This window comes from Cornus florida, unplaced genomic scaffold, assembly GCF_030987335.1.
Source record: "Cornus florida cultivar Cherokee Brave unplaced genomic scaffold, ASM3098733v1 CherokeeBrave_3.0.0_Hap2_Chr05, whole genome shotgun sequence".
Classification (NCBI taxonomy): domain Eukaryota; kingdom Viridiplantae; phylum Streptophyta; class Magnoliopsida; order Cornales; family Cornaceae; genus Cornus; species Cornus florida.
In genome coordinates, this window is record NW_026775575.1 from 84,342,585 (window position 1) to 84,414,673 (window position 72,089).

Sequence of the window (72,089 nt, forward strand, 5' to 3'; positions counted from 1 at the left end):
GGACAGGGGCGGGATTTTTAAACAGGGGGGGTTACACCCACCCAAACCCGCCCCCGTTGCCATCCCTAGGTACAATGTTCACAATTCTTAAGGGAATGCTTGGTTTGTAAATTTGATAACAGTTTTCTGTTTTCAGAAAACTGAAAACAAAAAACTGTATAAAAAACTTTGCTTGGTTGGCCTACTTAGTTTGTTACTCTAAGAACAGTTTTTTGTTTTCAGAAAACTAAAAACTGAAAATAGAAAGCTGTGCAAAAAACTTTGCTTAGTTCAGTTTTCTGAAAAATGTTTTATGAAAACTCAGTTATAAAAAGGCCTGTTTTTAGAGAATTGTTTTCTGTTCTCTGAATTCTTGAGAACTGTTTTAAGAGTTATAAACCAAGTAAGCCTATTTTCAGAGAACTGTCATTTATTATTTTTTGTTCTTCGAATTATTGAAAACTGTTTTTGAGTTACAAATTATGACAAAATTCTCCTTCTGCGCTCCATTTGAATTTTTTTATTAATAAATGACAAAATTATCCCTCAAAGACGGACCAAAATGCTCTTCAGTGCTTGGATCAATCACCTTCGTGAGGTGATGTCTACTCATGCATGATATATAATAGTTGTGAGATTTATATTTTAAGGTTAGTTATGTCTTTTTGTTACAAAAAGCAACTAAAATGTAAAAAAGATATGAAGTATAATAGACTTAGGGTTGCAACTTAGGCAAGTTGGAGATTGGAGATTTAATTCGATCCAATCCAACATATGAAATATTTAATTCTAATCCGACCTTTTAACTCTAATTAATCAATATGAGCCCAACACGCTTAACTTTGTAAATATGGGTTTATAACTAGAGCTGAGATTCTATATGACAGGTCTCCACACTAAAAATTTAAGGTGATCTTAAGTTAGTTTCATATTAGATTACTCCTATATATATATATATATATATTAAAAAACATAATGTAAATTTCTAAAAAATTGTAAACAGATTCTTAAGGAATTAACTCTTCAAATTGTTAAGATATAATAAATCAAAATTTTAAAAAGAGAATTGAAAAGATAATGGTGATTAGAATTTGAATATTATATATATTATATTTTAAATTAAAAATATATGAAAAAAATAAAAATAAAATTCGGATTCTAGTTGGGTGAGGTTGCTGGCAGTTCAATCCAAGCTCATTCCTAATTAAGTTTGGGTTGAGATATTTCAATATAGACTGAACCCTAATTGTAAAAATTGTTGTCCAAACTCGGGAAAAAAAATGGGTTGAGCTTGGGTTGACATCAGGTTAACCGACTGATCTTTTCTAACCTTAGAGCCACATCATGCTAGTAAAGATCTCTCACATAAATACATATATATTAGCTAAAGTTTTTAGGTGTCTTGTAGTTAGGGTATCAACTCTGATTCAAGTTAATAGGGTACTTTGAATCTATATATGTGTGTAAGAAAAAGCTAAAGCAAATAGTGTTGTATTATTTTTCACTGAAAATGTATCTCACAGTGGTAGAAAAATCGCTTCAAAAATCCCATCTTCCACAGCACACCAAAACCCAAAACGCGACTAGCTTACTGAAAATGGAATCTAAAAATGCTAGGGGATTGATGAATTAATTAATGAACCCCAATCCTCGCGCGCGCGTCTTTTTCATCCTGTGTTTGTCATATATCTTTACATTATTAGTGCGACAACTAAGTTAATTAAGGTTTAAGACGATGAAATAATCGACTAGTTAGCTCTGTGATATAGTGTGTTGCATTACTAATGCATGCAGGATGAGGACACAGGACCCCCTACGCAAGAGATGATCCGGTTCTTCTAATTAAGACGATGAAATGTTCAGTTGCTTGGGGAACTCACCAAAATGGCGAAATGCCCTGAGATAACGGCCGTGTGAAGCACAGTGGCATCGTTGTGCTTCTGATAAAATGTCTTGCGCGCCTCTTCACTTTCGATATTCGTATCAAGAAACGCGAACATCCCAACTTGGCCATAGCGGGCTGCACTGAAAAGAGCTGTTTCTCCTAAATGGTTGTGCATACTTAACAACCCAGCAGGTGCCATTTCTAGCATCCTCTTGGCTGCTGGGACTAATTGGTCGAAAGCCACCGCCCTCATGTAGGATTGTGTTTCCAACTGCATTTTGGTGGGTAAGTTTGCAGTATTCATTCTCACCCAACATCTCTAGTAGTTGAATTACTAAGTCCGCCTTCGCGGTGTGTGCCGCCATATGAAGCACTGTGTCGCGGTGATCGGTTAGAACGTGCAATGGACCGTCTGGATATTGTTCACGTTTTCGACAGTAGACGACATCTAGATTCATTAGAGCATTGTAAAGCAAAGCATTACGCTTATCCAATTCAACATCATCATCCCTGCCAACAGAGTTAGAATGCGCCATGAATGCTTGCCGCACATGAAATAGTATGGTATATGCGTACGACTATATGCCTGTTTTATTTTTGTCAAGGTAGGGTGCGGCTATGCCCTTCAGATATATACCCTCAATGATCCCATAAATCACGATTGTAAGGCAAGGTTTTGACCCACGAGGATTTTAATATAAGACCTCTTGGAAGTTGTTTATTTATTGAGTAATATTATTAAGAAGTCCCTCTCATGAGGAGAAAAATCATGAACTCTTCTTATTTAATTATTGAACGAAACAGTTTTTTTAATGCTGGTTTTCGGTCCAGTGAAATACATCGATCTTTCATTCTGGAGTAGGAGGGGTTACAGACTTATTTTTGGCCATCAAGATTGATCTAAATAAGAGAGCTCATGGTTTTCATGAGAGGGATTTTTGTAAAATATTACTCTTATTTATTTATTTATTTTTGAATGGTAAAATAAACACACACCTTTTTGTCTATGCTTGGACTCAGACCCTTGGACTCCAAACATAGACAAAAAGGTGTGTATGTTTTACGATTGGGAAAAAAATAAATTTGTATGAATGCTGTGCGACGAAATAGAATTTGATAGTCCCATCAATGTGTGAAAGTTGTGTGCCGCTGAAATAGAATTTGGGAGCGAGGTGCAACCGTCAAAACCACTTGATTGTTTTTTTTTTTTTTTTTTTGGGAAGGTAAAATTCAAGTAAATACTTGATTGGTTTTTTGAAACGCAGACTGGTTTGGTAAGCGGTGATGGGTGTCGCGCGCGTGTGTATAGTGTATTGTAATTTGTATTAGTTGCTGTAGTATCTTTCTCTCTCCCCGTATTATGTTTCTCGTGGTCTCTCTTATATAAATATTTTATACTTTTTATTAAATACTCTTCTTGGGAAGAAACCCTTTTTTTTTTTTTTTTCACATCAAAAGCTAATTAAATTAATTATATAAATATTTTATAATGTTAAGTAAAATAGTAGATGTTAATTTTGTGCCTACTTTATAATTGCTTTTCTAAAAGATCGAGTTATTTACACTAGAAATTCCTCAAGAACCTAAGTTTTGCAAAGGCTAAGTTTGTTTTTATTTTTTATTTTTTATTTTTATTTTTAACTTGATACTTTTCGAGAACCTGAAATTTCGCAAACATAAGATTTCGCAAAAAATCAATATTTTTTGTGATCATGAAGTATCACAAAGTTAAAGACTTGAAGTCATTTTCACTAGTTATTCTTTGGGAGCCTGAAATTTTGGCAAGCATTAAAAAAATAATAATAAATTATGTTTGAGCTATTTAAAGGTTTCTATTAATCATTTCAAGTAACAAAACAATATACTTCCTTTTTATCTATGGTACTTTTATTATTATTATTGAGATTAAATAAAGTATTTAACATTTTTCATGGTTTTCATTCGGAGAAATGTTTATACTTCTATTCTAACCATTTTCTATACATGATGTATTTTTTACTTCCTTTCAGCGTTCGCCTTACTGGTATACCAATTTTGCTTTCATTATAAATTTTATAATTAAGTTATTTATTACATCATGTTGAAATATATATCATTTTATTTATATGATTCTAATTGTCCGTTAAGTAAATTTTTTTCCTTCATCCTCGTTTTAACTATAAGGTACCTATAGCTAAGGACCCACTGGCACTGTAATTTTTTTTTCTGAAGGAACATATGGGTATTTTTTTTTTTTTTTCTGAAAAGAAACAATATAAGTATTGAAAAACTATAATTCTTTCAAAAGTTTGATGGGATTGAATGCATCTGTGATTGCAGGATTTTGAAATTATAATTCAATCTTGTTTAAAATTAACTCATTATTAAAGTTATGTGAAGAAAAATTATTAATGATTATATGTTGAAAAAAAAAATACTAAAATAGTAACGATATGCAGAATATTTATTATGTCTATTAATGATTGAACAAAATAATGAGTTTTTAATGTAAAATTACCAATCTCATCTGACCAGATCGGTGGCATTCCCTGAAGCGAATGTGTCATAGTTGTAGACATGGTGGTAGAAATAGTTACAACAATGGTGGAGGTCATAATTCTTCAACATTACATATTAAGAAGAGTAATAATAGTGAGTTCAATAGTAGAATGCATTTGACTAGATTTATGTAGACAGAGAATGACGATATAATCATATTTAATGACGTCACAATAATGTCATCACCTACTAACATAAATTAATAGGATACATCTACTCTTGAACTATTTATTATTATTCTATTAACTCTTTTTTAAAGGTTAGATATTGTTATACGTTTTCATTAATTGGTTAGTTCGCTCAATTTACACTGATATTTGTTTGAATTCGTTATACCGCGATCTAGGATACTAATATAATTGGTGGGGGTGATATTGTGGGATGAGGTGTAAGTACGTGATTGGATTCTTGATGTGCAGACTTGTGATTGGTTCAGTAAGCAGTAACTTAGTGGACGGAGCCGGGATTTCATGCGAGGGGAAATATGTGGTCGAACTTGGGGACAAAGTCTCTAATTATCCTCAGAAAGTCAAAAGATGTGTGTCCTGTCCTCACGTTAAATTGAAACATTTCTTAGGAACAGTAGTAATATGATTATTGTGCACGTGAAGTTTGTGGTCTCTCATTAGCAAAAGAGTGAATTGACAATTTGTCAACCAACTAGTCCCATCATAGGATAATCATATTGAAATACTTTTCAAAAAAAAAATTATTGAGAATGGTAAAGATAAAAATTTCAAAAAAAAATCATTGAGAATGGTAAAGATAAAATTTTTGATTGAAATAAGGATAATAGTAAGGTTACACTGAAATGTGCATTCTACACTACAGGAACTTTTGATTTGTTAATATTTTTTTGCACAATCGGTTCCAAGTTTGAATTAAGGAGGAGGCTTGCGTTTGGCATGATGTTTTCTTGACAACTAACATAAAACTTTGCTAGAAGCATGAATCATATGAATACACAGCCAATTCCAAAATCGGTTAAAGGAGGAGGGTTGCTTTAAAAAGCTTGACAACCAACGTAAAATTTTATCATGACCAATACGAACATGAATACAAGAAAATAGAATTTACGTAATGAGATTTTAGACAGAGTGACATGAAAATATTTGATTCATTTAGCCAACCCCAAATAATTGGGAATAGGCTTTTTCTTCTTGTTGATGATGTTTTAACTTGCTTTTCATGTAGGTTTATTTTGGCGAGCATCTTTATCCCTGTAGGCATTTCTAGCTTGTCTCTCTCTCTCTCTCTCTCTCTCATATCTGATTAGTTTCTATGCTATATAGTTTTATGATAGGCATTTTTTTTTTTTTTTTTTTTTTTCGTGAAAAAAAATTGTACACAGATTTAGCTAGTGTTGTTCCTTTTCAATTAAAATTGTAGAAAAACTTCATGTCATGTTTTGGATCATGAAATTTACAACAAATTTTTTTCCCATATAATTTGCCCTTATTATATTAAATACTTAGCAAAATAAATGGATTTATTTTTGAGCATAATTATTCTCACATTCTAAGGTTTGGGCCAATTACCATAAAAGTAAGTCAACCTTCCATGATCTCATGACGAAAATCATAGTCAAGACCAACTCCAACGTTAGTGCGGTTGGACAATTCTCAATCCAGAAGGATCATACAAGACTGGGACTTGCCTCTTCTGTGCCTCCGACCACCGCGGCGATCACCGGATCACCAAGCCTAAGAGCCCTAAACCCTCATTTCAATGCTCTGTTTGTTATCACTGGAATGACCAATTAGTTGTAACGGCAATTTGATGCAGTCTAAGGACATTAAAGCATAAAACATAAAACATAAAGCTTAGCTCCCTAAGGTCATAGGACATTGTGTTGGTGTCTGTTATTAACCTAAATAAATAAATAATCTAAAACGTAGAGCAAATGTATAAAAGATCATCATATGTTTCCATACATAGTAAATGTTCATGCCTTTGAAGGTGTATAAAAGGCGCGGAAAGGAGAGGATTATAAGGTTCGAGTCTTAATTTGGCATATATCCCAGAGTCTTGAATAATCGGGAGTTTTGGCCAAGTTGCATCGTTTATGAGACTCGTGAGCATTAAGATGTAATGAAAACTGGGTTTTATTTACATTTATAATGCTATAAACTCATCAGTCCTGAAATTGAAGAATCTTATTGATAACCTCAATTTATGAGGTAAGATCAAAAGTCATAAGTTAATCACATTTGTCCAAGGGATAACCTAATTTCAGAACATCAAAATTGGTTGATATTAAACATTAAGATGAGTATGTGATTACAAGTGTGAGGGCATTGTACGACGAATGAATAAGATATGAAGAACTTAAGTTTCCTGTCCAACAATAGGAGGTTCCAAGGACAGTCCCAATTATGAATAACTGTAAGAAATTCTCACCAGAGAAATGAGCCGCACTGAAAATGGCTGAGCTTATGACAACTGCTTGTTGCCATTTCATTCCGGACGTAAGAGATGCTAAAAGGAACCCTCTGTAAACAATTTATTCCAACAGGGGAGTGACGATGCAATAAACAAGGATGCAGGCAGTTTGAGAAACGAAACCACTTGAAAGGATTTCCTTCATTATGGGGTTGTTCACATCCTGCAGCCATGTGTTACGAGAAAAAGATCAGTTGATAAGAAAAAAACTGCATAGCTGCTTAAAAATTCGAGGCTGTCATAATTGGTCTCCTTTGATCTATAAATCTTGAAGAGCACAAGTCATCTGAAATGAGGAAGAAAAAATGAAAAATAAACAATAAGGAAAGTTGAGACTCAGTATGCTTTAGCTAATTGATGAGTCATCATTCAGTGAAGCGCCTTATTCATTGTAAAATCATCTCCTTATTCGTTGTAGAGTGGTTAGGGAGATATTTGATGTTTCCTAAGCAGTGGCAAAGTTGCTTCGTAATTAGGGAAATAGAAGAAATGGCAAGAGGAAGAAGAAGAAATGGAAATGTTCCCCTCTGTTTTATGTGGTGAGTCCACGGGAAAGAAACTGCTGGTCTTATGATTGAATGGAGGATCCAACTCATAAACTGAAGAGTCATACTTTGGCTGTTCTTTTAGCTGGGTGACAGGAAAAGGTATATCCTTCACACCGGACCAGAGGAGAGTTAACCTGAGGAAGCGTACCTCTTCTGATTTAAAACTACTGTAGAAGAACCAAGAAACTCCATACCAAGAGCACGGACTAACCAAACAAAAAACAATATCTATAACAGGCCGCAAACAGAACAGAGTCTTCCAGACAACGGAGATGGCCCAAATATCAAAAAATTTCATACTAACTGGTCTTTCTGGACCTCCTCCATAAACCATGCAAAACTTCCACTAAAACAGCTATAGCCACTCTAGGCACCAAACTGATCCCAAGTACCAATCATCCAGGCCAAGCAACAATTCCCTAGCAATATGACCCATGATTTTTCAGAACACAACTTTTAGAAAAGAATCATCATATGATCCAACTTGAAGCCTTCAGAAAACACAAACCCCTTGGAAAATGGGCTCAAGGGACAAGCCTATCTGGTGCAGATAAATGGTTCTTGATGTTCAACCAGAATAAAAAGAGTGGCAAGCAATGTGATGACTGAACCAAAGAAAATAGGCGCAAGGCACTGAAAGAAGAGGATTTGGAAGAAATTTCAATTTCAGCCCTCATGTAATTCACCACCAGGCGAAGTAACCCAAACTACCTAGTCACTCCTATCACCATTAGGTTCCTCAGTCCAAACGGATATAGATTTAAACTCCAGAAGCTAAGTTTAAAATCTTTTCCAACTATCATTCATATAAAATGTTCGAAAGTTTTCAAAGCATCATTATAGAAAATTAGAAACCCCGATTTTTTTAATGTTTAGTGCCTTATCTTTATATAGCCGCTCCCAAGCCTGAGAAAAAAAGAGGATGCTTGCATTAAGTAGCCTGACAGCCAGCTTAAAACATTTGTCACAACCATTAGTCGACCCCAAGCAGTTGGGAAAAAGGCTTTGTTGCTGTTGCATTATACAAAATTATTCTTCCTAGCCCTCTTGGATAAATTTTTGGAAGACAACCATTTCAACTTCTCAAGCATAATTGCTCTGTTTCTGCTTTATACTTTTAGCGGGTGGAACACAACCTCAAATAAGGATTTATAGTCAAAATTTAGAAATGCGAGTTTTTTAAGTGATTGGCAAAATAAGATTAGTATATGAGAAAGACGGTAAAAGAATTAACTTGGTCCAAGGTGGCTTTCTCTTTTACATTTAAATCAAAATCAAGATGCCATGAAAAATCATAAAACTTAAAAGAACCATACCAACATCCCCATCAAATAAATTCTTCAATCAATATAGAAAAATATAATATGCAGTTCCTCAGTACAAATCGTTTATCAGTCCCGCATTAGTAATACACCACATCAGTAGAAAGGAGAAAGATCAATATGCATCATTGACTTGGTATAGTAAGACATAACAAAATTCTACTTTCTTAAAAATTTCACATATTAAGTAAGGTTAAACATGCTCAAAAGGTTTGAAATAGTAAAGAACCAAAGAAAATGGGCGCAAGGGACTGAAGGAAGAGGATTTGGAAGAAATTTCAATTTCCGCCCACATGTAATTCACCATCAGGTGAAGTAACCCAAACTACCTAGTCATTCCTATCACCATTAGGTTCCTCAGTCCAAACAGATATAGATTTAAACTCCTGAAGCTCAGTTAAAAATCTTTTCAAACTATCATTCATATAAAACGTTCGAAAAAATTTTGAAGCATCATTATAGAAAATTAGAAACACCGATTTTGTTATGTTTAGTGCCTTACCTTTATCGTAGCTACCAAGGCTGGAAAAAAGTGGATTCTTGCATTAAGTAGCCTGATAGCCAGCTTAAAACATTTGTCACAACTATTAGTCGACCCAAGTAGTTGGGAAAAAGGCTTTGTTGTTCTTTTTGTTGCATTATAGTACAAAATTATTCTTCCAAGCCCTCTTGGATAAAATTTTTGGAAGACAACCATTTTCACTTCTCAAAACACAATTGCTCTGTTTCTGCTCTATACTTTTAGTGGGTGGAACACAACCTCAAGTAAGGATTTATAGTCAAAATTTAGAAATGTGAGTTTTTTTTAAGTGATTAGCAAAATGAGATTAGTATATGAGAAAGAAAGAGGGTAAAAGAAATAACTTGGTCCAAGGTGGCTTTCACTTTGACATTTAAATCAAAATCAAAATGCCATGAAAACTCCCAAAACTTTAAATTACCATATCAACATCCCCATCAAAATAATTCTTCTATATAATATGCTGTTCCTCAGTTCATATAGAAATCATTTATCACCCCGCATTAGTAATGCACCACATCAGTAAAAAGGGGAAAGATCAATTTGTAACATTGACTTGGTATGGTAAGATATAACAAAAATTCTACTATCTTAATAAAATTAAGATATTAAGGCCAACAACTGTGTAAGGTCAAACATCTCAAAAGGTTTGAAATAGTAAAGTATATACATTAAGTGGTTAAAACTCATTAATACAAACCACCATGCAATAAAATGATCTATTATTGGGATTGGGATTTATAAAATTTTATCATGATGACAAATTTTCATTGGAGAACTATCGAGAAGAATTAGCTATGTAAAGTAGGCCAGCATGCCACTTCATATTTATAATAGTTCACAAAAGACGGTTACTCCTCACTCCCCAGCCCCCCATTCCTTCCAAGTTTCCAAGCAATGTCCTTGTTTGTTCCCCCAGGAAAGAGTGGTTTAACAATTGTAACATAAAGATTTAATTGAAAAATTGGTATGCTTAATAACGAGGTTCATCTTATTGATACAGTTCCAGTTGAAGTTCTGGGTGCAAAACTAAAATTCTGTTATGTACTGTGACAGATATTAAATTGTCCAACCAATAGAGAGAAAGGGGGAACTTTAGTCCTATATTACATTACAGTTGATCCTAAAATATACAAGGAGGAATTGAGGAAACAACAATGAGTGGCGTGTACCGTTATAAATGTTATTCTGCCAATGAAATATTCACTCTCTGGTTCATCACTTTCCTTGCATTAGAAATTGAAATTTTAATGCTCTCTCTCATGGTTGTGTCATTGACATTAAAAATCAAGCTACTCCCTCCAACAATATGAAACTACTGGGAATCAGGATAGGGTTTGGAATTTTTTCGCCTTTACTGGTCATATATGAAGATGAACTTATGCATACATATATACATTCTCTAAACACTCTGTCCACAATCTTGTAAGAAACTTAGTAAACATGAGGAGCATGCAACTCCATTTTGTAATTTAATAAAATACTGTAAATAAGAAAGCATCAAGGAAAAGAATATATAGTTCATTAAACCAACCTTGGGCCCTATCAATTGGTCAGCAAGGAGTGAAGTAATGAAAACTAACAAGATAAGAAACCCAAAGCCCAGTGCTGATGCCGTCAACCAGTTCCTATCTTTTGATAGCTTCTCAGCTTGGAACAAGTTAACAAACTTATATCCTGGCTTTGCAATGCACCTTAGTAGCCACAATACTCTAGTGAGCTCGAACATTTGAATTGCAAGCAGTGATAATGCCTGTGCTGAATAAGAGAAATATAAGTCTACTATCAGCATGCAATATTATCATTCTCAAACTTGATAAATAGTTCAGTCTGTGACACATTTCAATAGAAATATGAAAGGCAAATTCCTTAAACTTTTTGGGGCATAATTTAGAATAGGCCACAGATTTAGGATAAATGTTGCACAATGGGTCATTGAATTCAGCATAAACAAAGGAATAAATCATTGTCTCCAGAATCATGCAAATGCCAAGTCCCTATGGGAAAGCTCCATAGTTTGTATCAAATGAATGATATCAAATTGAGCTTACTTGCTCGGTCAAAACCACTTTTTTTGGTGCTTGGCTCTTGTTCTTCCGCTTTTGGGTGCACAAGTCTTTCAAGAATTTGCATAAGCCAGAATTTGCTTAATTGCATCCAATAGTGGAAGATTAACTTTCACTTGCCTAAACATTTCCATAATTTCATTGGTTTTTGCCTTTTGCTTGTCTTTTGAAATGAATCCTTTTAAGGCATCCAAAAATAGAACTTTTGGTTCAAACACTTTTTCAGAATTTTCTTTTGAACTCTCTTCAATACAAGAAGTTTTTAAATCACTTTGTTTCAAATCATTTTTCAACAAAACTTTTTCAACATCATTTTTCAAAACTTCTTTTTCAAACACATTTTTCAAGACTTTCTCATTCACAAGATTATGTACATGCAATGAAGGATGAATGAAATGTGAAACGGGACGGGTGACAACTTGAGGTTGCACCTGTTCACTCTCTTCATTGGACATTTCAACTCGATTGTCCACAATCCTACCACTCCGCAAGGTAGTCACCGCATTAACATGTTCAATGGTGTGGCCTTTCGATGAGGAATGAGTTTCTACAACACATTGTTGCTTAGGTGGGGCGTTAATAGACATCTTTCCCTTCTCTCTTGCATTGAGAGTGCTTGTTATTTGCCCTACTTGGGTTTCTAGCTTCGTAATAGATTGAGATTGAGAATGGAACAATTGTGTGTTAGCCTCTAAAGTGCCCAAAGCATTCAAAACTTTTTCTTCAAAGCCGGGACTTCTAGTATTACCTTGAGAATAAGATTGGTTGGGAAAATGAGAATTAGCAAATTGATTCCCTTGTGATTGATAAGGTCTACAACCTTGGGATCCTTGGTTTTAAAGTGGAGGTGAAATGTACTTCCTTGAAAACCACATTAGGAAGGATTTGAGCACTCTCCTTGGTTTTTCCAAGAGAAATTCGAATGATTCCTCCAACTTGGATTATAATGAGTACCATAAGGATTGTTCCCTTGGTTCACAAAAGCTGCATTGACTTGTTCATTAGGTTCATTTTGCACTTGTCTGTGAGGACAATGAGAAGTAGAATGAAGAACACTAGAACAAGTCATGCATGTTTCATTTGATACACAATGAGAATGGTCAGGGAAGGAAGATACTTGGTTCGCCGAGTTTTGGTTAATCAAAAATTGATCAAACCTTTGAGATAAGGACTTCATTTCGGCGACTATTTCATTTGAATGGTCGACTTGATGTAAGCCAACACTCTTCCTACCTTGTGAATTTCTACCATTCTTGGATGATAGTATTCTATGCAAAGAATTTTCACTCATACTCTCATAAAGACGCCACACGTCATCCTCATGCCTATCAATGTATGAGCCACCCATGGAAGCATCAACCATACCCTTATAGTTGTCCAATAAGCTCTAAAAGAAGTATTGACCTAATTGCCATTTGGGCATGCCATGATGTGGACACTTCCTAAGTAACTCATTGAAGCGTTCCCATGCCTCATGAAACGTTTCTTCATCCCCATGTGAAAATTCTCGAATTGAGGTTCTCATGGTATTGGTCTTAAAAACCGGATAGTATTTCTTCAAGAACTCTTGTTGCATTTCTGCCCAAGAAGTGATTGAAAAAGGCCTAAGATTGTTAAACCAATACTTTGCCTTGTTTTTTAAGGTGAATGGAAAAAGTTTGAGTCTTAAAACCTATTCCGGCATGTCCGTATATTTTACGGTGGAACATATTTCAAGAAACTCATCCAAATGCTTGTAAGGTTCTTCACTTGGAAGTTCATGATAGTTAGGAAGCATTTGAATGGTTTGTGGCTTAATTTCATAATGATGTGCGCTAAATGGAGGCAATTGGATGCATGTAGGTGTATTATACTCATTAGGGATATAATGGTCTCTTAAAGTAAGAGGTGGATTAGCTACTTGAGGTGCAACATGAACACCTTGGTTTTGAATTCCTTGATTGATGATGGGAGGTTATGGTGCATACATTGGCCTTGGCATTCCATATGGAGCTTGGCCTTGTTGTTGTGGTGGTTGGTGAATGTATGGCTTAGGCATGCCTAATGGTACTTGTATGTTCTCATTGTGCACATTAGGATGAAGGATACCTTGTTGGTCTATGTGACCAAGGTCCTCAACATGATCATCATTATGGTCATCTATTGATAGATTGGTTCCATTTGAACTTCCTCTTCCCCTAGGATTTCTAATTACGGATTCAAGATGCAAATTAAGAGGGACAAGAGTGGGTCTCAATGAACGAAGTCCATGTATGCACAATGCAAAACACAACAAGCACAAAGAATGACAAACACTATGCCTTCACAACAATGCAATTAGACTTCTTCCATAAACACTTAATTCATACTCCCATGCTTTAACAACAATGATGCAAAGAACAAATAAAAACAAGCATCCACGTGGACCGACGATTTAACTAAGGGATTGAGTAAAGAAAGAGCTCACAAAGGTCCTTTAGCACTTCAACTCCAAATTTAAAGCTTAGCTTAGCAAATTTTTAGAATTTTTAACTTTTTTCCTTGCTTGCTTAGCTTGAATGCTCCTTTGCTTGCTTCATCTCCAACAATGCACCTAGTCAAGTAAGAACAACACAATAAGTAACCAAAAAGAAAAATAAAAATAAAGTAAAGACACGATCAAAAGAGTACTAATCCTAATTGATTCCACAAATCCGACGTTGCCAAATTAAATCAATCAATCCCAGCAACGGTGCCAAAAACTGACACGGTTATCAATAGGCCGCACTACCACTAAGTTTAAGAGTGTGCATTATAAGGCGAGGGCCAAGAGTTTTACATTTATATAAGCCACTACTACCTTTCACTATAAATATAGATAGGGAGAGTAGGGATCGTCCCAAGGGATTGTGACGATCGAACAAGGTCGTGGAATCGTTATTAGGGTTAGTAGGTCGAGTGATTAAACAATTGGTTGGTTGGTTGATTAGAGAGCAACTAAATTAAACTAAGTGATAACAAAAGAATGTAATTAAGAGTAAGTAAGAGAGAGAGAGATCTTGGGGTTTAGAGATCACCACCAAGCAATACATTTCTATACCATTGACAAGTGACTAATGAGGGCAAATGGTGTGTTGCAATATTGGTGTGTGTGTGTGTTTGGTTGATTCAACAAGCAAGAATGACTAGTTAAGCATGTATTGTCTAAACATCATGTGAAAGGCATAATATATCTAAGCAATGAAGCATATATTGTCTAAACAACATGTGAAAGGCACAATAGATCAAAACAAGTCATTAATTCTTTCATTAAGCTCACAATCCAAATACAACACAAGGTTAGAGACATATGCTTCTTGTATTCAAAAGCTTGGATCATCAAACAACAACCATAGATTGTCCTCCCATTTAACACTACACTACAACTACACTACATCTACACTACTAGCATGAAAATAAACTAGGAGAGAGGCACAATCCATCAAGGAATAAGTATGAACCATCAAGAAAATCACAAGAGCATTCTTTTAAGCACTATATTTTGACAATCTCTAAATCTATAGCATCAATACACATAGACATGCATCAATAATACAAAATCTAGAGATAAGCACATGAACATCTATCCTAGCATACATAGACATATGGATATAATGAAATGATCAATTGGAAACATTAAACTACATAAATCATTGAATAAATAAGATCTATATATATCAAAATGTCAAAACATCAATTACAACACTAATCTATCAATAATACACAAGATTAAAATATAGAAAGCATGCTTGGGGCTAACTCTAGCTCCAAGAGGATGTCTAGCCACTCATGGTGATGTTGCTCCAACCCTCAAGGGCTAACTCCATGGAAGAAATCTACTCCTTGTTGATGAAGAACTCCAACGGTGTCTCTAGCCTCCTCCTCCTCTAAGCGCTCCTCTAAGCGCTCTCCAAGAGAATAAACCCTAGAATTGTCTCTCTCTCAAAAAGTGCATCATATTCCTTTTATAGGTAGGTCAAGTAACACATAAAATGAGCTGGGGTCGTGCAAAGAATATTCTCTAATGATTGGATAGAGGACGGATTGCACAAGCTGGAAATTTAACTTTTTCGCACTAGAGGAAGTTCGATCAATCGAACCTTGGACTTGGATCGATCGAACTGGCTGAGATCTATCGAACTTAGGCTGGATCGATCCAACTGGTTGAGCTTTTTGGCAAAGACAAATCCGAGATATTTTGGGAAATATTTTTGGAAAAAAGGACAAAAGTGGTTAGTGAGCACTACAAGAAATAAGTTCATTTGGGACAGGTAATTTGGGACGGATTAAATTCTGTCTCAAAAAGGAAGGTTTTAAGGACGGAATAGACTTGCCGTCCCAAGTAACCCAAAAAAATGCGCGCCAACAGCTTCTCCTATTTCAAGGAAACAAAAAAAACGCGCCAACAATTTTAGGGGGAAATTTTTTTTGGTGAAATTGGATTTTGGGACGGAAAATAGATGTGTAGGGACAAAGGCTTTTCCGTGCCTAATTAATACTACACGTGTCAATCATTTATGTCTCTCTTCATTTATAAATACCAAATAAAAAAATAAAATAACAATTGAAAAAAAGAAAAACTGCGTCGTTTGGGTTTTTAACAAAACCCACTTTCTTCACTCTTCAGCACACACTCTCTGAACCCGGCAGCTTCAACGCAAAAACTCTCTCTAACCCCATGGCCATATCGCGTTCTCTATGTAATCCATAGATGCGGACTCTCAGCAACCCCTTCTCTCTGCAACCATACCATTTCTCTCTCTCTTTCCATACCTTCTTCGATTATTCCTAATTATTTATTCTCTTTATCTCTCAATTAATTTGTGCCCTAATTTGTCAAGAGCAGCAAAAGCCTATTGATCTATCACATGTTCTTGAATATCAACAACATATTTTGATTTTTCTTGGCAGGTAAGAGATTTCGATTCTATTTCCTTACTATTTTTGTTTTGTATTTTAACATGTTCACACAAATCTTTAGTTGTTTTTTCCTTTTCCGTAATATTTTTTATTTTGTGTTACAAATCCCTAGTTACTTTGCACAATATCTTTATTTTGTACAAAGTTCCTAATCGATCATATTCATTACGGAATTGCTTCCCAGAAAGCCTCTTTTCACGGTTCAAATCAATAGCAATTTTTTATTTTGTTTTGAGTTACAGATAATCCTTTCTCTCCTTGTCTCGGGTTGGGTTGGGGTTTGGGATTCTCGGCTTTGGGCCTATCACATTAGATTTTCCTTATATGTGTTGCTGTAATTTTTTTGTCTGATTATTGTATAAGATTTCTGCATACTGAAAAGCTTTTGAATTTTAAATAATCAGGAAGTTTACAAATTAATGCTGCCAAGTTCTGTTTGTTTCAGACCGACTGAAAGTTCTAAATAACAGATTTAGAGCACAAGCTTTTCTTTCATATCTATAGCAAATTTTTTTTTGCAGGCATGTCTTTCATATTGCAAGTTATAGCTCCATTTGGTAGTTCTTAGATACACAAGATATCAATATTTTAAAACAATAAACAGATAGAAGTTATCAGCATATAGCTAATACCAGAAGTAGTTAAAAACTTCTACATCTGGAACTATATTAAGATGTTGTAAATTTGATCGAAGAATCGACCTAATGAGGAGTCTTCTTCATAAGAATCGAGTTCATCCAACTGTTGTTGATCTGAATTTAAACCTAGTAGAGGTGTCCTAGTCATTCACAGTGTCTGTCAATATTGCTTGCAGTTTTGTTGACCACTGCAATTTTTAAGCTCTTTCTCTCCGTTCAAGTACTTCCATCAGATCGACCAAGAATACTTTGATGTAAAGAACATGATGGAGGAGAGGATCCTGCTCTAGTTCTATGTTAATTTATAGTAATTATTAGAAGGAATTCAGTGAACTTAAACCTTAGTTCTATGTCAATTAATTATTATTTGTTTACAGTGTTGGGGGATGTGGTTCTAATAAGTTTGAGCTCTAGCTACCATATATGCCTCTTGAGTTGGAGATACAGTAAATAAAAAATAAAATAAAAAACAGAGAACACTGAATGTCGAGGTAACTTTGCCTCTTTTTTTTTTTTTTTTTGTAGTCTTCTTTTTACTTTTTTGGATGACAATACATATATGGTTTCTAAGAGAGAGTATAAATAGAATTTAGTAGTAACCCATCTCTGTTAGTCCAGTCCAATGTATGACTCTTGGAAATCTCTTTAGTTTTTTTAAGTTTCAACAAAATACAACCATGTGATAGAAAGAAAAAGAAAGTAAAAAGAAAAAAAAAAAAAAAAGAAGAAGACAAAATACAACCTTCAGTACTCAGTACTTGAACATTTTTAGAATATGTGTTGTTTATGTCTTTTTGCCTTTTTATTTCTTTCTTGTTTGGTTATTTTAATCCTTCACCCTCCTACTTAATTGTTAGTCTCTAATTTATCAGTTTGTTATAAAAGATTTTATTCGCCTTTTGCTGCAATTTACTATGGCGTCCAATGAACCTCGTCGCTCCATGAGATCTCACAATGGCTCGCCCAAAATGCTCCTACATCTTCCCAGCCACAGCCAGCAGTGGAAGGTGAAATTTTTTTATATTTACATTTACTAAGATCCTTACATAATTACTAAAAGTTGGTCCAGCAGTGGAAGGTGATATTTTTTTATATTCACATTTACCAAGACTTTTATTTTTCAGGTTCTTCAAGAGAAGTTCCAAGGCGTGGCAAAGCTGTAAACGAAAAAGGAGAATGAGGATCATCTCCTAGGACCTGCCATCAAAATGTACAAGAATGCACATTTCAAGGAAGGAATTGGATGGGTTAATGATGATGCTCGCAAAGCATATGTAAGTTATGAAATCTTTTTAATTTTTCATAGAAATGGTTGTTTACTTGTGTCTAGAGCGAACTCGGAACACATCCTCGAAGGTGATCGATAAGTTTAAATTCTTGAGCTTTTAGAACATTTGGATGTCAAACATGCACATATAAGCTTTAAGTATATACAATACATGTCATGATTGAACAATCAAATATGAATATGAAATTAAGCTAGCTAACGAAGAGTATCTAAACAATCTTTAAGGTTTTCTGTTCTTATTCGTTAGAGGTCTATTTACAGTGCTATTTTTGCTGTCATTGAGATTTGCTGCTGCTACTAGACTAAGTTTTACTTTATTGTCATCTGGCTCTTATTGTTCTTGCTTATAGATGGTTGGTGTTCATTCGTATGGATGTCAAGTGTGTGAACAGTTCCATCACGGGGAAGTACTTTTCTCATTGTTATTTGTCCCTAACTAACCAGTTGCATTATGTTGGACATGATTGATGGTTTACAGTTCTCATTGATTTTTATACCTGGCACTATCTCCATAAGGTTTATGACTGTTGTTTCTTCCTCTCTAAGCTTTTCAGTTGTTATTCATTTAGCTGCTATTTAAGGATATTTCATAGGGTGCTTAGGATTTTTAATGGATGGATTGTTTGTTTTTTTTTTTAAGTAGGGGTTCATTGTTTACACTTCACAGTGTTGTTCAACTTGAAGCCGCATTGCCTGTAAATGATCTATTTTGTGCATGTAAGAATTAAATATATAACCCCAAGAAAAAAACAAAAAAATTGTGTTTTGATACTGAGTTGGATGGGTCTGAATTCTGATTATTTTCATTGAGTGTATGATCTCGTGTTCATTCTAGTTTGAGATCCATTCTAGTTAATCATGATTGCATAAAATCTATATCTAATAATGGTACTTCTATATGTTTAATTATTTTTTTTTGGTCTTCCTAAGTAATACTATATTAACTATTAATTCTGGATTCTTAATTGTTTGGAGTGTATTGATTGATTGTATGTTTTGTTTTTGGAGTCCTTAGAAGTTATTTGTGTTGTAACACAAGATTGAGGGACTAGGGATGGGATTTTTTTTTTTTTTTTTTTTTTTTTTTTTTTTTTTTATGTTGGGTTAGAATTAGCTGATCTATTACTATAATTTTGTTATTCACTACAATAAAATATAAAAGTAATGACAAAAGTTTACTTTTTCCAAATGATTAATAATTCTAAAATTTGCAAGTGACAGTGGTCTTTTAAAAATGAGTAAAAGATTATTTGTCTTTTATCTTTTAAGTGATAAAAATGCTAGCCACCTTATTTCTTCTCCTTAATACAAAATGCAACCATGCTTGATTTCTAGCTAAGAGTGCACCAATGTGTCATTCTTTATTACTTGCTGGAGTAGTTTTCATTTAATAATTTTGTTTTAACTTGTTCATAAATTAAAAAATATCATGTTGCAGTCTTTTAAATGACACACACAAAAGGAACAAAAAAGGAACCTTAATGGGATAGGACCATGGATGAGGAAATTGAAAGAGTTATACATACACATATATATTCAAAATTCATCAATTCTAGTGTATCCATAATTGATTTTGTTTTTGCTAAACCAGTTACATGGATAAGTCTTGGATTCATCGTCATGCTAGGGGTAGTGAGGAGTATAACAAAGGCATAAGAGACTTCATAAAGTTGGCTAACAGACATAAAGATTTAAGTCTCAGGTTTGAAATCTTTTGTGTGTGACCAATTCTTTAGGAGTCACGATTGTAGACAAAAATAAAAAATAAAAAGAGAGAAAGAAATTAACAATGGCAAAATGTTTTGTTTTAACCCGAAACAAAATAAGTAATGTTTTGTTATATAATGGTTTGAATTATATTCGGAAGCGTGTTTGGTAATGTTTATTTGTTACAAAATGTTTATTTGTTCGGTAATGCTTGTGCATTGGTTTTAAAGTTGATTCCATCATCTTTCATGGCTCACCTTATCAACTAAGTCAGCATTATTCCAAATTGGCGCAAGTATCAAGAGTTGGGCTGTTTGAGGGATTGTGTTTGGGCAAGTGAAATAAACAGAAAAGCTGCTTTAGGTGCCTATTTAAGGCAGGCTGAATCCCAAGAGGCCAAGTAAACACAACACAATCACAAATAGCTAACCATGCTGAAAAACTCTCATTTTCATTCAACATTTTTTATGATGGATCTGGCATTGTTTCGTTAGCATCAGATCTATTTAATTGGCTATTCTTACTGATCATGTATGATCGAGTAGAGAAGAGATGTGACTTAGGCCTTTAATTTTTTTGCCATGACGTCTCTGTGTTTTGTGTAACTCTGTTTTGTGTGTTAATGATGTTACCGGAGAAATTTTTACCACTGCATAGCAAACATATCACTCTTTTCAATTATTTGAACTAAAATTCTCATCATCCTTAAAGTTAGAGTGCTTCAGTTTTGCCTTAATTCCAAATAAAATTGGTTTTCTTGATGAAAGCAATAGAAATTACTACGTATTACTTATCTAGGTTGCATCAATTTCTCTATTAAATTACTTCATTGACATTTCAAAATGCAGGATAATATGGTGGCCCAATCAAAGAAATCTATTAATGTGGATGCTAGTAGTCCAATTCCAGTGGATGAACAAATATTGGAGAATTGTCTTGGAAAAGGAAAGGGTACTTATTTCCGTGGGTTTGGTCATAGAAAGAAGGCTGCACGAGGACGTAAGAGGAATGCCAATAGTGTAGAATTGGTGGCAGAATTAGAAGCTGAAGAAATATGTGATGGAATGATGGAGTTCATAAATGATTTGAAAACAACTGTGGCTAGTCTTGCGAAGAATCAAAACAAAATGTGAAGAAAGTTTTTGATTAGAAACTAATTTTTTGGAATTATATATGATGTTTTTTGGTACTGTTTTGAGAATTGCTGGAAGTGTGATTTGAACTACCTATATATATTTTAATTAATGGTTATTATTAGTGTTGACATTAAATTTAGTTTGTGTAGAAGTAGATTATGAATGGATATAGCATGTAGATTATGAATGGATGGATATAGCAGGCTATGAATCGAATATAGCATATGCCAAAAAATAAAAAATAAAAAAAATACATCATCCGTCCCAAATACCAATTTGAGATGGCATAAACATCCGTCCTAAATACTCAATTGGGACATGGCATAAACATCTGTCCCAAATACTCAATTGGGACAGAATAAAATTTCGTCCCTAATGCTCAATTGGAATGGATAATTATCTTCGGTCCCTAATGCTCAATTGGGACGGAGTTTTATTCCGTCTCAATTAGTCCGTCCTTAAAACCCTTTTAGGACGCTATATATAGAGACGGTTGCATTAGCCGTCCCAAAAAGGTATTAGGGACGGATTGGGCACCTATAGGGACAGTTTTTTTTGTCCTTAATATCACCATTTCTTGTAGTGGGGTAGTACAGTTGTGGATAGGATCAATCATTTGAATAAGGACAAAAGTGTTCGATCAATCGAAGGGTGGTGTTGGATCGATCGAACTTTGGACTTTTTGCTTTTGGGCTAAGGCTTGGATCTATCTTGAAGTGCTAACATCGATCAGTGTTCGATCGATCAAACCTTGAAGTTAGATCGATCGAACTTTGCTGCTTCCCACTTTTGGCTTCATTTGCTTCTTTCTTTCTCCACTTTGCTCATTTCTTTGTTTAATCCCAGAATTGCTTCAATTAAGCTCTTATTTGTTAGCTTATTTTCGGGATAAATGCTTGAAAATGGAAATAATACGAAATCAATCTAAAACGGTAGAGTAAGATAGATAAAGGTACTAGAATGCTTAAGCTTAAGGGGTTTAAATACGCACTTTTCAGCGCTAATCACGCACCAAGTACCCAGCGTTATTTTCTTCCACAGATATGACTTGATTTCGGGAACGAAATCTTTTTTAAGTTGGGGAGAATGTAATGTTTATTTATTTTACAAAAGTATAAAAGTGAGATTTGTTTTGAGTGGGCCCCACAAAGCACTACGCACATTTTATATAAGCATACATTATTTTTTTTTGTGGCCATTTCTCTCTTTAGACTCGGGCAAAGCTCTTTCTCTCTTTCTCTTCCTGCTTTCTTCTTTTCTTATTTTCCACCATTTCAACCTTTGATTCCTCTCTCAATTCTTAGTGTTTTTAAGTGTCGTTTGCGGCAAAACGGAGAGCACGGCGAGCTCTACACTTGTGTACCAGCAATTTTAGATTTGAGCAACCTAGGGAGTCCGAAAATCTTGACCCATTTTGAGGGTTTGAGGTAGAAATTGAGGGTTTTGGCTTAAATTGAGGTAGGGGTGTTTAATCCATAATCTCTTAGATTTTGGTGAATTATTTTTCATAATTTTTGTTTAATTTATGTTCTAATTTTTGTTATTTTCATATTTGTTATATGTTGTATATGAGATATGTATATATACATGTTAGTTGTTATGTGATAAAGGACCATGTTAAATTGATGTTAAATTTCATATCTATATGCTGAATTTTATGATTTTGAAGCATGATGTAAATTTCTAGAATATTCCTATAAGGGATGTATATTGTAAATATTTGACTTGTAACAAAAAAAATAATAATAATAAAAAATAAAAAATAAAAAAATTGGTACGTCATTGAAATGCATAAGACATATATGCATTCATTGGGAAAGAATGGGAAAAATTGATTTGAAAGAAATGAAATGGATTTTGGGAAAGAATTTTGAAATGGATTTTTGTGAAAAACCCGGCCGCTTAGGAGTTGCCTAGGGACCGCGGCATTAGTGAGGCCTAGAGGGGGCTAAGGAGACCGCCCTAGTGTGGTTGAGTTACCTGGCCCCAAATGACGCCATGGAGTTGTCATGGGTCAGGGACAGTGGCCAATCCTCCTCTCGTGCCGCCATGGAGTTGCCATGGGACGGGTTCACTAACGGTTTGGAAATGATAATAGAAATGGCTTTGGGAAAATGAGGAGTGATATTGCATGGCACGGCATGTCAGTGCATGGCATATTTATTTGTGGTATTGGATTAATGATGAGGTATCATAGTTATACTTTTACTCCCAGCATGGTATGATCCTAATTTCCTTATTCCTATTCATTGTGTGGATTCACGGGGTCTCAAGAAGTGTGCCTTAGGCACTACCTACTGAGCAATTTTGCTCACCCCTATTATTTAACATTTTTTAGGGCTCGGAAATGAAGTGGCGGATGACAATCCCCCGCAAGCTTGAAGAAGATTAGAAGTTGTATTTTGTTATATTTTGTATCTTAGCCCTTTTTTTTTTTTTTTTTTTTTTTTTTTTTTTTTTTTTTTTTTTGTATTGTCTCAAACTATGTAAAAGAGTATTTACTTTTGCATATCATTGCCCTGTAACATAACTAAGACACTTGATTATTTTTGTTGTAAACTGAGACCATGTAAATGCTTAAGTTGAAGGGGATGACGATGATGGGCTACTTTGGGAAGGTTATTGATGTTGTAGTATTGGGGAATGCATTATATGTCATTTGTATTGTGTATTGGTGCAGGTTGGATAGGTCTTGAAAGGCCGTTGTTTTTTTTTCTTCATTTGAACAGGTTGTTGTACAACCATTTTTAGAGGAGGTCATGCCGAAATTTTTTAAAATTTTTTTAATTATTTTCGGTATTCAATTTAGGGTCGTTATAGTCATGTCCTAATTGGAAAAGTTGATGAGGTGAGACCAGTTGATGCAGAGGACCTAAGTGGCTCCAATTGTCAAACCAGAAATTGATGGAATTCCCATCCCCAATTTTTAGATTGACAAGGGGTTTGAAGTTGTCTCCGAGGCTAAGGATCTTCCTCCAACTCCAAGAGCATTGGCCTGGCACTTTGACCTCCCAAATACATCTGTCCTTTAGCAGGTAAGTACTTATCCATTGAACCCATAGCATGTCTTTTGAATTGATAATTCTCCAAAATTGCTTCATGATTGCAACTTCATTCCATGTAGAGAGGTTGGACAACCCCAAACCACCCACTCTTTTAGGTAGACAACACTTCTCCTAAGCAATTTTAGCCCCAGTAGATTTCAGAATAGGACCAGACCATAAAAATGCACCAAAAATGCTTTCCAATTCATGAATAATGCTAGCAATTTTCTCCACACAAATGTAGCAATTGAATTACTAAGTCAGACTTCGTTGTGTGTACGGCCATATGAAGCACTGTGTCGCCGTTAATAGTTAGAACTTGCAATGGACCCTCTGGATATTGTCCACGCTGTCGACAGTACAGTTCAACCAGCTTGCTTCTCTCTTCTTTCATTAGAGCATTGTAAAGCAAACCATTACACTTGTATAATTCAACATTATCATCATTCCAACCAGTAGAGTAAGAATGCGCCATGCCTACCGCCGGATTGATGGATGTGATCATAGGCAGGCCGACTAGATATATATATATCTGTCTCTGTATATACACATTCTTGATTACACTCAATCAATTGGGTTATGAGCCTCATCAAGGTATCCAATCAAACTTATTATTATTCTTTACTTAGATTGACAAGTAAAGTTTATAGTACGTGTATATATATATATACCTGCTTTTTAACCTAAAGTTCATCATATCATGATCGTTCAATTAAACAATTGTTTCGAATCAATCTTTGGGTATGGTGGTGGTTTCACGCACAAAGAAAAAAATCAAGGGATTTGAAAGCTTTGTAACCCTTGGGTCATCACATGGCCGGCTTAATGCAACGGGGGCTTTAAAGGCCCAACCATAGTGTATTAAAATTCTTTTTGAGAAATAAAAAAGATTTATATCCCATAGTTTGCAACAAAATCAAGCTAAGGTACAATTATTCTCTCTACTCTTCACAAGATTTATATATAATATATATATTTGGAAAATTAAGCAAATACATATACCCATATCTCTACGGAAGTTTGAACATCGGACCTTCCTCTTGAGGAGGGGGGCTTCTATCAGTGGAGTTATTTTCCATTTAGTAAGTACAGTATATAATATGAAAAGATTAAAATGATTGTAGAACACGCAGAGTGCCTATGACAGTTCAAGAAAGACGGGAAAAATGCGTGGTGTACCGAACACTATGCCTGAAGAATGAGGGAGTAGAAGGATGATGCTGAACCAAAAGGACGAATCAGACTTGGCTTGGCAAACACGTATTCCAATAAAAAATCAAAATCTTTCAAATCACTTATTCTTTTTCTATTGTCTTCTGTCTTCAAGGAAGAGACAAGCCAACAATCCCCTATGACATAGATCAATAGACTCATTTTCCTTCACAAAATCAAAGTTAGTGAGAAAGGATATGTATGCTATAATTAACGATTCCAAGCAGTGGCAAAAAATGCTATATATATGAAGATATAAATCAAAAAAGGAGTCCACACTCCACGTACACTTGATTAGACTGCACAAATAAATGGATTCTTTGTGGGTTTCTGTTTCTTTTCTTTGGATTATCCGTTGTTTTGTCTTTTCCAAGATGGGGAAATGGTTAGATTATGTATAATTTGATTTTACTTTTATATTTAATCCAAATAGTATGTCCACATTCCTCTTCATGGGTCAATGACAAACAAAAATAGTGAAGGAGATCGAAGTCTAGGAGGCAAGGCCATGGAGGAAAACTGCTGGAAAGAGCAATTAAAAAAATGCAGAGCTAGAAATGTCCACCATATATCACTTCATGTCGATTCCGTCCTTGAGAGTTCCTGCCAAGAATCTCTGCAAGAAACTTGGTTTCCAAATTGACAGCCTCATAGAAGTTGCTTAGATTCTTCGGGTGGAATTGACAACGATCCTTCAAATTCTTCTATTAAGCCTGCTAGTCGAAAAGCAAGCTTCACAGGTCTCTTTAGAGTCTGACGAATCCTCATCGAACACCAAACATTCTATCGATTTTTTTGTGTGTGTGTTTCAAATGAGATTGACATGTCAGCTTTCGCGGTCTATTTTATTCCTATAAGTCTTAATTAACCTCCTTTTGAAGTTCATCCTGTTCATGAACTTGGTGAAGAATGAATTTGCATGATAATGATAATTTAAAAATACATAATGAAACCGTATATTCGTCATAATAAAAGAAGTACATATATAGTGAAAGTTTTAAAACCGTACTACAAGGAATCAATCGACATTGTAAAAGGAAATTTAATTGTAACAATTAATACCTGGAAGACTGGAGAGAGCATGCATATATGTATATATAAAAGAAAGGATATATCATCTCATCTAGCAGGATAGGAAGGTGTTTTCGGCCTTGATTTCAAACAACAGGAGGAGTAGTTTGTTCAACTGGAGTTTTGCTGGAGGGAGGTGATGTTATAAATTTACCGAAGCAGAATAAACGTTTGATGCAAGATCGAAAAGAAAAGCGGCTATATCGAGGTCCTGTAACTCCTCCTGCTATATAGATGTTGGACATTAGCAGCATTCGCGCAAGAAATAAATAGGAAGGCACGAACGAGACAGACATGACGGTAAAGGGGAGGAATGCAACTGTGTAATAGCCAATTCTTGTCCACTGTTCTCCCTCTTGTACTAGAAGGACGACGGACGCCCCAAATGCCAATGCCTGCATTGACACTGAGAAAATTAGAACTGTACTACCTGCTGCTATCCTTCCTGGAACAGAGAGCTTGAAGTCTTGGAAGCGAAACCATGAAATGAGGACTGAGAAAAACAAAACCAATGAAATGAGAGTGCACAAAATGCAGAGGGCATCGGCGATGATAAAAATGAGAAAGAATGGGTGGTTGAGAAATATTGGAACGCCTGTTTCTTGATCTAAACCTCCTGGTACAGTGTACACTGCCGCAAAGGCAACAGCGGAGACAAACACACCAACCCATGAGCAGCTTTCTATTCTGTTCTTCACCTGTTCTACAGCTTTCATGCGAAGATGTTCCTTATTCTTAACAAATACTTCTTCAGCAGTCTTCCCTTCACGGTTGCGACACAAACTTGAATCTATTGAACATGATGAGCAAATTTTCTTTACATGCTGCATCCACATACATCAGCACAACTATATATAAATCAATCAAAAACATATTATATATCGTGATCGAACTCAACCCTAAAATAATAGGAAATGTAAAATTATTCTACACTGCGCTTTTTGCAAGGGATGCTAATAAAACTTTTTCACCGGAAGTAAAATGTTGAGGATTTAAGTTGGCTACGAAACCAAATGTGAGAGGAGCTGGTGGGACACACAGCAGCACAGTAGTATGGGGCCAGCCAGCCGCTCTCACATTCGGAGAGGAGTGGGATTGTCTATGAGCGCAAGTAAATGACATTGTAGAAGTGCAAGTACCTCAAATAAGAGCAGATCATTTTGCAATTGGACAATAAAGTTTCCCAGCACTGGTTCGAATATACAATCTTGTCCAACCATATGTAGAATGGTATTCAAATCTCTGTCTCTTCGCACAATAAGCCTCCTCCAAGGAATTCCCACTTGATGCAACACATCAAAGACCCATAGTTGTCGATATTTGATGGCTATATGTAAAATGTTGCACCCATTGCCATCAACATGCTCAACTGCCTGAGGGTACAATTGGAGTATCATCTCAACAATATCCACACACCCAGCTTTAATTGCCAAAAATAATGGTGTTTCTGTACTATTGCTTTTCTCCCCATCAATCTTGAAGGAAGCTGATGAAGATGATATTGAAGTCCATCCATTGTTTTGGTTCTCACTTGGCTCAACTTCTAGATGATTAGTTTGCTTAAGCTTCCATGATGTATTATCTAATTCTACTAAGAAGTGGGCAAGTTTCTCGGCTGATTCATATTTTAGCATTTCCTTCCTAATTGCTTCCCACAGAGGCACTTTCCAAACCCATGCATCTTCATTTCCAACAAATCAAAGTCAATAATCCATGAAAACTAACAATAATGGAACTCTATCTGAAGTTTTATTATTATATATATAAGTTCCCATGTGTACCTTTTCCTTTCATTGCAGCTGTAAATTTTAATTTTCAACTTTCAAGAGACCTAAAAATCACCAATTTCCCATCAGTGCACGGGACATTATTTTTGTTCATGTAGAGTATGTGTAAGATTCATTTTGTAATTAACAATAGTTCCGGCCTCCTGCTCAGTGAGAAGGAACTTTCTCCTTAAAGCAGGCATTTCTTGACATCATTGGACTATATTAGGTCTTGAAGCTGAAATCTCTTGATAACATTAAACTATATTAGGAAACTTTGTAACGTTTGACCCACCTAAAGTTGGTTATTTTCTTTTCTTTTTCATTTACTCGGTATGGTAGTATGGAAGAAAATTAGATGCTAGGGAGGAAAGAATAGATCAATGACGCATTCCTAGAGAAGAGTTTGTATATTTTTTTCTTTTTGTTTGGTTAGAAGAAAGAGAAGAGAATATAATAAAACCTTATTTTGTTTGGTGTAAGAGAAGAGAAGAGAAAGTGTTAATCATAAGAAAAGTTTGTAATTTAAAAACATTTAATATAGCATTGCGTTTCTTTCTCTGTGTTTTCAATTCATATTTGAAAGGAAGAAAATTTATGAAGGAGGAAAAATAACCTATCTATCCTCTTTTCTTTTCTCTCCTTGTCTCATCTCTACTAAATGAAAGAAATTTGTTTTTTCTTTCCTGTCTTTCTCTACCCCTTTCGTCCATCCTACCAAACAAAAATATTATAAACAGAGATGTGGCCTAATAATAAAACGTCAGGAAAAAGTGTTTTTCTTTTCTTGTTTTTTTTATGGGATGGGAAATATGGTTCATTTGTTGGATTTGTATTTTAATGTTAATTAGTATGCCCCTTCTTTTGAAAAAGCAAACAAAATGCAAGTTAAAAGATATGAAGGCGGTAACATAAGAATATCTCAATTATTCCTTAAGAAGTTAAATTTTTCAAAAGAAGACTCATTTTGTGACAGAGAGTATTTCATTTTCCCCTCATTAATATTGAGCCTACTGACCATGAGTCAATGCCTGAAATGCTGATGTCAAAAAAAAATAAATAAAATAAAATTCCATTTTTGCCCTTTAGGTGTGTAAAAGGATTATTTTCCTTTCCAACCGTGCTGTAAAATTACATGTTTACACCTCATTACATGACTAATGAAAAGAAAATATTGCGCTTGGTTTATAATTACCCCCATTATAAGATTAACAAAATTATATATTAATATAACAATATATAATTATTTCGATTTATTTATCACACTATCATTCTATATTATTTGATAATAATTTATAATTGCACATTATTACTCTAGTTAATTAATAAACCATAATTTTATTTAGACGTAATCAATTAAAAAAGATGTGCAATTGATGATGAAATTGAGATTGTAAACAATAACGAATTAAGTCGACCTTAAAGATTAAAAATATATATATTGTGGCTAAGAAGGTATTGAGTTATTTTTCATCCTGTTGTCGTCGTAATTGGAGCATATATAGCGGTGCGGTGACTTTCATTTTCTAACTGTGTTGGGTTTGTGGCTCGAAATTCGTGACAATTAGTTTAGGGTTTTTTTTTTTTTTTTTTTTTAGGACTTTTCAAAGAGACTTGTGAAAGAAATTATTTTTTTATTGGGATGCTTTTATTTTAAAGTTGTGATTGATGTGGTAATACCTGTAGGTAAATGGTTGAATTTTTATCCAACAGGGAATTGAAATTTGAAGAGTGTAAATAAAGGAGGGTTTGGGTAGAGAAATAGAGAGAAAAAAAAAAGATGTAAGGGGTTGAAAGATAAGTGTTGTGAGAAGAGAGGTGAGTATATGTAATTCTTCGAGATTTAACTTGAGAAAAAAGGGATACTTAGCCCAAAGAGAACCGGAGATGTGGTGTTCTTAGCCCAAAAAAGAACAGAAGAGTGAAAAAACGAGATCTAAGAGTGAAAGAAGAAAAGAGTGAAGAAATAAAAAAGTGAGAAATAGTGTAGGTTTTGACATATGTGATTATATATTATTTTTCTTAATATATGATGGTGAAATCTCTCCCCCTCCACAGTGGCCTAGCCACAAAGGGACAAGTGGGGGCAGCTACCCCCACTGAATTTTTAATTTTTTTAAATTTTATATGAATTTTTTTATATATTTATATAATTGTCCCCACTAAAATTTGACCGTGCACATATATATATTATATATAACCAAATGACCATTCACTGTATTACAAAAAAATATTCAAAATATTATATTATTTCCCACAAAATATAAGATATTCTTTCACACTTCTGATTTTACCACAAACAAATACATTATTTTCATCACATTTTCAGTCTTCAACATTTTTCTTTTGGCGAGTTTTTAACATTTTAAAAAATTCACAAAATCTAAACAAATACTGTAGTGCGAAGATAGGTAATCTGATATTTTTTTTTATCATCTAAATTTACGATTATTATGCCATGAATATTTTGAAAACTCGACTGCGCAATCGAAAGGAAGACCAATGAATAAATGATATGATGGTTGTGTATATTGAGAGAAACATATTTAGTACTGTTGACAATGATATTATTATTTAACGCTTTCAGAATATAAAAAATCGTCGAGGGCAGTTGTGAATGTACTGAATAAAAATATTATGAATCAATGGTTTAATTTTTACATATATTATTTTGGTTCAAATTATATGTATATGTATATATATATATATATATATATATATATATATATATAGGATAATGCTGAGCTACTTACTAGTGAAGAATGTTTAGCTACTTACCGGTGAGTAGCTTCACCCTACCCACCCCCTTGTGTGTTCCAATAACAATTTACCACATCAACTTTAATAATAAAATAATTCACATCCTCCTATATTTTCTCGGATCAACCATTGAATAAACGTGGGTTATTTTTTTTATTAAAGTCGTGGGTTATTTTATTATTAAAGTTGATGTGGTAAATTGTTATTGGAACACACAAAGAGTGAGTAGGGTGAAATTACTCACCGGTGAGTAACTAAGCATTATCCATATATATATATATATATATATATATATATATATATATATATTATTGCTACTAAAAATTGTTCCCACTAAAGGAAATTCCTGTCTATGCCACTGCCCCTCCATATATGAATGTAGAGTTGGGTGAACTATGTAAATTATTGTGTTGTGCGTTGATGTATATAATTATTATTTTTATATATATTTTTGTACATGTATGATGTGATAAAAGATTTAATTCTCGGCAACAATCAATCTTATGAAGTTAATATCCCTCTAATAGGCTGATGACAAAGGATGTGGGGTAAAAGCATTAATGCTTTAAGACTAATACACCGTTAATTGCGGTACAATAGAGTTCATGAAGGTACCGCTAACGAAGAAGCGGCTGAATAGAAAGGTGGCAGTTTTGAGCCATGAATGGCAGTGGAGATAGTTTCTCTTTGGTGTCATGTGGTGGTACGCCACCACCTACAGCCATCAACGTGGAATGAATTCATTATTCAGCTGCATATATGAATTATTAGATTGAAATTGACTCTTGATTTGAAGAGCGAATGTAGAGGAGAGAGGAAGTGAGGAAGGGAGAATGGTATTTGGCTATCTAGAAATGATGTTGAGTCAATACCATGCTATGGTGAGAGCGAAAGTGATAGGTTTAGTGAGAGAAAAATGAAACTTGAGTTAAAAGAGAGTGTTTTTCAAAACCAAATTAAGTGACAATTTGGTCTTTTGTGCAAATTGGACTCAATCAACATTCAAAAATACTAAAAACTATCTTTAATTTTATGGGCTTATAAGTAATTTTGTAAATCTGTGAATTGTCACTGACAACCTCTCACCGGAGAAAAATGTGTTTAAGTTTTGTTACCAGCAAAAAATATTAATAATAACTAGGGGTGTTCAAAAAATTCGGCAAATCGCAAAATCGAACCCGACCAGATCGGACGATTTGAGCTAGTTGTATAGCAGTTTAGTCGAGTCCTCGACCCAAAATTATGGAACCGTAATTTTTCGATCTTGTCCTGGTTTAGAATTCCGTTGAACCGAACCGTTATTATGTTATATAATATATGTATGTGTGTGTTTATATATATATATATATATATATATATATCATACCCTAAACCTAAATTAAGTAAAGTTTTCACGTCTCACGTGCCCCTTTTTTTTCTTTCTTTTATTCTTTAAATTCCTTAAATTTCTTTTTTAAAAAATCAAATTTTCCTTTTCAAATATATCTCAAATTTTTTTTCCTTTTTTTTTCTTAAAATTCTTTTTTTGCTTGTTATATTAATGTTAGGTGATTTATTTATTTTTTTTTTTTATTTTTTTAAACTATGCCCCTTTGAATTAAAATAAAATAAAAAGAAATAAAAAAATATTAATAATAACTACTCTCTCCGTTCCAATTTAAATGTTGCTTGGGAAGTAGTAATTTTTAAGGGGACATGTAAGATATGCAACGTCTCCTGAAAAGTTACTAACTTGCCCTTTTAAGTTTTGAATATTCAAATTTAAAATTTTAAAGTGAAAGATAATATATAAAAAGATGTGAAATATTTTGTTTGAAAAAGAAAAATGGACATTTATTTTGAAATAGACAAAAAAAAAGAGAATATAACACTTATTTTGGAACGGAACGAGTGTTTTTTTTAATATTGAAAATGCATCTCACAGCTGTAGACAAGACGCTTCCAAGATCCTGCATTCCTTGTTTCAAATGCCGCTGAATTACATGCAAGACGCTGAAGAGTGGTCATTCCATGTTCGTCTCTTTCAGCAACCAAATATTCACACTGCTTTGCAATCAAAAGGGCCAAATCTGCGCATATTTTACAATAAAAGTGTTGCTTTAACCCTCATGAAAAGAAAAAAATATAAAAAATAAAAAGAAACGGAGAAGAACTGGCAACTCGTTCTTACTTTGGCACCACATAATAACATATATCAGTTTAACCTTATAAAGCTAATATATCAGACAAATTTGCCAAATTATGAAAAAAAATAAAAAAAATAAAGCACACAAACCCAAAACTCTAGTGTCAGAAAATAACAAGCAGCCTATACTGAATTACATTACGATTGAATTAAAATTAGTAAAACAACACAAGGGAATTGAAGATGATAAATTAGCTAGCTAGCTAGGAGAACTCACCAAAATGTCCAAAGATAACAGCAATGTGTAGCACAGTGGCATTGTCGTCCCTCTGGTAAAATGTCTTGCGCGGCACTGCTTCACCTTCAATATTTTGATCACCCACTTTGGTACCAAGAAATAGAAACATCTCAATTTGGCCATAGCGGGCTGCATTGAAAAAAGCTGTTTCTCCAATATGGTTGCGCATATTTAACAAGTCAGGTGCCATTTCTAGCATTTTCTTGGCGGCTGGGACTAATTTGTTGCAAGTCGCGGCCTCGTGTAGGATTGTGTTTCCAACTGCATTTTGACGGGTAAGCTTGCAGTTTTCATTCTCAGGCAACATCTCTAGCAATTGAATTACGGAGTCCGCTTTGGCAGTGTGTGCAGCCATATGAAGTACTGTGTCACCGTGTATGGTTAAAACGTGCAATGGACCCTCCGGATATTGGTAGCGTCGTTGACACAGTTCAACCAACTTGCTCGGAGTCTCTTCTTTCATTAGAGCCTTGTATAGCACAGCACTTCTCTTATCCAATTCAACGTCATCCTTTCGAGCAGTATTACTGGCAGTGGTACAACGCACCATGTCGGGTCGATGCGTTAGGTAGTCTGATTATATATGAACGCATGTAGTTGAGATTTCATGTCAATGGATGAATAATAAAATAACATAATTTACTAATTTTAAGATTTGCAGCAAAATTTAATGATAAGATATTTCATTCTAAAATATAAGTAAAATAACATATGCATTTAGGGCTGGAGCAAAGAATGGCCAAGTGGGGCGACCTTATTTACATTATCTTATATACCCAATTTTTTTTTTTCTTCTAAAATTCTAGTAACGTCCACTAGAATTATATTATGGTAATCTTTTATTTATCAAACACATTGATTGAAATAGAAGTATAAGTAATTTTTTATGAAAGAATTAATTGATGTCAATTTATTTGTTTATTATGATAGTCTAAAGAAAATATTTTATCTTATTAATGTTCAAAGCTAAGTTACACAATCCTTTTCAAGAAGGATCGCTTTCACGCTCCGATCTCTCAACTTCGTGTGCGCTCTTACTCCCATGCTCCGTGCGCACTTTCGCTCAAATTCTCACTGCTCATGACTTAATTCTGTCGCTCTCGCTCTCGAATTCGTTCCCGCTTTATGTGACTCAAGTTCAAAGTCATTTATTTTTTACACAATAGCATCCACTAAATTTTACTAGTAAGGTTTCTTTTTAATTATTCATTTAACAAAAGTATCACAAAATTGCTAAAATAATTCAAATACTAATTAATCTTTTTATTTAATTTCTAATTAATTACAATAATAAAAATAACAAATCAATTAACCTACACAAATTAATTAACTGTATTCGCACACCTGTTATTATATGGCGGTTAGATGTGATTGAGAAAGGATTTTCTAGATCTCTCTCTTTGCGTAAAAAGTTGGAATGGTGCTGATGTTACAAATGGGGGCCAGTAAAAGAGAAAATGCCTGGTTTGGATTTTGTAATGGGGCTGGTTTTTTGAATTCCTATATACAACACTACAGTGATGGTGGGTTTTAGTTCCATCTCTAGCTTCTTCTTCTTCAATTTCTCACCCTCTCCATCACTAGTAAAACTTACCTCTGTATATATTGGGGTTTGATTTAAGGTAAGCGGATTCTGAGGCTTTAATTTGGTGTTTTCTGGGCTCAATTTTGGTAACAGTTCTTTTTGTGGTTCCATCACTTCTCGAATTTATTTGTGGGATAATTTGTTTCATTGATATATTGTCAATAGTTTGTAGATAAATAGTATTATTCGTACGGCTAAGTGAAAAATGCATTAAATTTAGAAAAAGGTAAAGAAACATTTGGCACGAAATGTAGTGGAGAAATAATGGAGAATCTCCTTATCTTATGCGGACCAAGATTATAGGTTTCTGTCTTTAATAAAGCTGCTTTGTTTGTGAAACTGCACCTACGGGGCACTTCACCATTCAATGAACTGATATACCTGGCTCATTCAGTCAGGTACTTCATCATTCAATGATGTAATATGCCTAGCTAATTCAATATTTACACCGGGTCCACACGATCAGATTGAGTCCTTTTAACTTACATAAATATGATGGAACAGTATCAAAGGAGTTCACCCGCAAGATGATGCGGTAAACGTCTCCCCGCGAGGTCTCGCGAATGGCATGGACTCGCAGGTCCACATGGGATCCGCGAGGACCAAAGGGTGTTCACAAGGTTATTATATGATATCTTAAAGCCCATAAGGGGCATTTGTGGGTCATTCTCCCGGCGGATGTGTCTTGCGAATCTTTAAGATGTATTTTTCTGAAGAAGGGGAGGAAGGTATACAGAGACTCTCAATACATCCCAAGACTGCAACATTAACACATTGGATGAGTGATTATGCGGCTATAGCAGAGAGGCATTATGAGAGTACTCTTGTTGACCCTAAAATCGGCTGCCTAAGCCGATTCAAAAATTTGGTAATGCGGGAGTGCCAGAACCAGCAATGTGGTTCAATAAGGTGTAGTCAATCTTAATCTCTTTGAGAAAATTGACTATCAGGAAAGGAGATTGGAGGAGAAAGAGGACATAAAACTCTCACTTGTGAGTTCAATTTGCCTTCGTAAAAGGACTTTAACAATGAATGAATTGTAACAACCGTGATAATAGAATAAGAATGGAAGGAGAGAGAAAGACTTAGAAGAGAGAGAGACTTAGATAAAGAAAGTCTCAGAATGGCAAGATTGCTAAAGAAAGAAAGTTGAAGAGAGGGAGAGTTTGAGAAAGCATAATTATATTAAAATAAAGATTTATTTTGAGGGTGCTGGACCTCTTTTACAAACCACTATCAGTGTTATTTATAGACTCTATAATTTAACTAATTCCTAAAAGTAAGTAGTTGGATGACAATATAACTCTATAAACTTTTATCACAAGATAATCCTATCATTATCTATCACAACTAAATTGAGATAACTAAAGTGATCTAATTCCCAAAATTAGCCCTTGTCATTATCTACCTTGGTTACTAAAATTGTTATGCACTTTACACTAGGGGTGGCAATTCGTGTTCGTGTATCATGTTCGTGTCTTGTCGATGTAAGGATATTATACTAAATAGGTAAACCCAAACCCAATCCATTTAATAATTGTCTCAAGAATCATTAACACTAACCCAACCCGTTTATTAAATAGGTAAACGTGTTAACCCGTTTAATGACTTGTTTATCAAAACGAGACATTTAATATTTAATTAAATATTAAATAATAGAAAAAATTTGATATAATTAACCCAAATATTCAAAATAAAAAGAAAAATCATAAGGTATAGACAAGATTTATATTGAAATGACTTAACTATCCATAATAATTGGGTTTAAACAGGTAACATATTACATAGGTCATATTCATGATTATAACATGTTGAGTTAAATGGATCATAAACGAGTTACACAAGTTGAACCTCTCAACCCTAACCCGACACGGTTAAGTAAACGGGTTAATCGTGTCGACCCTTTTATGACCCAATCCCGTTTATGCCAAAGCCAAACCATTTTAACTCGTATCGTGTTATCGTATCGTGTCATGTCGTAATTTGCCACCCTAACTTTACACCCATCATTTGGCACGTCTCTGCCACATAATTTGTTAAAATAGGTGTCAACATCTCTTGACCAAACAATCACTTATATTGAAGGACAATGTCTATAAAGTGCAGAACAATTTTGTTTGAAAGGAATGATCATCAATCACACCCACTATGCCACCACAGAAGCCTCTCTACAAACCAAAAGTTTCAATCCACCAGAAACCTCCATCAACGGCCAACCCCATTGCCAATCACCTTAAACTACCCTTCAAACCACTGAAACAATCCATCTATAGCACAGTCCAAGTTGCTACCTCACCAAACAACATTCCACTTAACAACAACAAACATAAAAATCTCCCATCCCACATCAGTAGAAACCTCCCAAACAGATTAACCAAAAAACCTTACTTAAAAAACCTCCCACTACTACCTCACTTACACAAATCTATCACGTACTAATCCCATCCTCATTCTCTGGTCAGCCTCACATTCACTTCCCTGCATCTACCATTAACCCTATAAGGATACTTACAAATGACTCACGCTGCATCACTACCTCTACCTCTATTCCACCTCCACATCATACACATCAAACCTCTCCCAATACTCCTCATGTTAACCCTCACTTACCTAGGAACTTTAACCCTCTTCTCTATTCTTCCCCAGCACACCAGATTGATAGGTTACAAGAGCAACATGGAACATGTATGACTTCAAATTCAAAGAGGGAACATGTATGATTTCAAATTCAAATACAAATTCAGATTCACTACATTTGGTCAAGTCCCCTCTGCAGGCCCCCATCCAAAATAGTAAAATCGCAGACTGTTTTCCAACCAACTCCATCACAGTCACTATAAATTTGCCAATTCTATGCTTTTAGCCAAACACTCCACAAACAACAGTGGGCCCACCCCCCCCCCCCCCCCCCCCTTCCCTTTCTCTCTCTCCAACCTCATCTAACACATAACAGACAATACAACAGTAGCTGCACTTAGCCCCCACAAACAAGCAGTCATTAACCACCAGACAAAACCTTGGACTGAGGTGGTCAAACAAACCTCCAAAATTAGCCTTGATTACCTACCACCACCTCCTTCCTCAATGTACATTGACCCACCTAAAGAAGTTGTAGAGGAAGGGATCAACTTCTAGGCCTCGTACCACCTTATTGGGATCTCAATACATAAACGTATTCTATTTAAACTATAGAAACCTCTTGGGCTCACACATACAATAATTGGTGATAATAACACCGTAATCTTTAGGTTTAGCTCTTCTTCTGAGGCTGACAGTGTACTTTTAAAGGGTCTATGGTCAATTGCAGGGCACCCCTTCTAACTCATGAAATGGAACTAACACTCTCACTCTCAGCCACACAACATTGGATGCATTCTTATATGGATAAAGTTTTACAACATCCCTCACCAATTCTGGACAGCCAAAGGCCTAAGCCATATTGTCAGCACAGTTGGAGAACCTTTTTATGCTGATGAAGCTACTGAAGGAATGACTAAGCTCAAGTATGCAAGAGTTTGTGTTAATCTTAACCTCTCCAAACCACTTCAAACAGAGGTTCAAATCAAGGTTGAGGAAAACAAATTTAAATCTATCAAAATCGAATACCAGTGGCTTCCAAAGTTCTGTCTGAAATGCAACCAACTTAACCATACTCAAGCCTCCTGCCCTCTCAATCACATCAAACCTACTACTCATTCCACCAAAGAACTACCCCCACCCCCTATTAGCTCTACTATGAAAGACCACAGCCCAGCTGAGATGAATCGCAATAGCAATTGGATCACAGTTAGAAAGAAAAACAAAAGACCTGCCACATTACCAGAATCATCATCCCAACCACCACAACAAATAACCAATTCTCACCACTAAACCAGATGACTCAACCCCACTCCACCAGGAAAAGTCACTATCCCTCTCCAAAGCCATCATCCCCTCCACCAATCACTGTTACAAACAACTAATTCTCCCCTTTATCCTTTAACCATAGTTCAATATCATCCCCAATATCATCCTCAAACCAAACAATGGTGCAAAACTTAGTTGCAAATTCACCTCCCCTCTTTAACCATCCTGCTAATTACTCCCCTCTTTGTATCAGGAAACTCAACTTTTAAGAGTACAAATCCCCTTCCCCTAATAAACCATTAACTTCTATACCTCCACCACTTACATTCCCTTAGTCCAAGAGGGATGCTCGACCACAGAAACACACAATCACCACCCCTACACCACACAAACCACATAAGCTGTCAACTTCTCCCCCCTCACTTACTGTACAGAAATTGGAACTGCAAAACCCAATTCAGGCACTGTCTTCATTGAGTGATCCATCTTCTATCACCAAAGGGAAACTTACAGCCAAAACCATGAAGAATGAAGCTAGGAAGGAACCTTGCAGTAGCACAGAATTGATGTGTAAACATCCTGGAGTTCCCTTTACTCCACACTTTAAATGATCTCCTTTGCCACATGGAATATTAGAGGGTTGAACCACCCCTCTAAGCAGTCAGAGATAAAGAGACTAATCTCTGATAAAAAGCTAGATTTAGTCTCAATTATAGAAACAAAAGTGTCTCTTGCAAATGTGGAATCCATCCACAGGTTTTTGTGCCCTTCATGGTCACTTATCCACAACTACCCCTTCTCTCCCCTTGGGAGAATTTGGGTACTGTGGAATCCTCACCAAATTGAGCTCAAAGTTAAGCTATTCATTGTTCTATTTCCATTATAGGGCAAAATTGTACCTTTCACACTTCCTTCATTTATGCTGCTAATATGGCAAATGAGAGGCAGCTGCTTTGGAAAGCATTATTCATTTTATTGGTGTGTTCTCTCAGTCTCCTTGGCTGGTCATGGGTGACTTCAATGTCATACCTAGTGCTGCTGAAACCTTTGGAGGGTCAACAAGAAGATGTCAAGCAATGTCAGAATTCAAAAATTGTCTGCAGCAGGCTAAACTGGATAATCTTAAATTTAGTGGCATTCTCTTTTCCTGGAGTAATAGAAGCCAAGGTAATGCATGCATCGCTAAAAAGCTGGATAAAGCACTTGTCAATCACATGTGGTCCACCTCCTTTCCACTTGCAGAGTGCAAATTTCTCCCTCCAAGTATATCTGATCAGAACCCCATTATTGTTACTATGGAACTCAATATCCCCCACAGGTGTGTCCGATTCAAATTCTTCAATACTTGGTCATCCCATCCCAAGTTCTTGCCTTCAGTTCATGAAATGCATGTGGTGCTCCTACATCAGGGGCACAGCCATGTTCTAAGTAGTTCAGAAACTTAAAGATAGTCCTAAGATCCAACTACAAGAAGGAATTCTTAGAAATTGATTCCAAGCTCCATTTTGTGAAGATTGAACTTGATACATGCCAGTTGGATTTTGATAAAGCCCCAAATGATGAGCTTCTTAGAGAGATGGAAAAGTCTCTTATCACTGATTATCTAAGGCTTGCAAAGATACAAGAGGATATGTTGAAACAAAAATCAAGGATGAATTACTTGAAACTTGGAGATTGCAACTCCATCTTCTTCCACAAATCAATTGCTTCTAGAAATAATAGGAAGAAGATTATGTCACTTTTTCTTGATTCTGGGTAAGTCATTGATGACATGGAATCCATCAAGCTTGAAGTTGTTTCTTACTTCCAAAATATGTTGGGTTGCTCACCCCCTACTACACACCTTCTAGCTGACCTAGTCCCTTTCATCATAAAGCAGGTCCCTCAACATCTTCATAGATTCCTTAATGATCCTCATTTCTACACTGAAATCAGAGAATGTATGTTGAACCTCAAAAAGGACAAAGCCCTTGGTCCTGATGGTTATAATGGCCTGTTCTTTCAAAAAACTTGGTCCATTGTTTGTAAATCAGTCACTGCTGCAATCTCTGAATTCTTCAGAAATGGAAAACTTTTAACTGAGGCAAACAACACCTACATCTCCTTTGTCCCAAAATGTCAAAATCCTACCTTCCTACATGACTATAGACCATCTCATGCTGCAATACAATTTACAAGGTCATTGCTAAGTTTCTTGCCTACAAGCTGCAATCCACCCTTCCATTCATCATAAACCCTTCACAGTCAGTATTCATACATGGTAGAAAAATCAATGATCCAATCATCCTTGCTTATGAGCTACTTAGAGGCTACCATAAGGACAGCTCCCCACCAAGATGTGCAATTAAGATAGACTTGAGAAAAGCCTTTGATTCTATAAAATGGGACTTCATAATCAACTGCTTAACCTTGCTCAGCTTCCCATATAAATTTATCTCACTTATTCATGCTTGCATCTCCTCACCATCCTTCACCATTGCACTAAATGGGGAATTCCAATGATATTTCAAAGGGAAAAGAGGCCTGAGACAAGGGGATCCAATTTCTCCCTTCCTCTTTGTTATTGTTATGGATGCATTCTCTTCCATTGTCAACTGCTATGTGAGTAGAGTTCATGTTTTTAAGTACCATTTGAGGTGTAAAGACCTAAAAATCACACATCTCTCATATGCTGATGATCTTCTTCTACTTTGCTATGCTGATATTACTTCTGTCTCAGTTTTGAAGTCAGCTCTTGATCATTTTAGCACAATGTCTGGCCTTACTATTAACCTGAGTAAAAACTCCATTTTCTTCTCAGGCATTGATCCAATCACAGAAGGCTGCATCATTTCTTTACTTGGCATTGGGGTTGGAACCTTACCAGTTATGTATCTTAGGGTCCCTTTAATCTCAGCCAACCTTAAATCCACTCACTGCAACCTACTTATTAAGAAGATAACTGGCAGGATCATACATTGGACCTCTAGATCCCTTTCCTATGCTGGTAAATTGCAGTTAATCAAGGCAGTCTTTGTCTCTACACAACTCTATTGGTCAGGTATCTTCATTCTCCCCAAAGCAGTTATCAATCAGCTCAATAGTATCTTCAGTGTTTTCCTTTAGTTTAGACCTGAAATGAAGTCCTCTTGTGCCAAAGTTGCCTGGGGTAAAATTTGTAAACCAAAGAATACAAGGGTTTTGGATATTCCAAACTTGGAAGTATGCAACAAGGCTGGTATTTTTAGATACATTTGGGACCTTTAATCTCATGATTCTAACAAGCTATAGGTTAAATTGTGCCATACACACCTAGTCAAATCAAGGAATTTTTGGACTCTTACCTTTCCATAGCTTTGTTCCGGGAGTTGGAGGAAGATTCTGCAGCTGAGACATCATGCAAGATCCATCATTAAACACAGAATTGGAGATGGCAATGAAACATCCTTTTGGTGGGATAATTGGGCTCTAGGTGGTCCATTATGATTACGATTCCCAATTTCAATTCTCTCTGATGCTGGTCTTAATAAGAATATTACAGTGAGTGCCTTCATTACAAATTCTTCTTGGTCCTTTCCTATTTGCAACACCACTTCAATTCCAGAATTAAACTCTCTCAATCATCCATGCTCATCAAGGAGAGATAAGAAATTTTGGACTATCTCCCCCTTAGGTATATATAACTTCAATCACACCTCAGCTTATCTTGTAGGTCAATTACCACTTGTCCAATGGTCAAACTTAGTTTGGCACTCCCCAACTATTCCAAGGATGAATTTTAACCTATGGCTTGCTGTTCAATCAAGACTTCCTACCCTTGACAGCAAATCCATGGCACAACACCGCAACATATGTGTGCTATGCAGCCTCAAAGCGAAATCTCATGATCACCTATTCTTTAGATGCTGTTTTATCTCCCAAATTTGGATGTTTATCCGTGACAAAATCCAATTCTTCTCTAGTTTCACTGTGGAAGACAAACACTCCAACAAATCAGCTTCACAAAATTGGTCTATCAGCTGTGGTTAATTGCACTTAGGAAGAACGCAATGCCACTATCTTTCAAAGGAAGAAGCCATCTCAGAGAACAATCCTAGCAAAGGTTTGCTACACCATCACCTCCATCCTCAAACTAGGGTTCCTTAAGGATTGCGCAACCTCTCGTCGCATTCAAAATGACTGGAACCTCTCTCCTTCTTGTTGCCGCCCACCGCCGCGTCCGTCGGATTGAGTTGCCAATTGCTCTCTTACAATGGAGGACAGTGTCCTTGTCACTGGAATGTTTCAACTGCTTTTGCTAATCAGCGGCTTTTAGTGCGTTAATTGGGGTAGTTAGTTTAGTTACCTTGTTGGGCTATTGCTTGTTCCCTTTCTTGGGGTGTTTATCCTTCTTGGACCAATTCTCCCTTTTAGGCTGTTTTGGCCAAAGGCCCGTTTGTACATTTACTTATTTTATATATGTCCCTTTTGGGATGTTTTGGCCAAAGGCCTGTTTGTACATTCACTTATTTTATATATGTTAGTGGCTTTAATTTCCCCAAAAAAAAAAAAAAAAAAAAAAAAATTATTTGACAAAAGTATCACAAATTTAATAAAGTAATCCAAATCGTATTTAACCTCTCTAATTAGTTTATAATTAATCAGGTAATGATCAAAGTAAGAAATTACTTACCGGGAAAAAAGAAAAAAGAAAAAAGAAGACAATAATTGACAATTAATCAAGTAATGATCAAAGTAAAAAATTACTTACCGTAAAAAAATGAAAAAAAAAAAAAAAAGAAAGACAATAATTGACCTAAAATAAATGAATTAACCTGATTAAAAAATTTGTACTTACTGTATCACTACTAGCTGCCAAGAACATGTACGCCTCCTATCCTCCTTCCCCTCTGATCTCAGGAATGAAAAGTGCTCCCTCTCTTCCAATAAAAGAGATTTATAGAGCGAACACTCTCTCTCTCTCTCTCTCTCTCTCTCTCTCTCTCTCTCCTTGTGTGTGAAAAACGTGGGATGGTGATGGTGTTAAAATGCGGCCAGCATGGATATCTCCTTGAAGTATAATTCTACTTTATATTAAATTATTGCTGACGTCACAGATCTGGTGTCATTTGTAACACTTCATTTGTCATTTGTCATTCGACGAAAAAGTTTCTGCTCGACTTAGATGAAAGATTTGTAGTTGTGTTGGATAGATTATATAGTGGTGTAATCATTATTGGTGGAGCTGCATTGCATAAAACCGGATAAGATTTCCAGGATAGAATTCGGGTCCACCTTGGACATTTCTATCTCCTCGGAACTAAGAAGATGCTTTGTACGTATAACCCTGAATAGCTCAATCAGAAATGGTTTGACGGGTCGGTCTCGTATTTCACCTCACGTGAGACATAATATATTTTCTTCTTTTCTTTTTTGAAGAAAAGAAAATCATTCAAATGCGACAAAACAGAACAACAACTGGTTGACCTTTATTTACAACCGGTTGAACCGTTGAAGTACCTGTATTACCAGTAACAGTCCCAGCAAAACTCTGTTACACTTGCCTAATGTGCAAAAAATCAAAGTTTGGTATCTTTTTAGTTTTCTATTTTTACCAGAACTTTTAGGGTTGAACTTGCACAATTTTAAAACTTCTTTTTGCCTGTTTTAGGACTCTCTAAGCCTATATATACTCTCTCTCTCCAACATTTTTAAGACTTGAAGTGTCACGACCCAAATCGAATGGGTCCGAGTCGTTAATGAGTTCTTACTGAACCCGAGACCAATCAAAGATAAAAAGGTTATCATACATCTTACTAGGTGTTAGATGTCAAAATGAAGACATACCGGTCCTTTCTAATCACATCAGATCATGAAAGTGTGATATCACCGACTTCGGTTTCACGCTCGAGCCCTAAGGCTCACAAGAGTAAAACAGTCATTTAAAGTTAAAATTATAAAATTAAGTTGATACCAATTTACAAACATATAGCATGCTTGGCATAACATAATTCAATTTCATTGCAAAGTAACATCAATTTGTCATGGTTATTAACAAGTAGCAAATGAACTACACGATTAACATCAAATTGGCATGCTTGTAAAGGGGAAAAACATGGATTGATTACAATACTCAAGAATTACACTAATTAGATAACACTACCTCAATTTTTGAAATCACCAATGACCTCCAAATGCTAATATTTTCGGATCAAAATGAAGCCTTTGCTGGGTTTGATAAATTTTGGGTGCAGGTAGATAAAATTGTCGTTTTGTGAGAAGGTTTTGTGTTCTTGTAGAGAGAGAGAGAGAGAGAGAGAGAGGGAGAGGGGGGAGTGAATATAGAGAGAGAAGAAGATGTCGGTTGCAGCAATGAGAAGAAATGGGCAGAAATCTGAAGTCTCCTCGCTTTAGTCACATGGTCAATGGTGGGGTCCACCTCTGACCACCAAAATGTCCTAAATGCCTTTCTTTGTTCAATTAATCACATTAATACCGTATGCATGTAATTTTCCACAGATATACGCATATAAGTACTAAATAATAATTATAAAATACAAATGGACTCCGAAAAAATTTTCGAGCACGAAAATTCAAGCATGGAGCCTACACTGGGTCTTTAGGTTCAAAAATCTAAAAAATGGTAAATCAACTCGTAATGCATTTTTAAGGGTTTTAAACTTAAATAAATATTCTAAATGACTCTCGGGAACCACGTGGCACACAAAACGATGCATGCAAAAAATAAATGCGAAAAGAAAAAAGAAATTAAAAAAATGTCGAAAAATGCAAAAAAAAATGTGAAACGTCACATGAAGATTAATATTTTTCTAATCTAGAGAATTGTTTGAGAGTATTTTTCTACAGAAAATCACTTTGATTGTTTTATTTATTTTTATATACTAGAGAGCACACATTATTGCAAGAGAGTGATCTTAGGGTGGTGTTCTTTATCTAATTTTGTGGATTTGTGAGAAGGTTTTGTGTTCTTGTAGAGAGAGAGTGAATATAAAGAGAGAAGAAGAAGATGTTGGCTGCTGTGAGTAGGGTTGCAAATGAACCGAGCCGAGCTGAGCTTTGGCTTGCTCGAGCTTGGCTCATCAACTTCAGAGAGCTGCTCGGGCAAGCTTGGCTGCCAAGCTCGGGCTCGGGCTCGGTAGACGCCAAGCTTGGGCTCGGCTCATCTCAGGATTATCTACCTACCAACTGTTAGTCTATCACCAATCAAAGAACATCTCCTCCATAAAATCTAATCTCCGTCTTCAATAAGAAATAAATTCATTTGATATGGATCAGACAAGAAAATAAAATACAGAGCTTCAAGTTGAAATCAAACCTGACAAGGTTATCGACTCCATAAATAATCGGCCATTTTGTCCGAAATTTCTTAATCCTTGATTCAATCTTTTCTTGAGCTTAAGATTTGTTAAAAAGTAATAGATATATATATATATAGATATATATATATATATATAGAGAGAGAGAGAGAGAGTTGTGTCGCATGTGGCTGTAGAGGGCTGACAATGATACCATGCGACGAGCTAAAGAGGACATGCCACTGTAGTTTATAGTTCTAGGGTTTATCTTCTTATCTCTTTTAACTTTAGTAAACTAATGGCTGAGATGTATTAGATTCTAAGGCTAAGATGATATCTTATTTCGATGGTGGACAACTAATGAGCCTTAATGAAATTATATGAGTTAGGCTAAAGTTTAGTTTTATGGGCTAAATCTTTTAGATGTAAAGTAGTAATTAAATATGGGCTTGTAGAATGATAATACAAATAGGCCAGTTAACGAGCTTGTTCACGATCCTAACGAGCTGAGCTCAATGTTGCTCAAGCTCGGCTCGTTTACTAAACGAGCTTGAAAATTGAGCTCGAGATTGGCTCGTTTACTAAACGAATAAGCCCGAATCGAGCTTTTAATGAGCTGAGCCCGAACAGTTCATGAACAGCTCAGTTCATTTGCAGCCCTAGTTGTGAGGAGAAGAAATGGGCATAAATCTGAAGTCTCCTCACTTTAGTCACATGTGTGGTCAATGATGGGGTCCACTTTTAACCACCAACATGTCCTAAATGCCTTTCTTTGTTCAATTAATCACATTAACACCATATGCATGTAAATTTCCACATATATACACATATAAGTGCTAACTAATAATTATAAACACAAATGGACCCGGAAAAAAATTTCGAGCACGAAAATTCGAGCGTGGGGCCTACACAGGTCTCCTGGCTCAAAATTTTAAAAAATGGTAAATTGACTCGTAATGCATTTTTAAGAGTTCTAAACTTAAATAAATACCCTAAATGACTCCCAGGAACCACGTGGCATGCAAAATGATGCATGTGAAAAATAAATGCGAAAACAAAAAAGAAATTCAAAAAATGTCGAAAAATGCAGAAAAATGTGAAATGTCACATGAAGATTAATACTTTTCTAATCGAAAGAATTGTTTGAGAGTATTTTTCTACAAAAAATCACTTTAATTGTTCTATATATACTGGAGAGCACACATTATTGCACAAGAGTGATCTTAGGGTGGTGTTCTTTATCTAATCGGAGTTCAAGCATATTGAAGATTCAGTCAATTATGTTCAGAAAAACGTGTATTCTATTTGTCTTCATCAATTCAGATTTAAAGAAAATGAGGAAACAATCGAGCTACGAATGGTCAGAGCATTCACGGAGTCTTCGTGATCTACCAATTACCCTTTTATAAGGATTGTGGAGTAAGTCTGGAGTCTGCAATCGGACGGGTAGTCACGAGAGTAAGCCTGGGATATTCAACAACTAATTTTTGGTAGGGTGGAGTAAGTGTGAGGTTGTGAGCCTAAGTCAGAGTTTGTTGTACTTTGTTTCGAAGATAGTGGATTGTATCACTCGAGGTTACGAAAGTCTCCGTGTTTTTCATCCTTGTTGGTCGGATTTCTTCCAATTAGGATTTCCATACACAAAAAATATGGTGTTATCTTTCAAACTTTATTTACTATACATGCATTTTCTTTTTGTTTTGTGAGTTGTAATTTTAATAAAATTAAAATCATTTAAAAATTAAATAAATGAACAAGTAAAACTTATTCACCTCATATAAATTATTTTTGTATTAAACTTCCACATTCATTCCCCCTCTTGGATTCTTTGGTAAATCATTTTTATTACCAAAACCATTTTTATGTGTGGACCAATTTTGTCGACTTTTTATCTCCCATTATTGAGAAATTCATAATCCATCTCTCTTCCTCTTTATACATAAAGATTAAGGAGTGCTCTTAAGTTGAACTTTAAACAAATAATTCGATAATTAATAAGTAAATAAAAAACGAAACACCCAGATTTCTGCAACGGTGTTACATCTTCCATCTAAATGCATAACAAAGAATTGATAAAATTTTATATATTGGTTCAATAGGTATGATTGTCTTTCAATGGTTATGGAATTTTTTTATTTTTTATTTTTTATTTTATTTTTTTATTTTTCTAGGCAAGAATATTAGATTAGAAGTTAGAGGTATGAAACTGGGCTCCCAAGAACAACGGGAAGCAATCCAACTACTAGACTACGAAGGCATTCGTATTATAGATTTCCTTCGATTCGCATTAGCTAGTAGTCTGTTAAGTTTTTCAATTTGAAATGAATTTTTTCTATAAAATATAGATATCTAAACAAAATAGATATGTAAAGCAACTCACAAAGATATAGTTAGACAAAAATGGAAAAAGTTTGCCTTTATTAAATAAGTTTGGATTTTCTATTTGTTTCATTTTTTTTTAATGGAAAGGTTAATATACACACCCACTTTATTCCTATACAAACTGAACCCTTAAACTGAAGAGATTACTACATGGATTTGATAGTTATTTGAATTGGTAAATAGTCCTAACTTTTTTTGTTAGGACTTTTGAAATGCTTGGTGCGCACTAAGTTGAGATTTTGTCTTAAATTTTCAATTTCCATATTCTCTATATCATGAAAAGTAAGATAATATGTTTAGGTTATAAGTCAACTTACCAAATTAGCACATGAACTCAACTAACAATTCAACGAGTATACTTTTTGATCATGACATGTGTGGAGGGAAAAATCTCCCTCCAATGAGAATAATCCACGTCATCATAAATATAAACTTATCCTTGATGAGTTTATGAAGCCCACCTTGCTCAAACCCAAATTGAGTTTGAGGTTAGTCCAAGATCACTGTTCACAACCCCAATACTATTGTTATTTGACCTTCAGCCCTGTTGAAGCCTGAATCAAGAAATTATCAGCCCAACATGGTAACATCAAACATCCGGCCATTATTCAAGCCCAACTGGTTCAAGGTATATTCAGCCCAGTTCTCCAAGATTGGACAAATCCTATCGGTAGAAGGATTTATCATAAAAGGAGAACTCTTTGATAGGAAATTCTATACAAGGCAAGTTCTACGTAGAAAATATTATACAATAGAAATAACTCTATTTGTAAAGAAAGTCATGTATGGGAAGAATTGGAGGACAAGCAACGCGAGTCCTACCTTAATTCTACCAATTTTTGTGTATAAATAGGGGCCCAGACCTCCAATAAAAAGATCCAAGCAATTCCACGCTTCTATATACATGATTCTTATTTGTCTTTACTGTTTTTGAGTGTGTTGTATTATTTTTCTCAATCGTTATTGGTTGAGCGGAATTTTACACCTACACTTTGGCGCCGTCTGTGGGAACGTGTGCAAATATATTCCCACTCTTGTTTCACAAGTGAATCCTGCAACTACCATCCGGAATGTCGAACGGAGGATCTTTAACAGATCAACAGACGGAGTTGATGCAAAAGATACGTGAAGAGTTTCTACACTAGTTTGACGTACTTCGTCAAGCAAACGAAGTTAACGTGGCTCAGATCGCCTTGCTTTAACAGCAGAATAACACTTTGCAAATGGCGATGGCTCAGTTGGCACCACCGCCACCACTAGGTGACACAGCAGCACCCCCTAATCAGAATATTCCTCCAGTTAACGGGCTTTCGCCTAATGGGGCACGACCCAACGAGGTTCAGCAACAACAGAGGGCAAGGTCTGAGGCTGTTGCCTCAAACAACGTCCCTCGTCGCATGCAAGACGAGCAAGTCGAGTCTAGCCATAAGCTCACGGTGTGGTCCAATGGAATTCCAGATGGTGCAGGTGTTCAGGATGCCTTTGATGAAAAAAGACTTCTAAAGATTCAGACACCTGCTGAGATGGCTAGAGAGCACAAAAACTCCCTAGTCAAAACTCCTTTCACTGACGATGTGTATATGGTTGAGAGGCCCAAGAAATTTACCATACCTTCTTTTACTCAGTTTAATGGTACGGGAGATCCTTTTCGGCACCTAGATCATTACGCCCAAAAGATGGCTTTGGATGACAGTAATGATCCTTGGATGTGCAGAGTTTTTCCTACCAGTCTGACAAGAGCTGCACTCGAGTGGTTCAGGAATAGGCTACATAAGTCCATCCCTGATTACGTAACACTGTGTACCATGTTCCTAGCACAATACTGCGGAAATAAAAAGCAAAAGAAGAGTATTGCTAGCCTCTTCACCGTAAGGCAAAAGAAGGGGGAAACAGTGCAGGATTTCTTATCTAGATTCAACATGGAAGCCTCGGAAATAGCAAATTGTCATCCTGCGACTGCTATAGAAACATTTAAACTTGCAATGATTCAGGGGACAAAGTTTCACACTTTCTTAGTCAAATATTCTCCTCCCGATATGCAAACTCTCAATGCCAGGGCCCAGATCTACATTCGGCTCGAGGAAAATGTAGCCCACCGAGCACAGCACGCCACCCTTGTGACAGTGGAGAACAAGCCTCGAGAGAGAATTCCAAATTCAAAGATTCAGAAAAAGCCAACGCGCCTCAACGCCGATCACCCAAGCACCAAAAAAAAGGCAAAGGATAGAGGAAGGGTTTACACCTCTCCGAACTACCTTGGCTCAGCTTTTCCAAGAGAATAAGATGAAGTTCACGGCCTCGCAGCCAATAAAGCAACCCTTGGAATAGAGGGACAAAAGCAAGCATTGCGATTATCATCGAGATTATGGCCATTCAACCAATGATTGTAGATCCCTTAGGTGACAAGTGGAAAATATGATAGCCAGAGGTGAGTTGGCAGACTACCTCATGACGAAGGAGTATGTAAAGCCCTGCGAGGTCTATCCTCGCAAGGTAGAAGGTACGCAAGTAAAGGTCATTCATGCAATACATGGCAGATCTGAAGATGATCAAGAGTCCGAGGGGGTATACAGATCCAGATTGAGGGCAGCCCACAAGCTCAGGAAGATATCCTCAGTCAATACTATCGCTTCGGGTATCATCAGTATTGGATTTGGCGATGTCGACCTATCCAGAGTTCAACTCCCCTACGAGGATCCATTGGTTATCAGTCTTTTAGTGGCCAATTGTATGATCAAGAGGGTTTTGATAGACCCAGGGAGTAGTGCCAACATCATCACAAAGACGGTCTTTGACTAGCTAGAGATCCCGTCATCATCTATTCGACCTACCTCCAGCCCATTGATGGGGTTCGATGGCACAAGAGTAGATCCCCTTGGGGTAATAGACTTATCCGTAACTGCGGCAAAGAAGACTCTGAAGGAGAACTTTGTCTTAACAGAGATCCATCCTTCTTATAATCTCATCATGGGAAGAGGCTGGATACATCGGATGAGAGGAATTCCGTCCACCCTTCATCAGGTGATGCAGTGCTTATCTCTGGACGGAAAATAGGTGATTAACCTATGGGGGGATCAAGTCACTGCGAAGGAATGCTATATGCTGACACAGGCTGAAGCAAAGAAGGTGTCTAGACAACCTCAACCAAGTGTGACTTCCAGAAATATACTCAAATAGCAATTACAGAGCCCTCTGCCCAAGTATCTTAAGGTAGAGGAGGAAGAGGAAATTGCGAAGCCTACCGAGGAGACCCTCGAAGCCGTGGAAGTTATCCTCGGTGACCCTCAGAAGGTCACTTATTTAAGCTCTTCTTCCACGTCCGAAGAAAAGGAAGCATTAATTGATGTCATTCGGAGCAATGCAGATGCTTTTGCATGGGATCAATCGGACATGGTAGGAATCGATCCTTTAGTCTCTTGCCATAGCCTGAAGGTGGATCCAGAGTTCAAACCGATTAAGCAGAAACACCGAAGGTTTGCCCCCGAACGCAATCGTATTATAGCTGAAGAAGTGAACAAGTTGTTGTAAGCAGGTTTCATTCGAGAAGTGCAATATCCATAATGGCTGTCAAACGTGGTGGTCGTACAAAAGAAGAATGGAAAGTGGAGGGTTTGTGTAGACTATACCAACCTTAATAAAGCCTGCCCTAAAGATAGCTTCCCTCTGCTGAAGATAAATCAGATGGTTAATGCTACTACTGGCTACGAGAAGCTGACATTCCTTGATGCGTACTCGGGATACAATCAGATTCCTATGAACCCAGAAGATGAAGAGAAAACGGCTTTCATTATAGAAAAGGGGACTTATTGTTACAGGGTCATGCCTTTCGGGCTGAAGAACGCCAGGGCCACTTATCAACGCCTTGTTAACAAGATCTTTGATAATTTGTTAGAAAAGACGGTTGAAGCATACATAGATGACATGGTGGTCAAAAGTGTGAAGAAGGAAGACCATCCGAAGCACCTCAAGGAAGTTTTCAATACTTTGAAGAAATACAATATGAAGCTGAATCCATCCAAGTGCTCCTTTGCAGTATCATCAGGTCAATTCCTCGACCATATAGTGAATAAAAGAGGGATAGAGGTAAGCCCGGCTTAGGCTAAGGCCCTCATGCAGAATCAAGAACCGAAAAATCGTAGGGAGGTGCAAGTTCTTACTGGTCGGATCGCAGCCCTCAACCGGTTTATATCCCGATTATTAGATAAGTGCAAACCATTCTTTGATGCTATAGATCTAAGAATAAAGATATATGGGGACCTCAGCAGCAGGAGGCCCTCAATCAGTTGAAACGGTATATGGCCGAACCTCCAATTCTATCCGCTCCAAAACCCGGAGAGGTTCTTATTATGTACTTGGCGATTTCTAGCATAGCGACAAGTGCAACATTGATTAGAAAGGAATGAAAGAGTCAACATCCAGTCCTCTACATAAGTAAGACAATGATAGATGCGGAGACACGGTATAGCAAAGCAAAGAAAATCATTCTAGCCTCAGTTTATGCCAAGAGGAAGCTTTGGTATTATTTTGAATCTCATAGCATTGTGGTACTCACCAACTATTCTATACGGGGTATACTCTCTAAGCCAGATCTATCTGGGAGAATTACCAAATGGGCTATCGAGTTCAGTTCCTTCGACATAACTTATGAGCCGAAGGTGTCGCACAAGGGACAAGCCTTAGCAGACTTTCTTTTAGAATATAAGGACACTCCCGAAAAGCCAGAACTCCCTGAACCACAGTGGGAGCTTTAGGTCAATGGTTCCTCGAACCAAACAAGTGTAGGAGTTGGGGTTGTTATATCAACACCCGAAGGCACCAAGTTGCAGCAGTCTATTTGCTTAAATTTCCCTGCTACGAACAATGAGGCTGAATATGAGGCGTTACTTGTTGGTCTTCGATTGGCCAGTAGCCTTCAGGTACATTGTTTAAAAGTTTTTAGTGACTCACAGCTTGTTATAAATCAAGTGACAGGTCAGTATCATCCCAAAGAGGAAAGGATGAAAGCATATAAAGAAGTTGTGGAGAATGTTACATGAGGATTCGATCAAGTCGAATTCCACCAGGTACCTCATGTTGAGAATGCTGAAGCAGATCAATTGGCCACAGCAGCGTCATCCTCAAATGAAGATTTGACTCGGATTGTGCCAATTTACGTCCTGGACGAACCAACATCAACCCTCAGCAAGAAATAATGATGATTCGATCATTCCGCGAGAACCATGCTGGATTGATCCATTGGAAGCCTACCTCAAGTATGGGACTCTTCCAAACCAAAAAAATGAGGCGCGGAAGCTCAGACTCACTGTAGCTAAATATGCCATCATCAACAACCAGTTATACCGGAAATCATTTTCAGGTCCTTACCTGAAATGTTTAAGCCCTACTGAGGCTCTTGTGGTATTGAAACAGATTCATGATGGAGATTGCGGCAACCACTCTGGGGGCAGATCCCTTACACATAAGGTACTAACTTAAGGCTACTTCTGGCTATACTTAGCCCAGAATGCTGAAGAGTACGCCCGGAGATGTGATAAGTGTCAGCGCCACGGTCCAATGAAGCATCAACCTGCCGAAAATTTACATGTAATGACAAATCTATGGCCGTTCACATAATGGGGGATTGATATGGTGGGCCAGTTACCCAAGGTCGTGGAACAAAAGGAATACATGCTGCTGGCTATAGACTATTTCACAAAATGGGTGAAAGCCGAGGTTTACTCAAGTGTGACTCATGAGCAGGTAAAAAGTTTCCTTTGGAACAACATCATTTGCCGGTTTGGGGTACCAAAAGTCATTATGATGGACAATGGTAAAAACCTCGACAATAAGAGTACAAGAAAATTCTTCGCTGAGCATGGAATTATACAAAAGCTAACTGCAGTCAGTCATCCACAAGGGAATGGATAGGCTAAAATAACTAACCGAACCATTTTCAGTTGTTTAAAAAAAAGCTGGAGAAACTCAAAACAAAATGGTACGAGAATCTCCCTTAGGTGCTTTGGGCGTACCGAACCACTCCACGGCGGCCCACGGGGGAAAGCCCATTTGCCATGGCTTATGGATCTGAAGCCGTGATCCCAACCGAGGTGGCAGTTCCAACCCTTCGGACATTCTTGTTACTCGAAGGAAACAAGTAGTTCGAACACAGCCTCGATCTCCTGGACAAGAAGAGGAATGCTGCAGCAATTAGGCTTCTTTCACATCAGCAACAGTTGCGCAGTAGTTATAACAAACGCGTCAGGTTCAGGAGCTTTGTGGTAAGCGATTGGGTTTTGAAGCAAGAGACAGCTCATGTAAAGAAACTGGAACCTAATTGGACCGGACCCTATAGGGATACCGAAGTAGTGGGGAAGGGAGTATATCGTTTGCCCAAAGTTAACGGACATCCCATTGCGCGTCCCTAGAATGCAATACACCTTAAAAGGTATTTCCATTAGATAAGTTTGTCAATTTTGCTAGAGATTCTTCACAAATAAGGTTGCTTATGCCTACAGTCAGTCAAGTTTTTTCTTTATGTTGATTCTATCATATTCAGTACAATTCCACTTCATTCATTTCTTTCCATAAAAATGGGGGCCATACTAGTACCCTATAATTATGTGATTTTTATGCATGTTTGTATGCCAAGACGCATTATGCAATTTTTATGCAAAGCAATTCTAAAATCAAGTTATTAAGAAGCATTCTTCACAATGATTCTTTTTTAAACCCAAGTTATGGCCTATATTTAAAGTTCTCTATCCCACATCGATAAAAAAGTATGTTTTACATTCTGTTATATATGGGAATATTCAAATAGTTGACTGCAGTGTAAGGAGGGGGCACTGGTATTAAAGGCGACCAAGCCCAGTACCAGAGGCATTCCTTACACTGACCTTTTTGACAAAAGTTAATCTATGTCCCACATCGGATAGAAGTAGAAAAGAAATACGGTTGATATATGCGTAATCTACTACATTTGGTCGCCAAGAAGGGAGTCTCAGTGGAAGAAAGTCTCCAAAATAAACGAATAGGAAACTTCCCAGCCACTGTTACTTGCTTTCTTGGCCTCCTATCATTTTTGAGTCTTCGGCCTCATGACAAGTTGTTTGAAAAAATATATATATATGAAATGATGATGGTTCAACTAACTTCCCCTCAGGCTCAACGTCGGGGAGTAATTCATTCGCTTCGGACCCTAAGTGTCAGGCTCGGTAAACCTCCCCTCAGGCTCAACGCCGGGGAGTAATTCACTCGCTTTGGACCCTAAGTGTCCAGCTCAGCAAACCTTCCCTCAGGCTCAGCGCCGGGGAGTAATTCATTTGTTTCGGACCCTAAGTGTCTAGCTCAACAAACCTCCCCTCAAGCTCAGCACCGAGGAGTAATCTATTCGCTTCGGACCCTAAGTGTCCGACTCAACAAACCTCCCCTCAGGCTCAGCGTCGGGGAGTAATCTATTCGCTTCGGACCCTAAGTGTCCGGCTCAGCAAATCTCCTCTCAAGCTCAGCGCCGGGGAGTAATCTATTCGCTTCGGAACCTAAGTGTCCGGCTCAGCAAACCTCCCCCCAGGCTCAACACTAGGGAGTAATCTATTCGCTTCGGACCCTAAGTCTCCGGCTCAGTAAACCTCCCCTCAGGCTCAGCGCCGGGGAGTAATTTATTCGCTTCTGAGCCTAAGTGTCCGGCTCAGCAAACCTCCCCTTAGGCTCAGCACCGGGGAGTAATTTATTCGCTTCGGACCCTAAGTGTCTGACTCAGCAAAACTTACTCTTACGCTCAATACCGAGGTTTTGAGGAAGTCATACTCACTGACTCTAAGTTCGGTAATATAAGCCACGAGATTGTCCCACATAGAAAAAAATACAAGAAGAAACGAGTATAAACATATTTACTTCATACAAAACCATTTCAAGAAGGTTTCCCTTGACGGTTAAATCACCAAAGGAAAAAACCATCCTCTGTTATCAGGTAAACCATCAGAGGAGATCCTTTTTTCACATCTTATTTAGTTTTGCTTTGGACTAAAACAAATGTGGAACTCTCAGGCAGGGTACTTTCCTTAAAATGATCACATCCAACAAAATGTGTGCAATATTAAAAGCATTTAAGCATACTCAGTCGAAGCAAAATTAAGGCGGCACAGCTTAAGACATATGGTTATATCATTCATAAGTATCATTCCAAATATTGTTTTATTACACAAAAAAACAAGATTGCTCCATCCTACTTCCTCTTCGGATCAAACTGGGTAGATTCAAAAGCATCCACCACAGCTGGACTTGCAGGTGGAGGATTGATGGGCCAGGAGCAGCTGCAGGAGTTGAGACACTTAGAGCTGGAGGGACTTCAGGATGAGCCTTCACCATCTCAGCGAAGAGACCTTCTACTTCCTGAGCCTTCGGACCCTCATCATAAGGGAAAGACACCCCCATATGAGTATCAAAAGCCTCAGGATCTGTTTTTTTCTTGCCTGAAGCTTGATTGAAGCCGGACCTGTAGGCCTTAGCGCTAGATAAGCGCACCAAACTGGAGTAACGCCCCTGCATCTGCCTTCCTGCAATGATGCAGATGCTAAGAGCATCATTCAAATACTGGACCTCAGCCTCTAGTGACTCCACTTTTGCATCAGAAGCAGCCAGACGCTTCTTATAAATATCCCTAGCTTCATATGCAATTTGAGCATTTGCAATGGCATGGGATGCCTTCTTCTTAGAATTGCTGAGGTCTTTCTCCAACTTTTGAATGGAGAGAGACTGAGCCTCAGCGGTGGCACAAAGAGCCATGGTGTGATACAGGCCTTGCATTATCAGATAAAAATAATAACGATATAAGAAAATTAGGGAGATGATTATGACAATGGAAGAAGAGGAGAAGAGCAAACCTCTATGGCTCGAACGGGGTCAAAAGGGAGTAGCTGTTCCAATCCTATCCTACCAATAATCTCTTCATCCTTGGGGAGCCACATTCCCTGAGCAACAGATAACGCTGTAGATGGATCAGTGATCATAGAATCACCAGTATGGAGGACTGAGTTGTCAGCCCTCGAGAAAGAAGGAGTCCAAGGTGCTCCAGCTTCAGCAAGGACATAAGCTCTGACCTCCTCCTCAGGATTAGTCTCTTCAGCCTTCTTTCCTTTACTTTTTGGGTTGGAAGCGCCCTTGGATTTCGTAGTTGAAGAAGAAGTCAACCTCGCCTTCTTGTGCAGAGGAATTTCATCAATCTCCTTCTCCTGCTCATTCAAGCGCAATATAGTCAGTGGGGCACTCTCCGCAGCTTTTTTCTTTAAGGCTTCAACCTTTTGTTTTTCTTCCTCAATCATAGGGAAGCTATCAAAAGATGGAAGTGAGGGGTCCATGAGATCTGCAGCTACGGCTCTGGAAGCAACTACTTTAGGGTTTGCAGAGGTAAGCAAGTCCTCAACTGAAGGAGGCTCTTTCCAAACCTGCTCTTCAAGGAAGGAAAGCCTCTTCTTGGCAGCAGAGGAAGGGAATGTCACTGAAAAAATACTAAGAAACTCATAAATATACCGAAAGAATAAGACTCGACATGTGAAGCAGCCAGAACAATCTTCATGAAGAGAGGGGGCACGTTCTATACCTAACTTCCCAAACTTGTGTGGGATTGGGAGTTTGCTCGATTGAGGTATGGCCTATCTCCCTTTAACAATTATCATCCTCTCTTTCCACTTCTTTTCAAGAGTAGGAAGGTCTGTACATATCTTCTGGTGCAAGGGAGAGGTGAAATAGAAACGACCAAGTTCGGTTCCATGCTTAGAAATAGTGTAAGTGATCAGCAAGTCAGCCAGAGTCAGGTCAAGACTCTCCAGCCATCGGCGAATAAGGAGTGCCGAGATTACTCGAAGGAAGTTAGGGTTTACTTATAGGGGTGCAATCCCCAATTTGTTAAAGACTAAATAATAAAAAGGATGAAGGGGGAATCTAAGAGCATTAAGATGCCCAACAGAGAGAAGCAACTCGTCTTCTCCGACACCCTCGCCGGCACAAAAATCAGCGCCCTCGGGGTATTCTAAAATTTCTACCCCCTCGGGAATCTCAAAATCTTCCATTATGGATTCAATGGAAAACTTGATACGACGAACAGATAAAATTGTGTTTCTTTCTTCCTTAGTAAAAATACTGTCCGACCCAGAGGTGGATGTCTCAGCCTGGATTGGGGAAACATCCGCCTGATTAACCGAGTCATTTGCAGACTTAAGGAGGTTCACAACCCTAGGAGGAAGAACCCTAATGAGATTAGGGGAAGACGAGGGTGTGGACTCAGAATCTGCGATTTTTATAAATTCAGGAGTAGTCGAAATACTCATAATGCAAGATTGGAAGAAGGGAAAGAAAAACTAACCTGGAGATATGAGAATGTGAAGAACGCAATTGACGGAATAAGCACACTGAGAACAAAAGTAAGTCTTGAAGAAGTCCTTAAGTCAGAATAACAAAAGACACAAATGGAAACGCCTCGTGCGAAAGTGGCAACTGCACAACTTCAATTCCCCTTTAATTAGGAGCCGTAACCCAATTAAAGAGGAATTCGGGGCAAAGTATGGAGGGAAAAATCTACCTCCAATGAGAATAATCCACGTCATCATAAATATAAACTTATCCTTGATGAGTTTATGAAGCCCACCTCGCTCAAACCCAAATTGAGTTTGAGGTTAGTCCAAGATCACTGTTCACAAGCCCAATACTATTGTTATTTGACCTTCAGCCCTATTGAAGCCCGAATCAAGAGATTATCAGCCCAACATGGTAACATCAAACATCCGGCCCGTTATTCAAGATCAACTGGTTCAAGTTATATTCAGCCCAGTTCTCTAAGATTGGACAAATCCTATCGGTAGAAGGATTTATCATAAAAGGAAAACTCTTTGATAGGAAATTCTATACAAGGCAAGTTCTATGTAGGAAATATTATACAATAGAAAGAACTCTATTTGTAAAGAAAGTCATGTATGGGAAGAATTGGAGGACAAGCAACGCGAGTCTTACCTTAATTCTACCAATTTTTGTGTATAAATAGGGGCCCAGACCTCTAATAAAAAGATCTAAGCAATTCCACGCTTCTATATACATGGTTCCTATTTGTCATTACTATTTTTTAGTGTGTTGTATTATTTTTCTCAATCGTTATTGGTTGAGCATAATTTTGCACCTACAACATGGATTTCAGAGCACGTCCATAAGAAATGAATTAAAAATGATACATATATAGACCGATTCGACCTACGTCAATCAATCACTTATCGTAATAGTGAGTTCCATCATTCTTTGTGAGCGATAAGCTCCAATCGTCCCATCACTTTTTGTGAGAGAGATGATTTTCCCACGCAGGCCTAAACTAGAATCAATGAATTTATTGGTAAGGAAAAAAGACTCTAAAACTAGTTGAAAGTGGTCTTATTGACATTATGAGATGGGATGGCTGTTAATTAATTGCATTCGGATCGGATCGATCAAATTTATATTTGATTTGTGAAGCTAACGAATTATTGAATTTGGATTCGAATTATAATATTGAATGTTTCAATTCATATTCTTTTTAGTTTGAATTCGAATCAAATCAAAATCAGATTTAGATTAAAATTATATTCACTAACATGTATATAAGGTTATATAGAGTATAGAATTACATCAAGTATTTTGGATCACTTTTGCATTCAGTGGTTAGTTAGTTAAATTTCCCTTAAGATTTCTATATTATGCTAGAACACCACCACTGCCTTTAAAACTTCATTGCTGGTGTGTGTGTTTGATAATGATAATTTATTTGGTTTTCTTTCTTAATTGCTTATTGTAATACCCTAATTTTCAGAGACATTATTTTATTTAATTTATTAGTTTAATTGAATAATTTGGCTAACTATTTTTTATTTGTTCATTGTGTCACTTGTTTAGTTGTTTCTTTAATTAATTATTTATTTATTTAACTAATTAGTTATTTGTGTTCATTTATTATTTTATTGGGATGTGATCTAATTGCCATTAATTGTTAATTCCTTATATTTGTACATTTAATTTTCTTATTTGATTTATGTGCTTGTGTGGTATTTAATTATTTAAATTTACTTACATTTAATTGATTGTTGTGAAACTTATTTAAATATGTTATTTAATGGATTTTCAGTGGATTGGGCTTATGATGTTTGGGCCAAAGGATGTGGTCCTAAATATTGTAGAAGGCCTTGAGGGATTTATCTAGGCTAAAGGCCCAAGGCTATGTGTGTGTATATATATATATATATATATATATATATATATATATATATATATATATATATATATGTATGTATATATGTACATATATATCTATATATATGTATATATGTATATATGTATATGTATCTATATAATTATTAGCAATATTTTAATAATTATTACATATTTTATTTGTATATTTAGTTTATGTCCATTATTTTATTTATACGTATATTGTATTTATTTAATTTGTAGTTAGTTTAGTAGAAGGGTTAGGGTAAGTGTAGTGTACAATATGAGGGTTTTAATTTTGCGAACGTGAAACCAAAGAGAGGCAGAGAAGAGAGGGAGAGGGGGTTATTAGAAATATGCTTCAAAAAATTTATTTATTATGTATTAAAAATTTCTATTTATTACTCGTCCGTTTTATCTTTTAGGTCTATTTAAACCGAATAACGGGTGAACCTATTAATGCATTTATATTTGTAATAGTCAAGAGCCATTAAATGCTTCAAGCCATGAGCATCCTATAAATAAACCAAGTTTCAGACGTATTCAAATATCCCTAATCATTCTTTTCTCTTTGGTCACTCTCTTAACTTTATTTCTCCAAACATATTTTCAATGAATTTTTTCAATTTCATATTGCCCAGAATTCCAGCAACCTTCTGGACATGATTTTTGGTGTTCTAAAATTATATTTCCTTATTATATCTTTGGGCTTCATTGAAATGAGTTCAAGTCTTCAATCTGAGTGCACATTTTGAAGGATGTCGTTGTATCCTGGAAGGTGACCGCTTAAGTACCATCTGCGCCAAAGGATGTGTGCCATGAGCGAAGTACTCCTAGTAGGGGCGAAATCACTTTTAAGGATAGTGAGTTACGCCTCACGCCTTAGCTAATAAGTTTTTTTTTTTTTTTTTTGTTCTTCCTTACTGTGTTGTAGTTTTTCCATTATTTTTCCTTTTGTACAAAACATTATTGATTCAATTAGTTGAGCGCATATTTTCCTACAACGGTTGTACCATGAGGAAGAAGGAGAAAATCGGCCATGAAAGGTTGTCGGACTTGGAGAAGAAGACCAGAACAATTGTAAAGAGCTTGTAGGTTGATTTTCAATCCGAAAATCCTGAAGTAAGTTCTATATTCTACTCCTCCCCTTTGTACCCATAAAATTTAGATCTCTTACTAGACTTTAGGGGTTAATAACAACGAATTTAATTCAATTAGTCACTGTGATACAGGTTGAAATTGATCTATATATGCGTATATATATGTATATATAATGTTTGATCTTGTTTATTAATGTATTAAACTTCATTTTTAATTGCTTAGAACATGTATTTATGATGTATATAAATGTTGGAAAACGATTTGGGACTTGTATAATTTAGGACCAAAAAGATAAATTTTAAGACCTGTTACAAACCTGACAAACTCCTACCGCAACTTTGTGCTTGAGCACAACTTTGTTCCAAGCACCAGTGCTTGAACACATGAAGTTTATGCTCGAGGTCTGGGTACCTGTTTTCTTTAAAAATGTTCCGAATGACCCCGGTTTAAGTATAAATGATCTCGAACATGTTTATAAGTATTGAAAACTATGACATTAGTCTAAAATATATAAATTTGTATTAGACTTTCGTGATTTGAGATTCATTGGAAATGATTAAATTAACTAATGAATTAGAAGCTAATCCTATGAGATTTAATTTTCGTAATTGAATGTACCCGTTGAGTTCATGATTATATTCATGGTTGTTGATGTACTTATGATTTATAAGTATGAAACATAGCTATAATTATATATGCCACCATTGTTAAATATGAGCAAATGGTATTATGATTTTAATCATGTTTTTATTGTATTTATGATTTTAGATTCGATCTATGAGGGATTATATTGGTCATTGTTAGATATGGTTATGATAAGATTTATGCATATATGTATTGGGGATCATTGAGACAGCTAATAAGCTAGGCTCTTTGATATTGTTTCCATTGTTAGATATGGCTTTGTATATGATGAATCATTGAGATAGCTAATAAGTTAAGCTCCTTGATATGGCGTGCCATTGCTAGATATGGTTTTGATGATTTGATGAGTAGGTGGGCTAACTAATAAATTTAGACAATACTTTGCGCCAGTGTTAGATATGGCTTTGTTGCTAATGTTATTATATAAATTTATATATGTGAGCCATGGTACATGATAAGTGCTTAAATGTTGCACATTTCAGCACCTAAGTTAAGGTATTTCAGTCTTTGCATCTATCTTAAGTTTATGTTTTAGTCCTAATTTATGTTTATGTGTATTTCAGGGCAATAAAGTTAAAATGAGCTAAGAACGGTCCAATTAAGCCTTTTTGGAGTTAAGCAAAGATTTTCAGAAAATGGCACAAAGCGGTCAATCTCGGGCCTTTGATGATGTTCCCAAAGATGGAGAAGCAAACCAAATAGCCCGAGGCAAAAATGGAGCTGAATAAGGCTTAAAGGAATTTTCCAACTCTAGGGGATCGATCCCCCAGGGTGGGGGATCCATCCCCCCGGACTTGGCAACATTGCATATTTTTATTTTAATGTTTGGGCTTATTTTGTAACCTAATGGGCTTTAATAAGTTTATTACTTAAGCCCAGTGAGGCCCATTATTTTTAGGGTTAGTATTTATTAGTTTAGTGATTTATTATTTGAAGAATTAAGTTTTGATTATTATTTTTTAATCTGTATCGTGATATCGTTCTCTCTAGAAGAAAACGAAAGGAAGAAAAAAAACGAGGGTTTCAAGAATATTTTTTGACAGAGGCTTTGTCTACAGTTGAAGGAAGAAGAAGAAGGGCTAAAAGATGGAGATAGGACTTGTTGACACCTTGATCATCTCCTCCATGAGCTAGTTCTTCACTTAGGGCTTGGATGAGCCCTAAGTTCATGTAACCCTAACCTTTGTATTTCTTTTCTTGGGGAATTATTATGTTGTAATTAAATTGTATGGCCTTGCAATTTCTTAATATATACATGCCTGATTTGATAAATTAGGGTTTGTATTGATAAATTCTTCCATTGAAATCTCCAATTGATTGTATGTCTATGTATGATTAATTAGGGATTTTATTCTTCATTAGATGATTAGAATTTAATTCTTCCATTGATTCTATATGAAAATTGCATGTCTAGGTGTGATTGATTTAGAATTATACTCTACACTAGATACTTCTTTTAGTTATGTTTAGTGATGGCCATAACATGAGACTTAATTGATACAATTGTCAATTAATTTGATAGATAAATGCTTAATCATGATAGATTGTTTTACAAATTAGCTTATTTGTCATTAGTTAATTGTAGTAAAGTAGGCAATCTGTGCTTGATTATTTTAATCCATGCTTCTAATTACAATTAGTATTATCTTCTTGATTGATGTGTGCTCTTATTGGATACATTTGTGAATGTGTATGGTGGGTTATGACGTAGTCTTGAATGTATTCTACACTTTAGTTTAATTGTCATTAGGTAGACAATTCATTCTTGATGTTGATAATCTATGCTTACAATTGTGATTTGTGATGATAATGTGACCACATCTATAATTACACTAATAAATTCCCCATTAATTGAAAGCATATGGTTAATTGCATGGGCTTAATGGTGAATCCTAACCCTAAGACTCTCTTCCTATCTCTTTAATTCTTAGTTTAATGTCATTTCTATTTTCATGCTTTTAATTGAATTTTAGTTTAATCACTCCACCAAAATATTTTTCTCTCACACTCTTTCTCTCTCTCTCTCTCTCTTCTCTCTTTTACAATCTAATTAGCATTAAAATCAAGTTTAGTCCCAACACGTGTTCAATCCCTTGGGTTCGATCCCATCTCACTTCATACTACATAGTATAAGTGTCTAGCTGTTTACAAATGTAAACTATGATGCCCGCTTGATACCATTTCCAAAACCAAAGTGTTGTGCATTATTTTGTGCACACGCTCGGGTCGCATCATAATTTTGGCGCCGTTGTCAGGAATTGACGGTTTAGTTGGAATTAAATTAGGCATTAGGGCTAATTTAATTGTTTTCTTAAAATTACTATTTTCTTACTAATCCCCCTTGTTCAATTAGGTACTTGAAAAGAAAAGGAGCAAGCATTGGATTTTAGCACCTTTGTAACATTGTTGCTAGGGACTTTTGTAAGCTTCCTTGAATTTCTTTTATTATAATTGTTCAATTCTCTGTATGCTTGCGAGATAGCCCTTGTCGAGGCTATCACATTGTTTAAATTCTTGTCCAAGCATAAGCCCAAAAGGAGGCTACTACTTTCTTGATAGAAAGCATCGGCCCGTGTGGAGGCAATTTAATTTTGTGCATTGATATAACATGTTAGTATGGGAACATCGTATGTGGAGGTGGTGAATTGTTGTTGATTTTTGTTGTGGTTTGTTGTCAAGTTGTTGTGGTCTAATCTTGAATCATCCATTCGGTGTTAGGAGGTAGTTCTAGGAGAATTCTTCCCATTCTTGATTATCCCACACTTAATGGAAAACCAATTTTAATATCTAGGGAATATGGATAATCTAGGTGAGTATTACCCTCTTAATGGGCATCCACCCTTGAGAATTCCCCATCCTAATATGTTGCCACAACCCAATCAAGTGCAACAACCTCCAATAATGCCAATCCATCTTCAAGATCATGTAGTGAATCCCCCCAATCATCAATTATCTCTTCGGGATCACTACACTCCCAATGTATACAATGCATCAACATGCATCCGGTTGCCAAACTTTCGGGCGACCCATTATGAAATTAAGCCCGCAACCATCCAAATGTGCCCCATTTTCTATGGGGTAAACAATGAAGAACCATATAAACATTTGGATGAGTTTTTGGAAGTTTGTTCAACCGTGAAAATCACGGACCTTCCGGAAGAAGTCTTAAAAATGAAGCTTTTCCCTTTCACTCTTCGGGAAAAGGCTAAATATTGGTTCAATAACTTGAGGGCAAATTCAATCACATCTTGGGCTCAACTACAATATGAATTCCTAAAAAAATTTTACCCCGCAAGTAGAACCGATGCTATGAGAGCTTATATCCGTGAATTCTCCCAAAATGAGGGAGAACCTTTGCATGAAGCATGGGAGCGTTTGAACGATTTGCTACGAAAGTGTCCACATCACGACATTCCTAAGTGGCAATTAGTTCGTTGCTTCTATGAAAGCTTATCCGATACCCAAAAACGTTTGGTTGATGCTTCATGTGGAGGAGCCTATTTGGACAAAAATGAAGATGATGTGTGGCATCTTTTTGATCGCATGAGCGAAAATTCAATGCATCGTTCTTCATTGTCATGATTTGGCCAAAACTTGAATGAAGGAGGGAAGAAAACCTCCAGTCTTTCTCAAGTGGAAAGTTCCATGGAAATTGCCGCCGAAGTCAAAATTCTTACTCAAAGGTTTGATAAATTCTTTTCGAGCAAAAACCCGGTAATTCAAACATCCAACTCTTTCCATTCTTAAAGCGTGATGTGCATGACTTGCTCTAGTTATACTCACAATACTTCCAATTGTCCTCTTGGACAAGTTTTTCCGAGTGAGTATCAAGAACAAGTCAATGCTGTTTTCATTCATCCGGGAAGTAATCCAAATTCTAACTTCTACAATTCTGGATGGAGTGATCCTAACTTTTCTTGGAGAAATCAATTAGGAGGTATCATTCCTCCTATTCATAAAAATTCCCAAGAAAAGTATGTGCCTCCCCACCTTCGAAATGCAAATTCTCAAGCATACCACTCTCCATCTTATCCTCTTCCAAATGTGAATCAATTCTCATTCTTCAAATCATCAATCTTATTCTCATCCACCTCAAGAGCCTCCTAGGAATCCCACTTTTGAGGATAAGGTTTTAGAAGCTTTGGGTGATCTTCAAAAGGAAAATCAAGTGTTTCATTCACATTCTCAATCAATTGCAAAATTTGAAGCCCAAATTGGGCAAATGGCTAAATCAATAAAAGAGAAAGGGCTTATTCAACCTGAGATTAACCGAAAGGCATACTCCATTTCCACCTTGAGGAGTGGGAGAAAAATTGATAATAAAGTTGAGAGACCTATTGAAATAAGTGTTCCAATGCAACCAAGTGTTAGCTCGTCTACAATTTCCAATTCCATTCCTACTTCACTAGAGTCAAATGGTCACATTAAAGAGCCAATTCCATCATCATCATCTTCCTCCCATGTAGAGAAGCCTTATGAGCCAAAAGCTCCATTTCCTCAAGCTTTAAACTCTACTCCATTTTTGAGGCAAGAAGGAAAAATCCATGACATGATGGAAGTTTTTGAACAAGTTAAAATCAACTTTCCTCTTCTTGATGCTATTCGCCAAATTCCACCATATGCCAAGTTCTTGAAGGACTTGTGTACTCAAAAGAAGAAGAACAAGGGACCAAGCCCAAAGAAAGTACTTCTCACGGAGCAAGTAAGCTCTATCATTAAGCTTAGCACCCCACCTAAGTTCAAAGACCCTGGCGCTCCAACCATCTCTTGTACCATAGGGAACCATGAGGTAAAAATGGCACTTCTTGACTTAGGGGCTAGTGTTAACGTTATTCCTTACTCCGTGTATCTTCAATTAGGTTTGGGAAATCTTAAGCCAACTTCGGTAGTTATTCAACTCGCCGATAGGTCTACAAAACAACCAAGGGGAATTGTTGAGGACATCCTCATCAAAGTCGACAAATTCTATTTCTCGGTTGATTTTGTTGTGCTTGACACTGAGCCGGTTCCCAATCCTACCACTTACATTCCCATCATTTTAGGAGGACCATTTCTTGCCACCGCTAATGCGACAATCAATTGTAGGTCCGGCATTATGGACATCTCTTTTGGCAGTATGATGGTTAAGCTTAATGTGTTTAACACGAGCCAACATCCTATCAATGAAGGCGAGTGTTTCATGGTGAATATCTTGGATGAAATTGTTGAAGAAGTCATTCCTTCCATTCCTTCTGAAGATCCTCTTGAGGTATGCCTCTCTCATTTCAACATGGACGCATTTGACATTGAAAGCTCCATATATGAAGTGAATTCTCTAATGGATTCCGTAGCCATCTTAGACTTCCCGCCATGGAAAAACTCAAAAGAACCTCTCCCTTCAATCGCAAGTACTCTTTCTTATCAAGAAGAGGAAGAAGTGGTAAGTACGCCAATGGCCAATCCAATTTATGAGGACATTCCTTATAATATTGAGCATGAAGTCATTGAGGCGACCTTAGTGAAGGAGGAGAAAGTGATCAATGTGGAAGTTGACAAAAATGATGAAGAGATTGAGTTTCTTAATAATCTAACCGAGCCTTTGAAAGACATTACCTTGCCAAGTGCAAGGCCGCTCATTATGGACTTTATTTTCAAAACCGTGGATGAGAGGAAACAAATTGCATCTTTCACCATTTCTTTCCAAATCATTCTTTTGGGAGATGTATTCATTGTTGCGAGAGAAGATCCATTGGGGAAAATAAATAAACGGATCAATGAGAATGTCTCATATCCAGTTTTTGATTCTTTCGACTAGTGAGTCGCTCCAACGTCTTGCTAGAGACGTTAAACACTAGTTGTTCGTAGAATTTTCAAAAAAAAAAAAAAAATGCATTTTATTATTATTTTGTTTTCTTTTCCTTTTGTACATTTATGTATTTTTAAATTCAAAAAGAAAAAAAAAAAAAAAAAAATTTGTTGTGATGGGTAGGATAAGTTGGTATTTGATTTTATTTTAATTTTTAGTAGTATTATTTTAATTTTAATTTTTATATATATTTAATTTTAGTATATATATTTTTCTTTTTAGTTTTACTTAAAAAAAAAAAAAAAATTAAGTTGATAAGTGATTTTATTTTAATTTTATTTATTATTATTATTATTTTTATCTATTTTTCATTTCAGTGTATATATTCTTTTTAGTTATTATTTTTATTTTTATTTTTTATTTTTAGTGTATATATTAAAAAATAGATAAATTAAAGAAAAAAAAAAGAAAAAAAAAAGCAAAAGATGGATCACCATCTTGGCAGAGAGCAACAAAAAAATGTCCCAAGTAGATTGATCCCCCAATCACGTGGATCGATCCCTTTTTACCTCTGTAGCCACTTTCTCATTCTACATTGAAGGGCCAATTTTGTGTCTAAAATTATCGATCCCCTTAACTGATGGATCGAGCCCGTTAGCTTGCCTTCCCATCTCTCTCTCGTCTGCATTCACTGCCAACCCTCAAATCTCTTAACCCAAGTTCTTCGACCATCCTCTCTATTCGATCCTCTCTGTTCTATCCTCTCTTGCGCCGTGTTGAAGAGGTCGTTCAATGGCGTCGTTGTTGGGTGGTGGGTTATTTCCTGGTGATTTTACTTCGCCGTTCTCTGTCGCATCTGGGCTAGCGATCGCCGCTGGGTTTTTCTCCGAGATCGTGGCTGTACAACTTTCTAGCATCGGCTGGGTCTTTCCGACGGGTGTGTTAATCGCTGTATTTCTCCGACGAGGTTGGGTCGCCGAGATTACATCGCCGCGGCTGGTTTTTCTTTTCCGGCGCATTTGGCTTGGTTCTCTAGCGTCTGCGGCTGTTGGGTCGCCGAGATTACATCGTCGCGGCTGGTTCGTTCGCCGGCTTGTTCTCTTCACCGGCAGTTTAGGCGTTGGGTTGTGGATTTCGCCGACTGTGGGTTGCGTTTGAGACTGTTGGGTAGAGATTTCGCCGGCTTGTTCGCTGCGCCAGTGACGCGGCTGTTCGTCTTCCGGCGTCGCCTCTGTTCGTCTTTCTGGCGTCCCATCTGTTCGTTTTCTAGCGATTCGCGGCTGGGTTCGTCAACGATTCGCGGCTGTTCGTTGTCCGGCATCGCGGCTGTGTCTCTCTGGCAATTTCGGCTGGATCTCTCTGGCGTTTTCGACTGGGATCTTCGCCGGCGAGTTTGCAGGTTCCTTCCGGCCGTGCTTCATTCTCCGGCGAGCCGTGTTGTCAATAAAAAAAAAAAAAAAGAAGAAAAACAAAAAGAAAAACAAAAGATAAGAAAAAAAAATTAAATAATAATAAAAAATGAAATTTATTAAATTAAATAATAATAATAATAAAAAATAAGAAAAAAAACAAAATTAGAAAATTAAAAAATAAAAATAAAAAAAGGTGTTAAATTGATGATTAAAAAAAAATAAATAAAAACAAAAAAAAAATGGACTTGATTATTTAAAACAAAAAAATGTGCATTCAAAAAAAAAAAATTGAATTGTTGATTTAAAAAAAAAAAAAACAAAAAAAAATTTTTTTTTTTTTAAAATTTAATTAAATTGTTGACTCAAACTAAATAAATAATAATAATAATAATAAAAAAACCAATTCAGTAGATTTTGAAATAATGTTTTATTTATTTAATTATTTCTTTTAAAATGTCCAAAAAAAAAAAATTCAAAATTTTTCAAAGTCGCATTCCGTCTTACTAAAGACGTTAAATTTAGTCCATGTTATTTATTTATTTATTATGTCTTGTATACTTATTCTTTTTCACAAAAAAAAAAAAAAAAAAAATATGTTACTAGTATACCCTTATGCTTGGTTATACATGTTCATCTTTTATCCTGGGTTTCATTTCATATCTCTTTGCATCCTGTTCTATATTGTTTTTGATTGTATGCATTGCTTATCCTATATGATATTTGATGTGAGTTTGCTAGTATGGTTCTACGGCTAGGTTTTTGCATCCAAGTTTGGGGGAGACATCTTTCCTACTGGATCATTGCTGGACTTCATAATCTTTGCCATCACGGTATACTCTTTCCATCATTTTTCATTGTTCTCTTTGCACATTGAGGACAATGTACAGTTTAAGTTTGGGGGTAAGGTTATCATGCTTCATTCTATTTTAAGTCGAGTTTTAAATGCATGATGCAATTTGAGATGTATTTGGCAATGATTTTGAACTTTTGAAGCATAGTACTTTTAAAAAACAAGTTGTTAAAGTCTAATACTTCTTGTATGCTCTAGGATGCCATTTAGGGGTAAATTTTTAATTTTTGATATCATGTTTGGTCTTGTGGTACACATCATCTTGTTGGTTGAAAATGCTTTGAGAGTTGATACTAGAATTTTACACTTGCAGTTGTGCACACTAGCATTCAATTTGTGGGGTACATGCTTAGTTGATTATTGTCTTGGTTTATCCCAATTGAGCTAGTATGCTTTGGAAGCTTTCATTCTTGATAAAATGACCTTGCAAAGAAAAGAAAAAAAAGCACTCACCAAAGGTGAGGAACAAAAAAAAAAAAAAAAAAAAAAAAAAAAAAAAAAAAAAAACTGCATTCTTTCAACATGTCAACTGATTAAAAAAGGAAGACAAGGAAAGAATGAAAGATGTATGATTAGTTTGAATTCGTAGCCTAGTCATTCCGAGTCATTACGCCCTTAGGAGTGTCTTTACACTTAACGCCCTAAGACCATCTAGTTTGGGAGTCGTTGGCTCAACGCTTGTTACATGGGGTGATTAGAGAGCTTAAGGAACTTGGACATTGCACATGGTCATACATATATATATATATATATATATATATATATATATATATATATATAATTGATGAAATCAAATAAATAAAAAAAAAAATGTTTGATTGAATAACAAGGTTCATTCAATGTCTTGATCTCTGGTACTATATCTGTATGCTAGTTTGAGGGTAAGGCTATGCCATTACTTTGATTTGCTAGGATAGCAACACATTTTGATACCGGTTCACTAAAAAAGGATGATAAAATTGATTCAATTTGCATGATTAACTTGCTTGATGTGTGGAGGACCATTTTTTCTTACATGATGTTGAAATATTGAGAATAGCTTAGAAATGGCAGAAATTTGCACATTTGAAGTAGTCTACTTTAAACACTTATTTGATATGTGTCGTTACTTCTCAAGTAAGAAAGAGCTGTTGATGTTTGTGGGTACCATTTCTGGAAACCCTCACGAGACTTCACTCGTCCACTAGGGGTAACCTAGGGGTTTAAAAGGCTTGTTGCATATGCTAAATGCAACCGTGATCCCTACGAAAGTGGTGTTATTTTTCTTTGCTTAATTAGTTCATAGTTGTATATATGTTTGTTTCATTTCCATGTTGTAGTTCATTGCTAGGGACTAGTGTGATACCCCTCGGATCCGAGACACGGGTTGATCAGGCCCAGGCCCAAACCCGAGGGAATATCAAACAATTAAAGTATTTTAAAGCGAACACAGATGACAAAATGAAACAAAAGTGATGGAATAAAACTGAAAGAAACATTAATTATAAAATCCTCCATGGACAACTAAAAAATGAAACTCCAATCCTCCAAAACTTCAAGGTTACAACTTGGGAATCCACTGATGGACCCCTAACCAAAAGTTCAACTGAAACTGAAAACTGAAAATAGATAATGCTAGAAATATCTAGAGAAGTCCTACGTAATCAGATGAAGGTGAGACTGTCCTCGACAAGCACGATCAAGCTCTAAAGCTGGAACCGTCCTGTACCTGAAAAGAATAATAAAGGAGTGGGTCAGACCCACGAG

At 36.2% G+C, this 72,089-nt stretch overlaps 3 protein-coding genes, 1 non-coding gene and 1 pseudogene across 5 annotated transcripts; 2 read left to right on the top strand and 3 right to left on the bottom strand.

Moving 5' to 3' along the window:
• Positions 1-6,646: 6,646 nt before the first annotated feature.
• LOC132310275 (uncharacterized) lies at positions 6,647-11,041 on the bottom strand. The gene is made up of 2 exons (XM_059808466.1): positions 10,769-11,041; positions 6,647-7,007 (listed from the first exon to the last, which is right to left on the bottom strand). The coding sequence occupies exons 1-2, from the start codon at positions 11,024-11,026 to the stop codon at positions 6,906-6,908; spliced, it is 360 nt and encodes a 119-aa protein (XP_059664449.1). The 5' UTR covers positions 11,027-11,041; the 3' UTR covers positions 6,647-6,905.
• A 1,680-nt stretch (positions 11,042-12,721) lies between these two features.
• LOC132310619 (small nucleolar RNA R71) lies at positions 12,722-12,820 on the top strand (annotated as a pseudogene).
• Positions 12,821-26,156: 13,336 nt separating this feature from the next.
• On the bottom strand, positions 26,157-45,016 carry LOC132307254 (ankyrin repeat-containing protein At5g02620-like). Of its 2 annotated transcripts, none has more exons than XM_059804965.1 (5): positions 44,815-45,016; positions 33,242-33,835; positions 32,762-32,908; positions 27,453-27,994; positions 26,157-27,137 (listed from the first exon to the last, which is right to left on the bottom strand). In XM_059804965.1, the coding sequence occupies exons 2-5, from the start codon at positions 33,810-33,812 to the stop codon at positions 26,400-26,402; spliced, it is 1,998 nt and encodes a 665-aa protein (XP_059660948.1). In that variant the 5' UTR covers positions 33,813-33,835; positions 44,815-45,016; the 3' UTR covers positions 26,157-26,399. The 2 variants fall into 2 exon arrangements, with proteins under 2 accessions (XP_059660948.1, XP_059660949.1); XM_059804966.1 differs by lacking the exon at positions 44,815-45,016 and adding an exon at positions 43,510-44,800.
• Positions 45,017-50,764: 5,748 nt separating this feature from the next.
• LOC132309595 (uncharacterized) lies at positions 50,765-51,148 on the top strand. Its single transcript, XM_059807886.1, has one exon. The coding sequence runs from the start codon at positions 50,765-50,767 to the stop codon at positions 51,146-51,148; it is 384 nt and encodes a 127-aa protein (XP_059663869.1).
• A 14,452-nt stretch (positions 51,149-65,600) lies between these two features.
• Positions 65,601-65,709, bottom strand: LOC132310778 (small nucleolar RNA R71). Its single transcript, XR_009482701.1, has one exon. It is a non-coding gene; the product is annotated as a small nucleolar RNA R71 (small nucleolar RNA).
• Between the last annotated feature and the right edge of the window lie 6,380 nt (positions 65,710-72,089).

Excerpts from the sequence above, each read along its gene's own strand:
- LOC132310275 (XM_059808466.1), bottom strand. The coding sequence starts at position 11,026 with ATGCTGATAGTAGACTTATATTTCTCTTATTCAGCACAGGCATTATCA. Across the intron at positions 7,008-10,768 it reads ACCAATTGATAGGGCCCAAG|GATGTGAACAACCCCATAAT; the intron begins GTTGGTTTAATG and ends ACATGGCTGCAG.
- LOC132307254 (XM_059804965.1), bottom strand. The coding sequence starts at position 33,812 with ATGGTGCGTTGTACCACTGCCAGTAATACTGCTCGAAAGGATGACGTT. Across the intron at positions 32,909-33,241 it reads TGTTATCTTTGGACATTTTG|ATTTGGCCCTTTTGATTGCA; the intron begins GTGAGTTCTCCT and ends AAATATGCGCAG. Across the intron at positions 27,138-27,452 it reads ATGATCTGCTCTTATTTGAG|CATGTAAAGAAAATTTGCTC; the intron begins GTACTTGCACTT and ends ATGTGGATGCAG.
- LOC132309595 (XM_059807886.1), top strand. The coding sequence starts at position 50,765 with ATGATAGCCAGAGGTGAGTTGGCAGACTACCTCATGACGAAGGAGTAT.